Source organism: Populus alba, chromosome 10 (genome assembly GCF_005239225.2).
Source record: "Populus alba chromosome 10, ASM523922v2, whole genome shotgun sequence".
Lineage (NCBI taxonomy): Eukaryota > Viridiplantae > Streptophyta > Magnoliopsida > Malpighiales > Salicaceae > Populus > Populus alba.
In genome coordinates this window covers 13,563,881-13,635,969 of record NC_133293.1, presented here as the reverse complement: position 1 = coordinate 13,635,969, position 72,089 = coordinate 13,563,881, and the positions used below count along the sequence as shown (strand labels likewise).

Here is a 72,089-nt window from a genome sequence, read left to right as displayed (position 1 = left end):
GAGCATTGAATAAATTGGAATTAATTCATGGAGATCTTTGTGGACCAATCACCCCAATCTCCCACAGTGGCAAGAGGTATTTGTTGGTGCTGGTAGATGATTTCTCTCGAAAAACATGGATTTATTTTCTTGCAGATAAATCAGAAACTTTTGAGACATTCAAAATTTTCAAACGTTTTGCTGAAAAAGAAGCAAAAACAGCCATTTATGGTTTCAGAACTGACAGGGGAGGAGAATTCACATCAAATGAATTCAATAAATTCTGCCAAGACAATGGCATAAGACGACAACTAACAGCAGCTTACACTCCCCAGCAAAATGGAGTTGCGGAAGGAAGGAATCGGACCATCATGAACATGGTACGATGCTTGTTGTTTGAGAAGAAGATGCCGAAATCTTCATGGCCAGAAGCAGCTAGATGGACAACCCATGTTTTAAATCGCAGTTACACAAAGGCAGTCAAAGACATGGTACCTGAGGAGAGGTGGACAGGAGTAAAACCAGATGTAGAATACTTCAGAGTATTCGGTTCTATTGCACATGTACATGTCCCTGAACAAAAGAGAACTAAGCTTGATGATCGCAGTCACAAATGCATCTTACTTGGAGTCAGTGACGAATCTAAGGCCTACCGTTTGTATGATCCAGTGACAAAGAAAATAATCATAAGCAGAGATGTAATATTCGAAGAAGGTGGAAAATAGGAGTGGAACCTGAGTACAACAGAATCAGAGCAGAATGAGTTAGCTTGGGGAGATGCTGATGATGATATTACCACAAAAGAGTCTGAAGGTGAAGAAACTGATGGAGAATTTAATGAAGCAGAAGACAGCAATTTAGAAGTAATTCCAGAAATTAGGGAGTCTTCAAATTCTGGAATTCCACAACAGACAAGAAGAAGAAGAGAGCCTGTTTGGATGCGTGATTATGAAAGTGGTAATCGCTTTCCTGAAGAAGAAGAATCAGACGAAAGCCTAGCCTTTCACATCTCCAACGATGATCCAATACATTTTGATGAAGCGGTGAAAGAAAAGAAGTGGCAGGAGGCCATGAAGCTTGAAATAGAAGCTATTGAAAGAAATCAGACCTGGGAGCTTGTGTCACTGCCACATCAAGCAAGGAAAATTGGTGTCAAATGGGTTTTCAAAACAAAGTTCAATGAAGAAGGCAAAGTAGATAAATGTAAAGCTAGACTCGTCGCCAAAGGATACTCATAGAAAGCAGGAATTGACTACAATGAAGTGTATGCGCCAGTAGCCTGATGGGATACAATCAGAATTCTATTGGCACTAGCAGCTCAACGTGGATGGTGCATCTTTCAACTTGACGTAAAGAGTGCTTTCTTGTATGGTGAATTGAAGGAGGAGGTTTATGTTGATCAGCCGGAAGGATTTGTCATAAGAGGACAAGAAAATAAGGTGTATCGACTAAAGAAGGCTCTCTACGGTTTAAAGCAAGCTCCAAGGGCCTGGTTTAGCAGAATTGAGAGCTACTTTAAGAAGGAAGGATTTGAGAAAAGCAATTATGATCACACCTTGTTCCTGAAGAAAAATGGAGATAAATTGTTGCTGGTAAGTCTTTATGTAGATGACTTGATTTACACAGGAGATGATGAGCATATGTGCACAAATTTTAAGTCGTCCATGCAGAAGGAGTTTGAGATGACAAACTTGGGAAAAATGAAGTTTTTCCTTGGAGTTGAAGTCTATCAAAACAATGAAGGAATTCATCTATGCCAAAAGAAGTATGCTAAGAAAGTCTTGGAAAGGTTTAATATGTGGAACTGCAATGATGTAAAGAATCCAATAGTTCCTGGCACTGTCTTGTCAAAGTTAGGCAGCAAAAATGTTGATGCAACACCGTATAAACAGCTGATAGGTTGCCTAATGTACCTAACGGTAACTCGTCCTGATTTAATGTTTGTGGTATGTTTGATTTCTCGTTATATGGCTGATCCTAAAGAAGAACATATGATGATTGCTAAGAGGGTACTAAGATATCTAAAAGGAACTTTAGATTTTGGAGTCTACTACAAAAGGAGCATAGATGCAAATCTACGGGGATACACAAACAACCACTATATAGGAGATGACAGAAGTCTGCTGGGATACACAGACAGCGACTATGCGCGAGATGTAGATGATAGAAAAAGCACTTCAGGCTATGTTTTTCTTCTAAGTGGAGCAGCAATATGTTGGAGTTCAAGGAAGCAAGGAATTGTCACTCTATCATCCACAGAAGCTGAATATGTGGCTGCCACTGCATGTGCATGTCATGGAGTTTGGCTTAGAGGAATTCTGCAGGAGTTAGGTGTCAAAAACTGTGAGTGCGTCAATATCATGTGTGATAATAGTTCAGCCATTAAGTTGTCAAAGAATCCAGTTATGCATCGAAGAACAAAACACATTGATGTTAGATATCATTACTTGCGCAACCTGTCAATTGAAGGAGTTGTGAGGTTGAGTTTTGTTGGAACTAAAGATCAAGTGGCAGACATAATGACTAAACCAATTAAGTTGGACCAATTTGTGCAACTCAGAAGTTGGCTTGGCGTTCGACGACTTGAAGAAGTAAACTGATGCATTTTCAGTTTACGAGGAGGAATTTGTTGGAATTATTGACTTGGTCGTTATTGATTTGGTCTACAACGTAATAACTGAATAATAGGCAGGAATTGTTGCTTAACCTGTCAAGTAAGCTAATTTGTAGGAGTTGATCAGTTCAATTCTATTTTGATTTGTTTTCCCTTGTATTTCGATTTTTCTGTTTTGTAAGGCTTTATAAAAGCCACAACTATCTTTGCATTTTTTAATTAACAAGAAGTATCAGTTTCCTTTATTATATGCCTTTTATTATTATTAAAAACACCTAGAAAATACCTCAACGTCTTAATAAATTCATCTATGACCCTAGAACACCAAGAAAAAACTCAAAAAAATCAAAATCAAATGTAACCCAAAAAAATTATTTGGTCAAATCTGCCTCCTTTAAAAAAAAAAAGGAAAAAAACATGTGAGTAAAACTCTTTTTATTTGATAGAACTCATTAACACTAATTTCAACTTTTTTGATAACCAGAATCATATAAAAAATGACCACTTTCTTTTTCTTTGCCAAAATTAACAGTTCTCTCTCTCTCTCTCTCTCTTCTTTAACTAAAAAGTACTAAAAAAATGAGGAAAAAAACTTTGGTATTAAAATTGAATTTTGTGAAAACTAAAGTGATTGACAAAACTAAAAGCCAAAAAATATAGGGTATCAAAATAAAATTTTTTTATAAAATAAAAAATGCCACCTATTTTACCCCTATTTTTTTTATTTAGTCATTTGACTTTCAATTCAATCATCTTAAAAAAAACATACAATTAGATGTTAATTTAGACTCAAAAGAGCTCAATTGCACAAAAGAAAAGGTGTGAGGATCAAATTGATTTTTTTTTTAAATCACTACTTTAATGCATCGTGATTTATGAGATAATAAATAATAATTTCAGTTATAATATTTTCTTCACGCAAGGCTTAATTTTTGTTAGTTAAACTTAAACTTAATTTTTCAGATCACATCCATCAAAAGTTTAACGTTACCAAATGAACACTGCTTGATACACAGCATCACCACATGTTGTATCTATTTTATAATGCAATAAAGAGTTTTGTAAGATATGACAGCGAAAAAAGCAAAAGAAACCAACCTACCTTAAATTATAACATATCAACCAAAAGAACCATTACACTTTAAATTTATATTATTTTTTTGATAAAATTTAATCATTTTCTCTGAATCTATGTTATATATTTACAATAAATAGTTTTAAATCTATCAATTTATATAAATACCAACCTCAATAGAGTAATTATATTATTAATTTACAAATCTCTCTTGATATTTGATTTACAAATATTTTACACCGGATCTAACTGTGACAGTTAAGGAACGCCCACAACAGTTTGCTTTGCCACAACCACGATCCAAACAGACAAAGAAGCAACCCCCCAGATGAAGCCCTATAGTTCAACCAACCATGGCTAAAGAAATCAAATAAATGCAAACACTACAATCAAAGCACCTGGTTTGCAACTAGTCTCGTGCACATAACAGCCTGTAAAACCAAAAAAATAGGCTAAAATGAACTAGAAACATGGACAGGGCCATAGATTTAATGGGATTCAGATAACCTTATTCTCTTAATTACGATAGTTGATGTTTCATGTTTTTTAGTTTAAACTTTTCACAATCCTTTCAAATGATGAAACATTCATAACCACGCTATATGTTGCCAGAAAAACGCAATGTATATCAGTACATTTGCACAACAGAATCACCAACAGACTCAAAACATCAGGATCAAAACTCAGCTATCTAGTCATGTTCTTGATTCTAAGGATAGCCAGTCATCCCAACAGAACTTGTACGATTTGTTTTGAGAGCTGCCTTGGTGGCAGTAGCCTTGGAGAAATACATGTAGTAGTATACATTGAGAATCATTGTTGCCACCACAAACACTGCTCCAGCAATAAAAACACCTTTGCGCAATGTTTCACAGGCAAAATTTTGAGCATAGACCATCCCAACATACTTGGTATGATAGGCATTTTTCTGTGCACCTGCAATTAAACATGCTTCTGCTACCAGAAAAGTCGCCCTGCAGATGCATAAGATTAGAAAGAAAAAAAAAGTCTCAAAGAGCAAGCATGTTTCAGGTTGAACCATAAAAATGCTAGACTTCTGGAGAAAGAAAATGATCCTTGATGAAATTATACATGTAGGTTAATCACAGTTATCCTCAAAACAGAGTACTAATAGATGAAACCACGTTGGCATAGGTCATCCTCTGCCTCGATGTAGCAAATTGTAATTTACGACATTATGCCAATTCACTAATCACTGATGTGTAATTTCCAACAACATGTCACTTCACCAGCTACGAATGCATGGATCCTGGTAAGGAGATGCATAGGCATGAAAAGAAAGAATGAAACCATAATGCAATACGAATGGTTTGTGCGTGTGTGTGTTCCCGTGCCTGTCTCAGTGATTCACTTGACAGAAGAAATTATAATTCAACAAAGAGAGACTAATTGTGCGTTTTGACAGATAACAATGTATTGCATGAAGTTTCCCTGTCAAGAATGGATAAAGAACATTATCCCGAGCATCAAAATTCTCACCATGATGAAACAAAATATATGATGGACCAAGCTCGGTCTCCACCAGGGGCCAGTGATCTCCCAAAACACATGCATCTTGTGACACCCATCAATAGTGATTCACTTGAAAGAAGAAATAAGAAAGCGCCCACTCCATAACCAGTTGCAACATCAGAGTTGTAGACACAGTATGTAGCGTTTGTTGCATCTTTCTCAATATGGCCCTGTTTGCAGAAAAACAATGTCTTCATGAAAAACAGACACCATGGATTGCTGATATTACAATTTAGGACTAAATTCTTTATTATTGTCATGTAAAACAGCAATATGCCTACAGTGCTATTCATTGTCAACTGGAAGGGGACCAATGCAACCCCTGTCTGACCAATACAGGCTTTCACCCCAAGTTAAACCTGCCTGCACACTGCCATATCAAACAAGATCACTGTTTTCTTATGCAGATTTGCTGTTGCTGAAAAAGCACTAATTGTTGATCCTAAATCCTGTTTTCTAGAACTTCTTGAAAGCAAGTACAGTGAACTGCAAGCTTTTACTTCCATCTTCCAGTTCACTGAAGACAAATCAAAAAAAGTGGTGACAAGAAATTCTATATTTGCATATTCAAATTGTTACAGTTCCCTTCTGGTAGTGTAGTGTTTGTTTACCAGGAGCAAGAGCCTAAGGTATCCATCAGGAAATTCATGACACAGGAACACAATTTCAAGTGACTCTTAGTAGTCCATCAATGATTCATGCTAGAGATCAACCATTTTCAGGATTAAGATAATATAAATGCTAAATCAAGAAACTAAAAGGTTATGCCTCCAATTTAGAGTTCCAATTGCACACACATATCTTAATATTGTGGGATCAATTTCAGAGCAGATAAACATCCACTATAAAACCAAATCAAACTTGATTACATGGTGTATGATGTCACCAAAGCATTTGGCCTTGTTACGATCACTAAAATAATTTTGGGAATCACAACAAGGCCACCCAACTCATTTACCTCCACCATCTAGTTCTGATGCAGAAAGCCTAGTGAGTAGTGACAATATTGATTAAGGTGAGGGCAAAACGAGTTACAGCTTAAAGTAAAAACAATTTGATAACTTCAACGGTTGATCTTCCTATCAGTGATACTTAATGTGATGCTTTTTGTAGGGACGAAAGCTCAATAAGGATAATAAAAGACTATGGCAGAGTAACAACATAGTTTCCCAAAGACAAATTGTTCGTGTTACATCGGTTACTAACAGGTCCACAAAACTAAAACTTTTTTCAACCATTTATTTTAGAATAATCCTTCACATTATCAGGCATCACAACTTCACTCGTTGTCAAAACCCAATGTCTTCATACCAACTTCAGTTCAAGTCACAGCATTTCATACCAACACAAATATACAGGTTTTCTCGCCGTTTGCTAATTTCAAGTAACTCATTTTAGTCAAATTTAACCAATTAGCTAGGAAGCAGCCCAGCTGCCAGGTCACAACTTCGAGACTCTTCTCTACCCCTCGTCAAAAAGGTTGTAGCCAAATTCTCTACCTTCGTACATCACAACAACTGCAAAATTAAACAAAACCCGATAATTCTCACACCAAGTCTTAAAACACACAGATCTCCTGTTTATCTCATCTCACAAAACGTCACAGACTCTAATAACACTAGAACCAGGGCCCAAAAATTTAGCAACAGAACAGATATCAATTAATCAAACCACAAACAATGAGAAATATAAACAAAAACCCTAACACCCTAGCTTATAGCTAAAAACATACTAAAAAGGAGAGAGAAAAGGACTGGAAAGAAAAGAAAAGGGGTGCGTACAGTGCTTCTGCGTCTTTCAGCAGCAATGGCGAACCCAAAGGCAACCAGACACAGAACAACCACTAGAAGGTGAACCAGAGTCGACCCTTTTCCCTCTCCCATCTGAAAATTACGAATCTTCTTTTGCTATCTTTCTTTGAGAAAGCAATCGATCTCCTGCAGCAACTGAAGTGAGGGCTTGTTTTGCACGCAGGAGGAGTGGAAATAAGCGAAAGGTTGTCGGGGAAAATTTAACTTTTATTAGACCTTTTCAAGACCCACTCGATATTAATGAGTGTGGTAACATGCTATGGCTTGAAGGCTTATGTGTTGAGTTGACGTTCTGTTGTGTTTTGCACGCGCCATGGCACTCGGTTTCAAAGCAGTAGAGTTTATGATAATCTGTGTATGAGGTGAATTTTAACATGCAAGGTATATTTTTATAAACAAAGAATAAATTGTTTTAGTTTTTATATAACTAGGATTTAAAAAGTAATTGTATGTGGAGTAGTGTAAAAAATAAAAATTATTTAACTAGCATGCTTTTCTTTTTTTTTGTGATCCGATAAAATAGCAAAGCTCTTCTGTTATCTTTGATTAGAAAGAGGAATAATGTACTTTTGTTGTCTTTTTAACTATGAATACGACTCGATAAGCATTCGGAATAAAAAAAAAAGTTATTCTGATAAATTTTAATTATTTTTTTTTTTTCACATTTTTCTCCATCGAAGTATTTTCTTCATTATGTGAGTTGTATTATACTCTGATTATATTTTAGATAATTCGCATAATCCTAATTATGTACCTATTTTCCTATTAATTTTTCAATTCATTTTTTTTTTAATTTCAATTCACTAGGGAAGATTGTGTTCAAGAAAACTTTTGGCTATGAAAAAATAGTTTTAAAGAAAATTATAACCCATTGAGCTTCATATGATTGGTTGTTTTTTCACTCTAACTTTATTCTTTTATAGATTATTGTCATAACCCAATTTTTTATTTTTTTATTTTTATTATTTAAAAAAAATGATGATAAAAAAATAAAAATAAAATAAACGAAGAATGAATTAAAATTTGGATTAAGAACAACATGATTAGAAGTTTAATTAATTAAATCAAGGGTTTAACTGGATAATTGATTTAATTAAAATTTAGATTATTTTAATTAATGAAATCAAGAGTTTAATTGAAGAATTAATGAGTTTGAGGATTTAATTAAACTTTGATTTAATTAATTAAATGAATCAGGGGAGTAATTGAAAAAATACCAAAGTTTGGAGTGATTCAAGGAAAAATTGCTTGAAAATTAAAATTCAAGGACCAAATTGAATAGTCCAAAAACCTAAGACTGTTATGTAAATGGCGCTACAACTTAAGGATTCAATTGAATTTAATCCAAGGGCACAATTAGAAATCAATTATTTCTTATTAGGGTCCCAATTGTTAAGTTTAAACTGTCTAGGGACTAAATTGAAAAACAGCCATGCCCAGGGACACACCGGCGTCGTTTTGGAAGCATTGTTCATCGTCTCCTACGCTTGCGCGGATGAAGCCGGTTCAACGGGGAAATCTGCTGGAACAAATCCGGTCATGGACCATATCTCTTGCCCACGATCTCGTTCGTGGGTTCCATAACAGTCCTGCAAATGGAGGACTGGTGAAGGGGAAGCTGCTCTATAAAAGGAGCAATAAAAACAGAACCGGAAGGGGAGAAAAAAAAGAAAAACTGGGGGAAAGGAACCGAAAGAGAAGAAAAAAAAAGAGCCACGAACACGGGGGCAAAACTGGGGAAAGAACCGGCAGATCACAGAGCCGAACAAAGAAAAAATAGAACAAAAAAACACGGAGAATAGGGGAAGAAAAACTGAGGAGAAAGAAGGAGGCAGAAGACGCAGGAGACTGGGAACCGAGAGAAACTGGGGTAGCAGGCTTTCGCTCCCCTGCTTCTTCTCAAAGAAACAGAGGCCATCTGCCTTCCCCATCTCCAACACCAGAGATGGAAGACGGAGAGAAAACAAAGAGACGATAAAGGAAGAAACGAACATAGAAAAAAACACAAGGGGACGAGCAAGAACACGCAACACGAAGGAACGAACAACAAAAGAGAGATCTGGAAACGCAAACAGAGTTGAACGAACAGAAGCACACCAGGAGAAAAAGAGCAAAACCAGAGCAGTAGACAAAAAGCAGTAACAGAGAGGAGTAACGCTGGCCAGCCCTTCGTCCCCGTCATCCTCATCTTCAAGTGCAGCGCCAGGTAAGTTGCTCTTTCCCTCCTTGCATTTTAATTACATGCTTCTATAGCAGGCGTGCGTGAGCAGTTCACGCACGCCTGCTGGTAAAAAGAATGGCCAGCCGGGTCAAGCTTGTGACCCGGCTAGGCCTGCTGGGTCCAGCCCAGCCCCATGTGGGCTGAGCTGGGCCCAGCGGAAAAAAATACATGTTGGGCTGGGTCTAGCCGAGCCCAAAAGAAAAAATAATAAAAATAAAGAATGTGTATGTGAGAATAAAAATAATGTAAATTTATTGGTTTATTCACTGACGCTAGAGTCGGGAATAAAAATACTGGTTTAAATTTATATTATTTTTATTCGTTTATTCAATTTTATTTAGCTAGAAAAATAAGAAATATGTGCATTCAAAAAAATAAATTTATTTTATTTTTTATTCACTTACGCCAGAGTCAGGAATAAAAAAATATTGATTTAAATTTGTTTTGTTTTTTATAGTTATATAATATTTACCAACGCCAGAGTTGGAAATATTCGTAGTTAAATATTCACTGGCGCCAGAGCTAGGAATATTATAAGCAAATTTTCATAGCATAAAATAATAAACATTTAGCAATTTAAGATGAAACTAGCAATGCAGCCTGCCTCAGGTAGGACATTTAAGGGGTGATAATATCTTTCATTTTACGTAATCAGTCCCGAATCATAAAATCTCTGTTGACCAGTTAGGGTTCCTAGTAACCATAATACTAGGTGGCGACTCCTTAAACAAAGACCTTTTCCCCTAAAAGAACACGATGCCAGAAATCTATTCTTTTTCCATAATTCGAGAATTAACTTTTAAGGCCGCCGCAATGTCGGGTGCAACAATTATATTTTGTATTCTCAATTTACTAATTTTATAATATTTTACATTCTAAAGCTTTGGTGCAAAAAAAATCAACAAGAAAATATTAGGTTAGTTATATTCTTATTTTGTTAATAATGAAATCCCAAGGCTTTTTACAATTAGGTTCTAGATTTTTTTATTATTATTATTCTTTCTCTTATGTTAGCTTTAATGGGTAATGAATTTTATGGTTTATTTTAATTTTTTTTTTTATATAGATTTATCTTAGTTTTATTATTCGAGCTTGACAAGTTAGCCTGGATTAGTTGGGGTTATTTTTTTTCTTATTCGTCATCTCAGCGCACCACCTTCATATTTTTTTTTTTTCGTTTTATATGAAATTAACATGGTCTCGTGATCTGGATCATGAGTTTTGTGGAGTAATCAGGTTGACTTGAGTTTTTAGATTATTTTTTAACTTTTTTTTTTCCAGTTTTACCGTTCAACATTAGGTTGATTGTGAACTTGATTTCATGATTTTTTTTTTCTTTCCATAAAGTTATCTTGATTTGACAAGTTAACCTAGATTGACTTAGATTTTTAATTTTTTTAATTGAATTCTTTATTAATTTAATCATCCAACATGAAATTGATTGAGAATTGCGCTTTATATATATTTTTTATTTTATTTCTATGGTTTATCATGGTCTCATAACCCATATGTTGATTAACTCAATTTGCCTCAAGTTTTATTTTTCCTTTTATATTTTTTTTTAATTTCATTTCTCGATATTGAGTTGATTGATAACTCGGTTTTATGATTTATTTTTTATGAAGTTATCTTAATCTCACAATTTAAGTTTAAAGTTTAGTTGGTTAACTTCGTCATATGGTTTTTAGTGTTCTTTCTTTTTTTTTTTAAAAAAAAATTGGTTTTTCTTTCTCAAACTTCACCACTTAACATCGGGTTGATTGAGAATTGAGCTTGATAATTTATTTCAATTTTATTTCTATACGGTTACTCGGTCTAATGGCTAAGGTTTGGTAAATTAACCCAGGTTGACTGGACTCCTTGATTTTTTCTATTGAATTTTATTTTCATTATCACCCTTTAACATTGGATTAATTAAGAATTAAATTAAATTTTTTTTTATATATAATGTTATTAGAGTCTCGTGACATGAGTTGGATATTCAATCGGTTAATTCGGGTATATTCGAGTCAATCCAAGTAAATCTAGTATGTTATCTATATATTTTAAAAAGATATATTCTTGATTTTTCAAGTCAAAATATACTTTCACTTGTTGTTTAAGTTGTTTTTTAAATATATAAGGCTGATTATATCATACTGAGTTAACCTTCACATAATTTTTTTTATTATAAAATATGTTAGCAATACTTGATTTTTTTTTTTTGACATTCAACAAAAATTTGCTATGATCGGGTTTTTTTTTTTTTCCTTCTTAATACCTTCCTGGCAAGATTTTTAACAAATTTTCTGTGTCTTTTCAACATTATCCAAAATAAATAAATTGTTAGCTCAATCTATCCTTGTATTTTAGGTCCAGTCTCTTGCATGTTTTTAAAAGTCTAATTGCTCCTAACATGTCTTTATATTTTTTATTATTCTCTAATCTATATTTTTAGTAGATATTTATATAAGAATCGATGAAAATATTTGAGAAACTCAAACCCCCATGCAATCCATTAAAAAATGAATTTCATATAGGTTTTTCTTAATAAATCAGGTTAGGTGGAGTTACAGTTACTCTCGCATACGGGATGCTAGATGGGCCTGGTCAATCTAATGCTCTTTACTTGACTTGGATTTTAAATTCAGACCTGTTAGACCAGGCCAGGCCTCACGGAGGGCCTTGATACGCTCTAGCTGTAAAGAGTTAAGTTGAATCAAAACTTTGTCCCGGGTATAAGCTTATTTTCTAATTTCTAATTAGGACCAAAATAACGCTAGAGCTGCTTCTAGATAATAATTATTTTAAAAATATTTTTTTATCTAGAAATATTTTTAATTAATATTCTTTTATTCTTTACATCATCAAGATTTATATATTGAATTAATTTTTTTTAAAAAATTAACTTTTATAATTGAGTTTTATACATGATTAAATTATATCTAACTTCAACTACAATTATAACCACAAAAAATAAACACACTCTAAGCTTCCCCGTCCAAATAGAGGTTTTGATACCAGCTTCAATCCATCAGCTGCAATATCGTACATTAACGGGTAAATTACTGGAGAATGCTAATTAAAGTGGCACTGCCTTACTGGGTTAAACAGCCTAAAGAATATAAAATACATCCGTAACCGACCTTCCTATCTTGCTTAAACGAACATGGAAATTTATTCAGAGATTGATCAGATTGCATGGTGCTGGTCACCATGCAAATCATCAGGCCTCAGCCAGAATGGAAGAAACAGCAAAATTAGAATGCAACAACCTCGGGGCTCGGGCTTTAACCAGTACTCTTCTGTAAAATTTGAACGAACAGTACTGTAGAGATTATAATCAATCCTCTCTCTTCCTATTCACCTGGTATCTTGTCAATACCCTTCAAGTTCCAAATATCATCATCCCAGACAACATCACTGAACATTTCTCGACAAGCCTCGCCCATATAGTCCACGTCACAAAATGGCAACCAAATGGACCCCCATGACATTTGCTCATCCACAATACCCCTATACCATGGCCATTGATCCTCCCAGCATTGTAAATTCTCCATCACCATCTGAGTCGACTCACCACCTGTATTCTCCCTCTCCTCTTCCACCTTCTGAACCGCAGTGCTCTTGCCCTTCTTTTTCGCCTTTGTACTCATCCCTGCTGTCGTTATAATTGCAGTTGTTTTACCTTCAGCCTTAGCTGGTCTCGTATTGCTACCGTGATTAACATTTCCTTGACTCTTCATTTTCTTGCTGCAATAATATTGCGTTTTCAAAAGAATGGAGCTATAATTGATGGGATCGCTAAGGAAGAACGAGGAAGAATTTTATGGTATTTATAGGGGAAGGGAGAACTTGGCTACTAGAGAGGGTAGGCTTTTAACTTGGACGAGGTATGTTTGGTGTTGAGATCGCAGGCTGTGGATTCTTGTGATCATACATCCACATGCCACTTTCTTGTCCTTTGCACAAGACATGTTAACAAGTGCTTTTCTTGAGGTTGATGGGTAAATTGTTTACACGAAGGTAGTTTTGTCAATTTGGAACTTGGCGCCGTACACGGCTCTGTTCAATGAATTTTCGGTGATCAAGGGACAGCTTGGTTAAAATAAGATGTTTGAATGACCCTTGGAGATATTGCCACGTTTTGTGGGCAGAATGGGCTTTTTATAAGCTATGTTTGGGATGCAAGACTGCGGCGGTGGGAAGAAGAAGATAAGACTTAGGGCTAATGTCACGATGTTTCACAGTTATTGACAATTTCAATGTCTCCTGTGTCTACCATATCGTCCCCAAAAGCTGCAAAACTTTAGCGCCGCTTGTTTTTCCCAAGGGGTGGACGACTGCAGAGGTAGCTGAATGGCCGGAGGTGCGTGTAAAGCAGTAGGCCACATTTGATGACTCGACATGCATGCTATCTTTGTATTGGCCTCAAATCCAGCTCAGGTCATGACACACTTACCTAACACTGCCTCTTCGACCTTGATGTGTATATCCGATACCACCTTTTTCGGTGAGCCTTCCTTTTTATTCATTGATACCTTATTTCAAGGGAAGCTGTAAAATATCCAGGAAAATAATAATAAAAAAAAGCAAAACAAACAAACAAACAATGAATATATTGAATGCCTCATGCCATGCCTCTGCCTTTTCTGGCCGGTGTTTTGGTCACGTGACGAAGGATATTTTAAATATGTTTTAAATACATTAAAATAAACATGGTGGTGAAACACCCTCCTTCAAAAAGGTCCAAGCGGTAAGCTATATAAATAATATATTGATTTTTTTTCAGCAATGAACTCGATATCACAGCATCATCGTTTATAATGATCAAGACTGGTTAGCCCATTGTTTCATACAGTTATCCATGTACGGGCAGAAGAGTCAACAGCTATCACGACACCTACTTCCATAACTGTGAGGCATGCCTCTAGGTCGAGGCTGGTGGCAAGTTTATGTTTTGTGGCATTATTCGTAAGCATATCCTTAGTTCTAATTTCAAGATAGATGTTGAGTAAGATATGTTAGGGATAGCATGCGGTGTGATAGAAATTTTCAGCAACCTCCTAGCTTCCAATTTATTGTTACTGTGAAGAAGACGACTTCCAAATTGCATTGCCCAAAGAAAAAGATAGCTCGGGGTAGCAGAACAAAACTATGAACAGTGCTTTAGCACGTTTGATTTGGATAAAAGATCAGCAAGGAACGTGATGGACCTGCGTCATTTTGATCAGCTGAGCCCAGCCGTATTCCAGGCTCGCTTCAGACTTATGATTAGGTTAGATTATTCCATTGCTGCTCAGGCTTGCCTCTCCTCTTTTCTTTTCTCTGGTTTGATTAGCCCCGCACCATAATCGATTACTGGTTTTCTTTTTTGAGTTTCAAATCTTATGTTTCCTCTTTCTTCCTTTATTTTAATTTGGGTTGAAAAGTCGAATTTCTTCGAAGTTCGAACTAGAATTTGAAGTTGGACGACGTGAGGAAGATAAGGCTGCACGCTCCTAGATGTTAACGGTGAGGCTCCACTGGGCAGCTGCCCCCTGCCTCTCTCACGTTGGCCTGGGGACTCGAAAGCCCCATTAAACAGAAACTGCAGCAGTGACTCGAAACTACTTTAATTTGAATGCTTTTCTTTTTTACTTTCAATTTCAGTCGTAAGATAAGAAGCACGATATTCTAAGCAGCGTGGTTTTGTTTTTTAATCCTAATCGGAAAAGGCATAGTTTGAGCCTGCGGTTCACTACATTGCTCCAGTAAAAGTATTTCGCTTCTTTCTGCAGCTTTCACTACAACAGAGTGTAGTGAGTGAGTGACAGTTTTACTCCATTTTCATGAAAACTAAAGAAAAAGGAGAAAAACGTTGAAGTTTTCTGTTCAAATGTCTATTTTTCTATTAAAAAAAAATATCAGAAATGGAGAAGCTCTTTTTTCAGTCCTCCAAGTACAACATTATTTTGGACACATTGAATGTTTCCCAGGTCGTTGTTGTTCGCTCCAAACGCAAATTAGAGAACATGCTTCTCCATTATTATTATTTTTCCATTTTAACGAGCTTGTTTGATAAAAATATCATGTTGAGTTTAGTCAATCGGTCTATTCCTAAAAAATGAAAAATTGAAAAAATTCTTACAAACACGGTAATTTTAACATGTGTTGATTTTATTCGATTTGAAAACGAATGGCTTTGCCGCAAGAATGATTTGTATTTGTATTGGAAAAAATATCAAATTGATATTTTAATAGTGTTTTTTTTTATATATAATTTTAATATACTAGAATTAAAAATAAAAAAAATCTCTTTAAAAAATATTTTAATCTATTTTTTTTAAAAATACAATTTATAATACAATGCCAAACAAATTATTATTTTTCGAACATACTGTACCAATTACCAAAATTTGTCAACGGATTTGATCATGGAAAGGATATTCCAGAATTCAAAAATTACAGCTGAATGACGGTTCAAAAGCAATCATATATTATGTTTCCGGGTCTATAAGAAAAAAATCTCTCATCGTCAGTTATTACGTCGACAGTGAAATTAAGCAATTCTGACACCACAATTTGAAGGGATTATTATTGCTTTCAATTCTACACAAACGGGTCGATATAAGTACCAACAAAATATCTGCCCAAATCCAAACAATTCTTATCCATTATCGTGGTGTCTTGAGATATGTATTAGTAATCTTATCAATTGTATCACTAAATTATCATGTTTTAAGATAAATACTGTTTTTCAGTTTTATTTGACTGTTATTATGGATCAACAGTCTCTTTTAAGAAATTTCAACTAGATATTTTGAGGTGGAAGTCTTCGCATATGGAAGTAAAAATTCAAATTATTTTTAAAAATAATTTCAAGGATTTTTCATGCTAACATGCGGCTTTCACAAAGCAAGATCTTAGTGTTCATCGTGGTGGCAAGAAAGAGCCATTGAAAATCAGCTCCTTCTCAGGGCCCATTTTAAGCACACAATGGCGTAATTCACAAGCGAATATCAATACATCATCACACGATATTGCTTTAGAGGTTCGAATCCAAAAGAAAACACAGAAAGAAAAAAATAAAAATAAGCAACAGAGCGACACCATCACGGAATCATGCCAAAGGTTTATTTACATTATAATTTGCGAATCCCTAACTCAAAATACTCTCTACACAACTTGATTTTGTACAAATTTCCCTTGTTAATCCATTCGCTCGTTGAAAAACAAGGAAGCAAAGAGAAAAGAAAGACCTGCCGATTCTCACTTCGAGACTCGTTACTTGCAACAATCATACAGAGGATTGATTATAGTCATCAACTCGTAACCTTCTCTACCTAGAATCTAAAAAAGCCCTCATTATTTTTGTCAACTCAATTTACTTACAAAGATGCTTCATATTTTTTACATGCATAAAGAATCCCTCAAAACAATTTTTACACTAGCAAAAGGATCCCTCAGTTTCCCTCTCATGAGAGCTCCAAAATTCCTCTTATAACTACGTACTGAAGTGCTATCTGTTTTAGCTCTTCTTTTTTAACTATGTACTTTGTGGAAAACGGGGTTTTAAGCCAAAGCAGGAATGCTGCAATTTCTACGATCCCTGTCAAGGCAATCAAACCCCTCAATTCTCACCACTGGTTTGTTTCCAAAATTTGCCCGAACCAATCCTCCTTTCCTTGGAGATGATGATGAAGATGAAAAATCCATCGCAGGTGGAATAGGCGTGACCGGTGAGAGCGGGGTGAATTTCTCATCCCCAAATCTAGCATCTTGAATTAATGGGTTAGCTACTCTGCTTGGCGGCGACCCGCAAAAAAATGGGGGCGGCGACGAGGCTACTTGTTTGCAAAAAGATTGATTATCCACACCATAACCACCCTACAAAGAAACAAATTATTGTACTAAAAATCAAACAAGAGAAGAAATAGGCACCGACAAGGTTAATGGATGGTCCAAGAACATCTGTAATATATTCCTTTTCCTTTACGGTTGAAATGTTAGCCGCTGTTTATGGGACCACGTCCAGATTTTTTTAACCTCATAAGAAATTTATAATCACAAAATAAGTTGAATAAACAGAGGGAAAAAAAACTACTACCTTGGTGAGGATTATGTCCAAAAACTCATTCCCTGCTTTTGAATCACAAAGCTCTGATTGGTGGCTGAAAATTCATAAAATTTAATTCAGCTTCAATTTTTTCATGAAGAAAAAAAAAAGCAGTAGGTGAAAATTTTAAGGAAATATTACCTGAGCTGAAATCTGATAGACCTGGCAGGGTGGTTGTTTAACAGACCGAACCGTCTGGGTTTGGGGCAAACCACTGGGTCTCTCCTGTCCGAGACTGGAACTGAAACGGAGCTCCGAATCTCGTCCCGGGTTGAAAAAGCGTTTTGTTGGATCGCACAGTGATTCATCTTTGCTGTTTTTTTGCCCTTTTTTTTCTATGAACAAAGCCCTGCAAATAAAACCAGCAAAACAAGTTAAGACTTTAGAGTAAAATTCTACAAATTATTACCAGATCTCACAAAACATTTTTTTTTTTCAAATAAAAAGAAGACAACGAGCCGCCAGCGTCACACGCATGGCTGAAATTATAAAACAAAAACAAAATTCCATAATTCACGAGCTAAGAAATCGAGATCTTTTTTTTAAAAAAATTTAAAGCAGAGCTTTTATGGGATGTCAAATCTGAAATATTTGTGGATCTATCAATTCCACACACAAAAAAAAAAAAAAACTGGAAAACTGCAGGTGAAAACATAATTAAATAGAGAAAATGAGAAGAAGGGAGATTCAAAAGAGGGGGAGGCTGGTACCTATTAGGTGTATTACCTTTGGTTGCTTGAACTGTACAACTCAAGCTTAAGGAAAGAAAATATGCAAAAGACTCTAAACTTTGTGAAGTGTTGTGGCTAAGCTATAATGAACAGAAATGGAAAGAAAATGAGAAAAAGAAAACGTTGGAGAGATATAAAGAGAGTTGCTATTTGGGGCTACAGAAGGGGATGGATGTCAGGGGTGGAAAGGATCAGCGTGTTTCAAAACAGAAGTTAAAGAAGACAGAGAATCAAAACGAAAAATAATTTACAGGGAGGGAGGGAGAGAGAAAGGGATCGTTTGGGTATTGGGCAACAGCACAGCTAAGATATAAATTAAAATAAATAAATAAATAAAAAGTAAAGGGGCTGCAAGAGCTACATCACGCCAACAATAACAACCGCCTTTTTCACCGAGTCAGATAAATGTTACCAGTGGTTTAGAAATATATTCATATTGGTCCTAAATATGTCATGTTTCTTAATTACATCCTTGTACCTTTTTCTAGAATTCACATCCAACCATCCATTTATTATTTGATACGTTGGTTTGTATAGCATTTAATATGATTTGTTTATATGCATATCATTTTCATGACTAGATATGGTTTCTTAAGATTTAAATCTATTTCATGGTACTGTGGAACGCTAAGGGCTGCGGACCAGATTGAAAAATATGTTTTGGAATCGGAATGATGTAGTGAGAGTTGTCATGTGCTAGGGACTAAATTGAGGTCTTGCTTCTTATCTCTCTCTGTGCACTTCACTTTCTTTTCTGTATAATATTTTATTGTTCACGCAGGCGGTGCCTCCCTCCCGCGAAAAATCTCATCGATTTATCACCCTTCTTTTAAAATAATATTATTTTGTAAAATATCTCTGAATATTTATCATCAAAATGGGAACGTAACCAAACCGTTCAAAACCATGGAAGCCACGGGTTTTTTTTTTTAATTATTATTTTGTTAACACATGCACAGAAAGCAAGCGGTTGTTTTTTTTGTTAATTGGGAATATAAAGCAAGCAAGTTGTTGATAAAAAAAAAAAAAAAAGCCTGCAAGTTGAGCAAGATTACAAGAACTCGCTTGCGGTTAAATTAATTATTTGACAAAAAGAAAGAACCGCGCGCATTGATAAGTTGTTTCGGTGTTTGTTCTTGAAAAAACTTGGAATAGATTTATTTAATTCATGGATTTTTAGTAATATATTGAGAGTAAAAAAAAATGAAATGAAAATTTACGGCTGATGTGTGGTCTTGACTCTTGATAAGATTTAAGATGCATCAATATATATAGTCTGCCTTGAATATTCTTCCAGGTAAAGAATAGTCGACGGAGAGTTCCACGCCCTTGTTGAAATAACGAAAAACAAATTCTCTTCCATTTTTATTTTTAATGTGAAAACAACAGGTTGAAGATTCGCAGGGCGGTGAAGATGACGACTCGTATCATACCTGCTTTCTTTCTCTCCCCTTGGATATCACCGTCCATTCATTTTACTCTGCTTTCATTAGACGATTAAGATAATGGTTTTTTTTTTTTTTTTTTTTTTTAATTTTTAAATATATTAAAATAATATATTTTATTATTTAAAATTTATTTTTATGCTGGCACATTGAAGAAATTAATTTAAAATATAAAAAATAAAAAATTTTCAAAAACACTTTTTAAATCAAAAACTCGTTTATACTTTAATATATCTAATATTAATTTTTTTTTTTAGAAAAAAATATTGAGAAAAGTTGTGGAGAAAAAAAATGAATAATAATTTATTCTAATATTTTTAGTTTTTTGATGGATATATATGAATGTTTTTTTTTAATAAGAAAATAATTTTAGTTTTTTAATTTGACCAGCCATTTGCTTGAGGCTGTCAAATCAGAAAATAAAAAAACAAAAGGCTAAAAAAATAAACTTTTAGTTTTAGTTATTTATTTGTCTATTCCAGATGTCCTTAGGTGATATGCAACGACTCTATAATTTTTAAATATTTTGCTCTCATAATTCTCATTTGTTCACGTGGTAATGCTCGCTCCAGGAAACACAGAAGCCATGTTATAAGCTGGTCAAAAGGTTCTCATCTGGGGAATAAAAAGACACATTGGCCACGTTTCCTCCATTAAGCGGTCTGGTGTCCATCGATGATATGATGCCTCCATCAGATCGGCATACTGCCCTTTTTATTCGATTGCGGCCCCCCCCCCCTCTCTGTAGCATTTTACGAGGATGCGCGCTGTACCACTTGGATTCCTTTTTTTTAAAATATATATATATTAGTAATTTTTTCGCCTTTCTCTGCGATAGGTCAGATCAAAATTTTGTTTAAGGTAAAAAATAGAAGATTGAATTAAAAAAAAAAAAAAAACAAGAAGAAAAAAAAATGGAAAAAAATACAAAGGGAAAAATATAAAAAAAGGGGGCCACAACAGTGAAGGAGACGGGAAACCCCAATTATAATAATTAATTATCGAGTAAATTACAATTTAGTTGTCAACTGAAGGTCGTTAATATATTGAGTTGTCGAGATTCTGGTCGTTTTGTTTTTAAAAAAATATTTTTAATTTTATCTATCTTTTAAAGCATTATTTATTTTTTTACTTTTTTTCCCTAAAATTCTATTTAACCGGCAATATTAACAACTTGAACAATATTAAACTGTTGAACTGTAATCAATTTAGTAGTTTTTGTCTCTAAAATACCTAATCTTTTAGTCGATTTTTCCAGTTTCATCTGGAACATTAAACCATCAAATGATCTCTCTCTCTCTCCCTTTTTTTTTCTTTTTTTTTTTTAAAATCCAAATACCCTCAAACATTAAAAACTCGTTGAAAAAGTTTGAATCATCCCACACAAAACGAGATTTATATTACATGAGCCCATGCAATTATTTTTTTAAGTTCTTGTTCTTTACTTCTCGTTATTTTGAGACCTGACTTTTTACTGGAGGAACCATAACAGCAAAAATTGAATTGCTGGGAATTAGTCATTTATATTATTTTTAATTTGTTTTCTAACCCTTGTGACTTAATTTGTGAATTTCTCATGTTAGCCCCAGTTAATTTATAATTTTTTTTTATAATTTTTTTATAATTTTATTTTTTAATATTGGTTTATTCTGGAGTTTAACCTTGTAATTTTTTTTCTTTTTAACAAGTTTTTTTTTTATTATCATTATTAATTTTTCTTTTAAATTTTGGTTGATTTATTATCATTGTTTTTTCTACCATATAATTAAATGAAACCATTTTACTGAACCTAGTAGGTGTAAGCAAGTATTCAAGTATGGAACTAACTCCAACTAAATCTAAAAAAAAAAATAGGATTCAAGCTAGTGATAAGATTTGTATAGAATGAAACTCTAATTGTTGTGTTTGATTGGAACTCTACAACATTATCTCTACTATATGTATATAACCTTTGATTGAATGAATAAAGTGGAGTTTCAAAGTAAAAAAATCATATTTTTTGCATCATAGCTTTTTTTAAGAAAAAACATGTTAACAACATTTAAATATCATGTTATTACATTATATAAAAGAATAATTTATTTTATAGTACGAGCCACATAGTTGTTTATCAATATATATCCTTGAATGATTATTTCAAGAAATCTAAAATAGGCTGGTATGATAGTCGAAAGGGTATCAGGTATTCATATTTTTTATCACTATAATTCAAACCTCAAGTCATTAGAAGAAGTAAAATTGTTATAAATTTTCTACTTCATATATGAATAGTCTATCTAATTTATTATTCGAAAACATACAAGTAGAGATCTTCACTGCGATCTGAAAGTATAATAAAAAATTTGATGAAATCCATGGAAAAGAATCAGCAACTGACCCGAAAATCAATATATCTTGGTAGGAAAATGCGTTTTTTTTATATATATACTCCCAGGTCACATGGAGTAGGTTAAGAGGCTGTGAGATTTAATTTGATAGGATTTCGTTTAGAATATATACGCGCCACCTGTCAAATCAGTCATTTAATTCCATGATCCTCAAGACATTTTCCTTGTTTGTCTCAACTTAACGTTACTTTGGTGATTTATACTCTTCATCGTACCTTAAATATACAAGAACAGATGCGCAAACGTGCGAAACTGTGTCATTTTGTTTTTTTTAGAAATGAAAACTGTGATGGTTAAGATTGGTTCTTTGCAGTTCATATGTACTGGATTTTCGATCTCCACAAAATCATGCAGACTGGCTACGATTTGATTTGATGTGTTTGTTAACTTAGAGCTACGATTTGATTTGTTGTGGTAATGATGCTGGTCCAAGGGCTACATGACAACGAAGACAAGGCCACGGTTATTATTAATTTCAACAAATCAAGCCAGAGCCTGCATACAGATGAAAACTGAGAAGCACAACGTTTTAGCAACAATACCTCAAATGATTTATTGAGAGCAAGGCAGCGACAAGAAGAAAGGTCGTGACTTATGAACCTATGGTTGATGCCATTTCCTGCTACGATCGACCACTCGAACGCTTGACCTAATTCATGCCATCATGCCCATATGTCATCACTCAGATAATCTGCTATCCTAGGATAATTAAAATCAATTAAATTTCACTTGACAAGCAAGAAAGAGGGAATTGCAAGCAATTTTCAAGGCATGTGACGGTCTTTTTCAAAAGTTTTAATCAGCTCTATGGCTAAGTAAGGAGGTCCTTTTCTTTTCTTTCTTTTTTTTTTAAAGAAAAAATTACCATTTGAACAGTGAGTCTTTCCTAACCACACTCAACAAGTTAGCAAGGGTAGTATCAGTCTGGCGAACAATACTAGTTTGATTAGGATGGCCCGTTGTGCTTCCTCCACTTGTTACTTTCCTCCCAGCAGCGGTGCTAACTAAATCTAAGCTAAAGTGCGTGATCAATTGATTCTTTGTCAAAAGAGGCATAAATCCAAATTATTAACACTTAATTGCTAGAAGAATTCCATGCCTAATGCTCCTCTTCTCTCCTTTTTCTCACCACTTTAGGCGCCACGCAATATTGTTCAATCTAAAGCTATTACGTCATGCTAGGAATATGACTAATAAAGCATATGGATTGTGTCTGTTTGGGATTGAGGTGTGACCTGCTTTTCGAAAAAATTCAAACTTTTTTTTTTTTTTTGCTAAAATTGAGTTCGGTTTGTACTTTCTAGATCGTTTTGATGTGCTGATATCAAAAATAATTTTTAAAAAATAAAAAAACATTATTGGCATGCTTTTCGGCACGAAAAACTATTTGAAAAGCAACAGCTACCATACTCCCAAACACCCTCTTAATCCATAGAATATGAATAACAAAGAGAAATAAGATTTGGTGAATTGCATTGACTAGTATAAATCCCAATTTGAGATTCTTATTTTGTGATGCTAACAATTTGGACCGATCAAGACAAAATCTAGTGGAGGGTGGGATGTGCGATGGCTTGGCTTTCCTTGCTGTCAATCTAATCCTGCGAGGAAGTTTCATCCACAAAGTATATTTACTGGAAAAGACTCATGGTTGGATTTTCCTGGACTCGGTTTCTTCTGGCTGATATTATCCTCTTGTGATTATTGGATGATGGCACCATTGATTTTCCCAAGTGCCATTTTCACCCCCTTCCCAAAAGTTGATCTTGACATGAAAGCATAACTTGGGTATAATACTTTTACCGAGAGAGAGATTTTGGCTACTGGAGAGTGGAGAGAGAGCGAGGGACGGAGGGACGGAAGCTGCAAATTTTTAACCAAATTACATAAAGGCATTAGATAAATAAATAAGGGATATAAATGCAAGAAATTAAAAAATAGGGAGCTCCCAAAAACACCTACCAAACAGAAAAATCTACTTCCCCACATGCTGATTGAAGGTATAAAAATCAAAGGACAAACGATTTAAGCTGCGGCTAGTTAAGATGCGGCGGCTGCAGCTCGTTTCTTAGCAAAGTATTCTTCTGCACGGGCAAGGTTCTTAGCAACTGATGGTTTCACCCACCTCTTTCGGCCAGGTAGAACAGTAAGGGAGCATCCAGCAGCCTCAAGTTTCTCCTTGGCCGCTGCTGAAAATGCACGAGCTTCGATGCTCAGCTGGACACTCAGCTCTCCATCACCCAGAACCTAAATCCAAAAGAAAAAAAAGCATGTCTAAAAGTCAACTACTAGAAAACACTACTGTGATTTGTGGCTCTCACATGCAATTGACTTGATCTGTCTTCTCTCGTTTCTAGGAAATCAACTGGAGTCTCTTCATTCTATGACAAGCAGCAGACTAGAGATTTCGACCACTGCAGCTTATAATTTCCATATACCAAAAATACTGACAACATGTAGGATTATCATAGTAGTCTTTAAACAGCTGCAAGGACAGATAATGGATCATTTTAGCTCGATTTTCTAGGGTTTTGGAATCAAAATTCGCATGACACACTACAAGATACCATGAGCTCACTGGAAAAAAAGGCCTCCTTTTTTGTTTGGATAAAACACAATATACTAAGGCGAAACAGGTCTGGTTCATCTAGAACCTTTGCTTCAATTTTTATTTTTTCTACTACCCCTATAAGAAGTAAAACACGTATCCCAACTGGAGGCATCAGAACCAGATAGAAACAGCACGCAACTGTTATTTCCACTACGCTGCACTTCATTAAAAACCAAATGCAAGGAATAACGGTTGCTCTGAAAACCAGAGGGGAGACACGCAAGATATGGCTATATGTTGAACAATTTGGAGCTTCAAACAATATCAAAAGAGGATGGGCAAATCCTTTCGGCAAAACCAAAAAATAAAAAAATAATAATAATAGAAGGCAAACATGCCTTCATTTTTAGTCACCTTATAAATGATATTTGAAAATCTCTCACCTGATAATAAAAGGCAAACATGCCTTCTTTTCACTTTGACAATCATCCCAGATTGATGGTTTACCTAGATCAGAATTCCTAAATTTATTTATTCACGTGTACTTATTTGTGATTTAGACACATTCATAATAGCATACAAAATCAGACTAACGTGTTGATGGGCTTATGGCAAGAACAAACAGAATACACATCTGAAACAAGTGGCCAAATTAAAATATCACGGGATGATATGAAGATCCTAGGTCTTTCTGTGTCACAGATATCACCTAAATCAAGAAAATATGTAAACATTTCAAACATACCAGTGAAAGTTTTGTAAGCATATCAATCATAGATAGAGCTATTACACACCTTCAAAGGGAGTGTCCTTTCTCTTCCTGATGGGTTGATCAAGCCTTTCTCCTTTAGAGTCTCTAGTGACACCTCATCTCCCTCTTGGAATCCTGGTGCTGCTATGTCTTTTAAGTCCACAGGGACATATTCTGCCAACCCCACATGCATACCTTTGAAAGAAACAAAAGCATACCAGCGAGTTTATAAATTTGAAAACATTCATCACTAAAACATTCAAGTCTCCCTGTGTGGAGAAAAGATAGTAAAAAAAAAAATTCAATTTCATGGCGTGTACAGTGAATGTGAATCAAACAAAAAGGCAACAGAGGAACTTGTTGGCCCTAAAACATTCCATAAAGCACAATTGATGTAAACCGACTATTGTCAGTCAAAAAATGAATCCTTCCCGACTTTCAAGTTGTGCTACATGGTTTAATTAAAAAGCACCAGAAACACAGAAGCGACCCTGTATACTAGATTCTTCACCACTTCTACAATCACGAGAGGTTTGAGAGAATTTCATATTACTCCACACTAAATGGTAGTGAGATGTCCATTTAGTTCACCCACCATTGATTGATCTTAGCAAGGCAAAACCCATCAAACATGACCCAGCACTCAACAAACATTCATGGTGCTGGAATCTTTTTGTTTATGTCTATGATAGAAAAAATAGATGTCACCAGCAAATTCCATCAATAGGTATACAAGGTTAACCACTCTATCCAGGACATTATATGGTCAACATAACCACGCAAAGGCCTTCAGAATTGAGTATTTCTCAAGGTTAACCATTCTATCTGGGACATTATATGGTCAACATAACCACGTAAACACCTTCAGAATTGAGTATTGCTCATTTTAAACTCAAAGAAATAAAATGCTAGCCCAGTCTTTCTACAAGGATTCATTATGCATCAGCACCTCCTAGGGGAAACCATCACCAAGAATTCAAAAAAGAAATATTGAAGAATTAAAAAAAAAAGCAAAACTCATGGGGAAAGGACGAAACCTTTTTGCTCTATTCAGAATAAAGAGACACTTTGTCAAAAGATGTAATTCAAGCTTGAAAGTAAACAGAAATCATTATTGAAATCCTCTCAGCTCTATCCTTCTACAGAAATCCAATTACAGAAACATACATCAATAAAAATCTTCCCATAACAACAATGATAATAATCCTAATATTAAAAATTGTTAATTGATCAAACATTAAAAAACGAATTCATTAATAATTTCCTCAACAATAAATTAAAGAGAAAGAAAAAGAGAGTACCTCCAGCAATTCCACGCAATTTAGGGATACGGCGGTACAGAGGCATTTGTCCACCCTCAAACCCTTTTCGAGCACCAGGACCAGACCGAGATTTCTGACCTCTCATGCCAAAACCACAACTGTTTCCTTGTCCGGCAGAGATACCTCTTCCCTTTCTTTCTAGACCCCGGTTGCGGGCCCAGATTGTCCAGCCTGAACCTCACTCCTGGAGATGTAGTAACCACAGAAGCTGCTGCTGCTGTTGGTTGATGATCACTAATGGTCTTTTCTTCTTAGAATGGAGTTTAAGACAAGTGAAGTTGCATGCCGTGGGCTTCAATCCTGTCAAGTTTCCCTGTCAAATAAAAAGAAAAACTAAACTAATAACGGGGGTGTTTTAATACCATGAAAGAATAGTTTTGATTAATTAAATTACCTTGAATGGAGAAGAAGGGCAGCGAAGTGACAGAAGAGAAGCTGCTGCTGCTGCCATTGCCATGGACTGAGCAGATGAGTAGCGTGCGTGGGAGTGATTTCACAAAAATGGATAGGCTATAAGCTTCAGTCTTCGTTTCTCCATTCCATTTCTAAACGACGTGGTTTCTTTCCCGCTCCAAATTACTGAAGCCCATGTCATGTGCTATGGAAAGTCCAATCAAAATATGGGCCTCATCTAAGTTGAAGTTTTTTTTAACTGGTCTGATATAAAACCCAAACCCAACAGGCCATGATTTTTTCATGTTGATTTCCACTGGGCCTAACTCTTCGGCCCTGTTGATATTGCTAAAATTTTGCAAAGTAAAAATACCGTTGAAATTATATTTGCATATCAAGTTTTTAAAAAAACACAGTAGATTGTATCTTGCACTAAACATTTTAGCAAAAGAAAATAAAAAATATTATTTTTATTTAATAACAAAAATACTCTTATATTAAATATTAGACTAAAAAAATGTGTTCTAGAGAGAGATAAAAGGGAAATATTTCAACTTTGATGATTGTTGAGAGTGGAGGGAGGAGCACAGCGAAGGAAAATGGAGGGGGAGACAATAGCAAAAGCACAATATACGCCTCAAAATTATAATTGGTAGGTAGGTGCTAGATAAGAATTATATACCCCTCTCATTTTTTTTTTTGTTTTTCTTGATCTGGATTTTCTCCCGTTAAATATAGCCTAAATCAGATTTTGAGAAAGCCCTTCTCATCCAAGCTCTCAATGGTGTTTACAAGAGTCAAATCCATTGGAGTGAAGACCATCGACCACCTTTTTATTCATTGTTATGTGACCTGAAGAGTCTGGAATCGTTTTATGTAATGGATTGGGTATGATGGGTGTATATATGTTGAAGACTGTTCAATTTCTTTTGCAAGAATGAAATCGTTTGTTACATGGAAATTCTCAGCACAAAGCCATCAATATGCTTTGCTGTGATATCTTCCAGTCTATTTGGATTACCCATAATAAATTACTTTTTGATACTGCCGATTTTGATTAGGATAAAATTTATGATTTATTTTTTCATCGTTTAACTCAATGACTATGTGTTGGATTTCATAATTTTAGCTATATAGATATTGATCTAACTAGATATTCAAATTATGTGTTGAGATGGTTTAATGCTCATGATTAATATTTTTTGTTGTTTATTTGCTTTTTCATTGCAAGTTTTTCTTTTAGTTAATTTGTCATTATTTTAATGGCATTGGATAAATCTTAATAACATCTGATTACTAAAAAAAAAGGTTAATCACTGAAATAAATAATTTTTGGAAATGATATAAAATTTGTTTATTTTACAATATCTTATATGAATTCCCCCCTAAAAGAGCACATATAAGCTTACATGTATGCTTAGTTGTGAGCTCGTAACCCTTAAAATTATCAATTGTTGTCCTTCGTACCAATCGTACTCAGTGTTTGTATTGTCAACCTTCTATTGGAGTTAGTAAACTAAGACAGCCACGTGATAGGCACACGTTTTGTCTTTTAGAAGGCACGTGCCACAATCTTATCTGGTCTCCATTGAGGATTTCGTTGATTCATAAGCTGAATCTCGACGGAGATAGTATCATAAATAAAGAAGATATATAGAGTGAAGGACTAAATCAAGATTCAAGAATCTCGTAAGTTAGGGAATAACTTGTTAACTGAAAGCTCAGGACCAATTGGCCTTTTCAGTAATTGAATTCGAAATGTGAAATTTATTTTTTGGTTTATTAATGAAATGAAAGGGTTGTGATATTCTTTTCTCAGTAAATTGTAATTCGAGGAACGGGATTTCTTAATCAGGTTTCAGACTTGACTGAATGAAACTATCAAGTAAACAAATACTTAATTAGACGATAGATTTGAGCAAAGAGTTCTTTAACCACCAGCTGGCCTCAACTATTTTTCTTGCCTAATTTATCTTCTATTCCAAGAATTGAATAAAAATAGAGTGTTCATCATTGCGGGGATGGAGTAGAATTGAAAGATTTGACAAAATTAATTCTGAGATAAATGTTGGTGGATTTTACTACTGGACACCTCCGAAGGAATGGACCACCTATAAGAATCCAAACACTAACAAGAAACCTTTCAGATGTTTGGGCACACACGAGCTTCGCCCACTTGCATGACCGTGTCATACAAATGGAAAAAAGATTTACATACGAATGGAGTGCTATCCTAACATAATCAACATTACCATCAAGATAGAGTGGTCCATATGAACACCTGCTATATATTAATTTGCCTCTTGAAACACCAATGGGCTCTATATATGTTGCTTTGAGCTATTATATATTTTCAAGAGGAACACAGGTGAAGCAGGGTAGCCTAAGAGTATACCCTAGGTTAGTAAGCTATATGTATGATCTGTTTGTGTGCATCGATTGAACATTCATATAATCAAACACTGTTCACTGTCAACTTGGCGAAGCTAGTTTCAATCTCCGTAGTACTGTAAAAGCTAGTTTGGATAATAAGAACTGAACGTAGAATAAATTACAGTGAGAGAGAGAGGGACAAAGAAAGAAAGAAAAGAAACCAATACTGCTTTGCTTTTTGTTATTTCAGATTGGTTGAAAGGGACTGTAAATAAGCAACTAGAGTTTCCAAAGAATAAAACAATACTTTTTGTGGGTTGAGAGTATATCCCAACTTAGATCACAAAACCCTAATAATTAGATATTGATAGTAACACTTCTTTGATCCATGGTAAGCCAGGTACAATATTGATGGCCAAGAAGTCTTAAGCTTCAATGGGGACCATAAACTTGAAGCCTGCCCTTCTCACAACATAATGAGCAGGAGCAGCATATTTGCAGGGCAAGGCTTGTCTTGATTGCACTCAAGGTATAAATGTCAACTTCCAGAGCTTTAATTAGTGATGGAAGAGATAAGCAAAGGACACTGGTGTTTGATTGCTATCTCTTATGCTAAATCTTTTTAGCAATCTTCTAAATATTTCTCGCATATATAAATCATTGAACTCGAGACTAGTTGTTCTAGGGCAATAGACCTAGCCTCCCTCCAGTAAGGAAAAACTAAGGCAACGTCTCTCTCTCTCTCTCGATCTAACCAAATGACACGACCACGTCTGCCTTACCCTCTCCCCATTCACCCCTCCCCCTTTTAAAGTCACGAGACCACACTGTCCCTTGTTGTTCTTTCAATTTGAGAGAGAGAGAGAGAGAAGGAGATGACTTCAGGGGTTTGGCAGAGAAACTGAGAGCTTTCAAAGCTCCTTTTTCCCCCTTCACTCGACTAGCCTCTTTATTGCAGTCTCAAACTGAAGTCATAATTTTATAAGGCTTTAGTTATTTTCCCATCTGAAAGAGTGTTTACCTCTTTTTTTTTCTGTCTGTCTCTGTCGGTACCATGTAGGTCATCCCTGCAAACCCCTTCCACTCACACCTCTTAATTTCTCTTATCTTCTCCTTTACCATCTCAGTCTTCTCTTACTCTTCAACACTCCTTTTAACTCTTTCTTTTGTGTCCTTTTGCTTTCTAATTTGTTTTTCCAGGAGACAAGAGAATAACCCATTAGACCTCAACAACTTGCCTGAGGATTACTCTAGAGATGGTAAACAAGTCCTTGATGAAGGCTCCTCCTCTGGTATGCACATCTATCTATCTATATCTATAACAGAAGTAAGAGTTTAATATACAATCTCTCCCTCCCTCCCTGTCCTTCTCCTTTTCATTTTAGATAAAAAGACCAAACAAGATAAAAAAAAATTAAGAAAATGGAAGATCACCATGATTTTGCGGAAAGAAAATGAATGAGGGTCGGTAAAATTCATTCTTTCCTCACTTTACCCCCTTTTTTTATTTAAATTACATACTATTTGGCATCATGAAGTCTCAATTGATACAATAAAGAAGAGGAGATGGAACGTCAAGAGCTAAAAAAAAAGAAGGTTTAGAGAAGAGAGATCGGTAACTAGGGTTCGGCTTTTGGTGCTAAGAATGGTCTCATCTAAGTTGCTCTAATTGGCTGCTTTTTTTTTTTTTTTTTTTTTTTGCAGGCTACAGGAAAAAGAAAAGCGGCGCTAAGAATGGGAAAGAAGAGTGTGGTAAGGTCTATGAGTGTAGGTTTTGTTCCCTCAAGTTCTGCAAATCTCAAGCTCTTGGAGGGCACATGAACCGACACAGACAAGGCAAAGTCATGTCCTCCCTTTCTTCACCTTCTATCAACATGTGTTAATCAAATATATACGTCAAAACATAGTACCTTTCGTCGTATATTTTTTAACGGGAGAGTATGATTTGCCATGAAAATTAATAGTATACGTGGTCGCGTCAATCTTGAGGAAAACTAATTTGATGTGCTGTTCAAATTCTTGTGTGTTTTTGGTTATTTGATACCTTGATTGATTTGATTTGTGTCGCTGGTCGGTCAGAGAGGGAGACAGAAACGTTGAACCGGGCTCGCCAACTGGTGTTCAATAGTGATACTTTAGCAGCCCCTGCGGGTCATCCAGGGTACGTAACTATGTACACCCATCATCTTTATCCACCATTGCTCTCTTGCTCTTGTCTTATCTCCTCCATCACTCCATACTTGCTTTTTGGGGTTTCTATTACTCACTCCATCCTTGCTTCTTTTCTTCACATCTTACAAATGAAGAAGGAAACATGACAATCCTTAAAAGCAAAAATCAAATGACCCACAGATACTGTTTTGAACTAGAAAGGTTTCTAATTCCATAATGTTCTAATTTTAGAAGATTCCTACGAGCTACATTGTTTTATATCATGTGATCAGCGATTCAAAGATCGATCCTCCACCTGTTTTGTTCCGCGAAAAAAAAATGTATACCCGTTTTGATTTCATAAACAGAAAAGAACACCTATATATATTTGATTCACATCTTGCTGTTTTGCACCAATGGTCATGGACATTATTTGATTCCAATCATAATATTTCTGTTTAATCTCAATAGTTACAAAGTTCATGATTGTTATATACTTTATTGCGTTCTTCTTCTTCTTCCTGTATTAGAACCACTACAAGCTATTTGAAACTCTAAGAGTTGACTAGAAATGAAATTATTTTAACATCATATTTACTTAATTCCAATGTTTGAAAAAGCTTCAAGAACATAAATGGCTTTTACAGTCAATTACAATTAGATATTTTTATAGATTTTTAATTCAATAAAAAATGTGTGACTTGCTTTAGAATTGACCCATTAATTAAAAACTAGTCTCACCAACGCCCTTCTTTCTTTCCTCTCTGATCTCACGCATATGTTTAGACTGTGATTTCTTAGAAACGAGGACAAGTTGGACGAATGATGTATTTTCACTTTCTCAAGTTAAATGAATTCCACAATTTCATAACTCATTTCAAACAGAAAATCTCAGTTAGCAGATTGAATCGGTTCAATCTACTTAAATTAGTTCAAATCAATTTCATCATAGAATTGGTTCCAAACAAGCTGCTAAGAAACCAGATTCTTCAACTTAAAATTCTTTGCAGCTGCCATCCGATGGGAACAGGGAGCTACATTCCAGCAGGCAACATTGGAGATCCATTTAGATCTGTGTACCCACCAAGAATGTTCCCTGGCTCTTCATCAACTCTCTTACCAGCACCACAAAATCAACATCCTCATCAATCATATCTATACACGCCTCCTTCACGCCTCCCGGCTTATAACTCGCAGTATCCTCAACATCCCATCAACGATTACTACATCGGACATGTACTGAACAACACTTCACAAACATACCCTTCCCACCAGAACATGAACTACAACATGGGTGGCTCAGAATCCAATTACACTTGCATTGGTGCACCGGTAGGTCATGGTGGGTTCGGACCTGGTTCAAGCCGTAGCACGGAAGGGAGTGGTAGAGATGGATCACTGAGCAATCAGGAGGAAGGTTTGAATTGGGGAAGGAACCATGCAGCAGGAGGTCGACAGCAGCAGTGTTTGGATCATCCTTCATCGATCAATCGGTTTCAAGATGGGTTTTAAAGATTGTTTTTGTTTTTCTTTCTTTTCTTTTGTTCTCCTTTTGTGGGATTAATGGTAGTCTTGAATGAAGCATATTGATCTGCCTTGACACGATACCCATAGAGAGAGATAAAGAGAGGGACTTAACAAACTGAACTGACGAATGGGGTCATGCAAAGGAGGAGAGAAGTTTTTGCTTTTTATGTACAGGGATTGGGGCAGCTTTCTGAGCTCATGGACACTCTCAGCTAGTTTGGCTTGGAGCTGTGGGGTTTGGATGGGGGCATATGTTGGTGTTGGTACTGTAATTGTACAAGCCAACTGAGAAAGAGAGGGGACTGTAGGCTATATAGCTTGTGAGGTGGGACAAGGAGTCCGATTAGAACTGAAAGTTCCTAACCCCCTTTTGCATTTGGACTTGATTTTGCATGGCTGCTTTCCTTTATAATAGCATTTTTTTCCCCTTTCCTTTAATTCTTTTGCTGTTTCTTGTTTTATTTTGTGGCTCTCCACAATATCTTTGACCAGAAAGGAGTGAGAAGGTGAGGGTTTAATTTAACCCCTTCTCTCCGGCCCACACTCAACACCACATGTATACACAGACACAGATATATTCACACCACAAGAACCAAAATTGGTATGATCTTCTGGTTTCTTGAAACATTTATAGTTAAACCATGGCTTGCACAATACGGGCATTAATTAATGACATGGAGAAAATACTTATGGGTCAAGAGTTTCATCCACCTGCTCTTGATTGCTGAAACAATAATCATAAAAACATCTGTCTACAAAAGTCTGTGGGTGCAGTAAGTAAATCTCTCTCTTCTTGTTATTGCTGCGGTGTTTTTTTTTTTATTGGTACATATATATTTCACTAACTGCAGTTTTAGTTCCTAAAACAATGAATCCTTCCTTCCTCTCTCTTTCAGTTTCCTCTATGGATCCTTGATAACTAAACAAAACAAGACAAATGTAACATCTAAAGTTGAGAATAAACCATTCACATTAAGGTAAGGTTAAAGAATTTTGGTCGGAGCTTAAATTTAACTCTTCAATTAAACCATTACCAGTGGTCAGAAAGTCAGGATCTGACCAATAAATAAATAAAAGAGGCAAGGTGGGTTTTTTTAACAGAGCTTTCTTCTTGTATTTACTTCCGTGCACCGATAAAAATGCTTTAAAAGATTTAAATTTTAACTAATCCAGTTAAATTATAAATAATTAGCATATATAGATTGTTTATATCTTATGGTTGAGCGGAACAAAAAATAATAACATCTAATTCAGAAGTGAATAATTGGAGGGGGTTGGTGGGTACGTGTATATATATGCTTTGTTAATTCTCGGCTAATGATCCAAATATCAGAAAAGTGTGCTGGGGATATAACTTATGGGTTTGGCCTCGGACAAATTGATATAACAATTTATTGGCTTTTAGAGTAGTTTTTCAAGTAATACAAAGGGAGTTGGGGTAATTTTTAGAGATGATTGATTACAGTGGCCAGAGCATAATATACATCAAGCTTTGGCAACCTGGATTAGACAATTTTAATCTCGGGTATTTATTGCTGATCATTCGTTTTTTTTTTTCCATTCAATTGATCTTACGACTTGTTTCTTCCAATTTTGGACATTTCATGTGCTGTTAAAAACACTCTGGGAGTTAAAAAGCCATTGATTATTGTTACGTACTGAGTTAACACATACTGAGACAAATTAATGCAGCTGCCTGAGCTGGGAGCCTTAAGGTCACAGTTTCGGCCAAATGTTTCACTTGAATTGTTCAATAAAATGAGGAGTTCCAGGTGCTTAAAAATGCAAAATTTCTGAGAGATTGATGAATGATTGAGTAGGATGGGTGCTTGATTTTACCCGTATCAGCAATCTAATTGGCAGAGACCATCAAATACTAGAAGCTATACAAGAGACAGGTTCTGATGAGAATAAACCCTAACCCTGCTAGCCCTTCGATACATGTACTGACTACCAAAGCAATTAATAGGTTCTGCTGGACTGCAACTGGCCACCACTCTAGGCTCTAGCACTAAGCGATATGAACATGTCAACTTGGGATGCTAACATCGTGGCCCCATGCTGCTACAGCTTAACCTAAAATCGTTAGCTAGCTGCTAGCTAGACCCAGCTGAAATATATACAAAGCAATCACGGACGCTAATTTATTTATTTTCCTGATTTGGGATAACTGTAAGTGTATACTGTATATAAATCAGGAAATAAAAAGAGAAGGGAGCGAGGGCAGTTGAACCCTCGTCTTCTTGTTTGTTTCTATTTCTATGTACCTATATAATTGGCTCCTCCTCCTCCTAATTTAATTTGTTGGCGTGCTAGTAATTAGAAGTTGTGTTGGTAGCGATACTTGTAGCTAGCCATGTCCCCTCAAAGGCAGCTGCTTTCATTACCCCTATATATTCCGATGATGAAAGCAACAGCCATTTATCGTTTTCCCTTATTTTCTCTAGCTGTTTAGACTCACAAAGCATAAATCTTGCAGATTAATGACACACATCCTTGAGGTCCCTTGTCTTTTAACGATCTACTCTTGTTTTCTTATATTTTTACTATATTGGGACTTGGATGCTTTCGTTAAATCATTTCTTTAACGATTAAAGAAAATTAATATAAATTATTTATGTTTATATATGTACACCGAAACTTAACAACCTTTATTAATACTTTATTTATGTTCCAAAAACATGATCTATTCTTTACCTTTCAAGGTCCAATAGAATACAATCTTGACGGTCTTTCTTAATTGATTTCTTTAAGAAGACATAAGGTTTACACAATTTTATTTAATCCTTTAATAAATTATTTTACTAATTTACCAATTAATATTATATCTCATCAAGAAGAGAAGATATTTTGGAACAAGAGCAGACGAAATTCAAAAAATCATGGTTCACAAAGGGTAAATGATAAGAAAAGGGTTATAAGTGAGGGCTCTTAATGGTGGAAAAAAAGAGAGGCGGTACTGCCATGTGCTAGAATAGTAGTAAGAGTACCTAACCAGAAAGGAGTGTCATCAAACTATTACATAATTAAAGGAACTCGATGAATTATTAGATTATTACCCTTAATTATTTCGGCAATTCCCAAAAAGATCAGGCAGACATTAATTGCCAGTGATGGCACGGTATCAGCTGAATAAACGAACGAACGTAATAATACTCACCCTCTTTGTTTTTATATTTTAAAATTGTTTTTAGTGAAGAGCCTCTCTTCCACATTTCAAATCATTAATTGAAACACTTCACAGCTGCGCGACAACAATGAGCTAGAACCATAGAAATACCAACTGTTTAGCTACTGTAAATCTCTTTCACACGCAGAGGATCTTTGTCAACCTACAGTCCCGTACCTTTCTCGAATATATCTCGGGATCAAAAACACCACGGAGAGAGATGTGGAGGCATTAATAGTGTTGATTTAAGTGTGCTTCTCTGTGATATATGTAGAGCCAGAACTACACTAAAAAAGTTGCATATAACTGTCAATATACTGAAACATGAGAGATTGCATGCAAAGACATGGCAATAGAGGCAGCAAAAGCAGCCGGCTATAGGAGAGTAGACTCAGCGTAGTTTCCATGCAATATCAAGTGTGGGAATGTTTAAAGCTGCCGCATGGCTTTATTTCTTTTCAATTTATAGCCTTATTTAATTTGTCTTGTTGCTGCAGAATCTGATAATTACACCCCTTTAAGCAGCTTTACAGTAAGTTTTCTATCACTAACTCCGATCCTCAGTCGAGGCGTCTTAATTACTCGTTACCTTTTTACATTTTGCCACTCTCTATCTCTTCCCTTTTTTGTTTTGCACTGAAATGTTACAATACTTGCTAGTGTCCTATTCGCTACTCATTAATGCATGCCTCGAAAAAGGCCAAAACAGCGGCCATTGGTGCCTATTTTTGGCTCTTAGCATAAGGAGTTGTGAAATATTACTATTTTGTTTTGTCGCGGATTTAAAACGTCTTTTTTATTTATGTTGTTCTACCTCAATTTTAATTTTACTGCTCTATTTTTTTTATGAAAAAATATCACCATTGGTTGGTTACTTCTGAATGCTAGTGGCTAGCCTGGTAATTAAACAACTGAAGCAACTAATTAACATCTTTAATGTTCTTACTAATTAACATCTTTAATGTTCTTAACATGTTAATTTTTTTTTTTTCTTACGGGTTGTTCCATGGAAGATGAAATGTCTCCCAAGGAAATCTGAATTAATGAATTAAAAAAATTCAACATAACCAAATCCAAATATGTTTGCGTATACATGTATAGTTTGAAACTTGATGTATGTTTATGGTATGCAAATTAAAGACTGAATATTTCTCTTACAGTTGGTCTAGTAAGTCAATTCTAGTTCACATAATGAAACACCAGTTAACACTAAAACCCAATACTTAATGTTGTATAAAATTTAGGAGAAGCCCATAAACAAGAGACTGTTTTTGCGAATTGAAGAGCTAAAAAAAAAAAAGAACAAGCATCTCTTGAATGGACCAATGGAAACATCTCCTGAGCTTACTAAACGAACCTCAAGATGAAAACGACCCTTCACTTCAACAAAATGAAAGTGGGTTCTCAGCTCAGATCACGCCTTTGATCAAGTGACGATACCCTGTTCTTATCGGGATTCTATGGTCCGTCCGCACGGGCTTTTTCTTTCCTTATCGGTCTTGTTTACTTCTGTCGTTTCTTGATCTTGATATAGCTAGCTAAATACACCTTTATCACTCTCTCAAATATATGTACGGCTATATATTTCATATCTATATAGATTTGTTTTTATCAAGTTTGATGCATGAAAGGGTTGTCTTTTGAGAAACAGGTACACTCCTCTGAGATGCATATGAATGAGATATATAATTATGATGTTGAGAAATATTGTAATTATTCCAGGTAATATAAAGTTCAATCATAATTGGGTAATATAAAGTTCAATCATAATTGATGTGCAAATTGAACGAGAACTATAGTACCTTACTGCCGGGAGAAAAAAAACAAGCAGGCTTGCTTCTTCTTCTTTTTTTCTTTTTTCTTTTTTATTTTCTTTGCGCTTGTGAAGGAGTTAATCATAATTGCGCATGTAGCTTAGGTTGTTTGTTCATAACAAGAATGTTTTGGTTTCTAATGCCCAGATGCCAAGCAAATTAATTCTGTGTGGTCATTCTCCCTGTCTGCGTATCATTGTTTCTTTCTCCTTGGTAATGGATTGCAACCTGTTCTTGTAGTTCCTTGGGCTTTTTCTTCCCTTGTTTTTATCTTTCTAGCCCCATAAAGTGGACAGAGATAAAATTTAACCTGAATTTTTTAAAAAAAAAAATAAATAATAACAGGGATGGTGAGATAACCCTAAAAATTTAGTTACTTCACTTCGTAGCTAGTATTTTCTTTTTCCTTTTCCTTTTCTCTTTTCATTTTTAGAATAAAATGCTAGAAAATCAAAGCTGTGGTGTGATTGTTTGGTAGTAAAAGTAAGAGTATGTTTGGTAACGTGAAAGCAGTTGTTTTTTTAAATAATTTTTTGTGTCGAAATGCATGTTAATGATATTTTTTTATGTTTTAAAAATTATTTTTAACATTAATATATTAAAACAATCCAAAACAAACAAATCATATTAAATTTTAATAAAAAAATTTAAATTTTTTAGAAACACGGTTTGCACGGTATTCCGATGTCTAAATATAGTACCAAATACCAAAAATCTCCAAGTGTTTCATCCATGAACTGAAACTCGACGTTCAGATGACAATTCCCCAAGTATATGGATAATTCAGATCTTTTTGGCAAGTTTGAATGTTATTTGAATTTCTTTCGCTTGATAATATTTTAGGGAAATAAGTTTTAGGAGAAAATAAAAAACACAAATAATTCATTTCCATCCCAAGTTTTTAATCCTGTCCTCTATTGAAAGGATGAGGAAAATATACTTGTTAGATTTTGATATTGCTAATTTGGAAATGGGCTTGTAATCGTTATCAACCACGAGAAACAGGTCCGTCTCTTGTACAAGTCCGGCCTTGCAAAGAAAACCTTCCTTTCCTTTCCTTTTCCCTCCAAGCCATCTTATGGACCACAGCAGAATCATGTTACGAGTAATTTTGAGCTTTATTTTTATCCCGAGATTTTTTTTCAAGAAAAAAAAAAAAAACATATTTTCATCAGCTTTGCAGTTACAGTTACAGTTTTAAGTTTTAAAAAAACAATAAATTATAACCTGTCCTTAATCAAAATAATTTTTAACATAACCCATGCAAAACTTTTCAAATTTATAACCGAGACAACACAGACTACATCACAAAAGCAATCAATCATGAATAATACTATTATTCATGTCACCAATTTGATGGAGAATCATACGTGAGGTGTGGACTTGTTTTCGGTCCTTAACATGTACATGTCTGGTCTAATGAATGCAGTAAGAGTTGCTATTCGAAAACAATAAATTTTAGACAAGAACAACTAAACATTATGTGCAGAAAACAAATGAATTGAAATCTTAAAAGAAATTGATACAATCGTGGGGTTTCTTGGTATTTCAGCAATGATCATAATGGTATAAAAATATTACCAATACGAAACTCTCGGTAGTTTCCAGTTTTTGTAGGATTGTGTTTTTACATATTGAAATAATGTACATTTTCTTTTGGTTTCTTTTTTGGCATGCTTGATTATGTGATCTTGAGATATAATTTTATAATCAAAGGTCGATTATGAAATAACTAAGACTTGCCTTCACCTAACCTAAATGAGCCAAATTTAACATTTACAAGCTCGCCAGCTGCACGCTCTGCTTATGCAATGGCAGCTCGAGCTCTCCCCAAAAACATCAGATGCATGTGGTGTTGTCTCCCTATTACCATCAGTCAATGGTCCGACATTATGATTCCTGATTGATGGTTCAATTTTGTTAGAAGTAACCTGGGGCTTATTGCTCACAGTGCCAGAAGCTTGAAGATGATGAGATCCTTGTTTGCTATCCATATTATGGTACGATGGACCCCATTGGAAAGTGGAGATAGAGGAGAGCGCTCTGTTTGGTAGGAGCTTGAGGAGGTGTGGCTTCAGCCACAATCTGCTTTGATCCACCTGGAGATAACATAAAGGGTCAGATATTATATCCGAGTCATGCAACAGACAACCAAAAATGCTTTCTCAAAAAAGGAAAAAAGAAAAGACAACAATAAAAGCCAAGACAGGTCAAGAAGTAGGCAGTTAGGCCTAACCTAAACTTTAAAATGTTTCAAAATTAGATTGTACTAAGTTTGTTTATTTCATGAACAATTTTAAACGAGCCGCATATTCAGCCAAGATCAAGTTTTTTGCATGTTTAGACATTAACAAGCCTATGAAGCCATGTTTCAGTTGAAGAACTCTACATATGCGCTAATCAGACATTATTTCTGGCAAATAAAGTTGTGGATGCACACCCATTGGTCTAATAGTCTTCCTCCAAAGATGAGAAAACACATCTTTCTAGTTGGGTGCGGTGCTCATATACCCTGTACAAGGCTTACAAAAACAGATATTCTGAATCCACTTTGTCGCTTTCATGTAATTGATGATGCGGATTCGGAATCATCAGTCAAATATTGTTATCTAACATGGTACAGAATTGTCTACATTGCTTAAGAATAGAATGCATGATATCATCTCTAATTTTAATAAGCATCATGAAGACAAAGACATCATCCTAGGAAAACAGGCTAAACGTAAATGATTCAAATACGATCCCAATTGGCAAAGATTAAAAGTTTGTAGCGTTGAGATGGTAAAATATACTACCTTAGATCCACATTACTGCTACATTTGAACCCAACCCAGTACCAGCACATGGGGTTGGCATAGCACTAATTAATCAACCAAATAACAGGCAATTAACCCAAACAGCCATGAAATATCTCCATATACTTGACATCTGGATCAAATTGAATTTACTCCTTCATAGCAAGGCTAAGGTGATGATCACCATATTTGTACTGTAGCTTAAACAAAATTCCCAACAGGCTAGCATAACAAATTAAACGACGTGTGCATAAACACCCCAAGGACCAACAATCAAAGAGTTATAGGAAGGTGCGTTCGGCATCAAGATCCTAAAAACGCTGCTCTGGATCTAGATCTTGATCATTGTACTCGATTAAATGTGATGTCCCAACTCATCTCAAATCGAGGGAAAAAAACTACTTGCAGTAAATAAACTTACCAATGACTTTCAAGAATGGGAACACGCGCAAGTACAAACTAGAAGAACAGCTCCAATATCTCATATGCAGCCCATATATTCTTTTCCCATGTTACACGTTCAACCTAACAAAATCAAACACCAAAACGCTGTTTCTTTAAAACATCATAATTACTAAGCACATGAAAGAAAAACAAAAGGCAATTCAATAGTAATTATGAAAATCATCCAGAAGGTGGGTGCCTACTCGAATTCGAGCCATTGCTTCTCGTCCAGCCTGAAGAAATTGCGCATATGTTTAAGCTGCAAATCTCTCTTATTTTGCGGCAATTTAATGCGCGAGATTGCCAAGTTCAAGCATGTTTTGCTACAGAGCAGTCATCAAATATAAAATTTAAACCATCTAAAAAAATCCCAACATAAATTGGAAAAAAAAAATCCAATTTCAAACTAATGCAAATAAAGATAAAAAAAAAAAACAAAAATGAAAATGAGAAGAGAAGATACCATTTAGAACCAAAAACGCCTCTGTTGAAGAGTTGGTTTAAGAGGGACATTGATCGATGCTTAAACAGAGACGGGTTTCTGGTTATGATTCAGTTCGAGGTTGGTTTTCTCGATCGTCGATCTTAATACAGCACAGTTAACTATATTGCTCAGGTCTATGTCCACGGCAGTTTTTCTCAATTGAGAATAAAACAAGAAAGATTGAAAATACTTCGTCTTCTTTCTCTGCGACAAATTTTGATTTCAAGAAGAAATCTGATCCGTCCATTCTCTTAAAATGTAAAACTGCTTCCCTATTTGTTTCCATATGTATAAATCACCAAATCCACGTGGAAAATAAAAATAACCTTGTAATATTTTTTTATTAATAAATATCAAATATATTATTTTATCTTGATAAAATTATACATGCCGAAAATGAAAAGACTTCTACCTGTATAAAGTAATATTTATTCTCTTGTGTCACAGTGCAAAAAAAATATGTGCCAATAAATTTAAATCTGTTTTATTCTTAAAAATTAAATTAATTTATATATCACACACCACCTTAAATAATATAAAATAATCTTTTAAATCATTACTTACACTTTATTTTGACAATTAAAACTATGAGAAAAATATTTAAAATTAGATTCATAAATATCAATAATTAAAATTAAAAAAAATAATAAAAACAATCACTTCTAGATGTCATGTGTTACTGATCAAAGAACAGAACATTAAAAAAAAAAAAAACAAATGAGACAATAAAAACTCATTTTAAATAAAAGCTCATTTTATATCACTAGGAGAAGAGAGCATGTGTCCTCCAAAGTGTGTGACATCTCCGACGTACTGATGCATGCATGTTTTTATATTTAAAAATCATAAATTAAATAATAAATTATGTTATAACTCTCAACAAAACCAGGAATTATAAAAAAAAAAAAAATGTGAGAAAAGGCAATAGCTTAATTTTTTTGTCCTTAAGATCATATACATGATCTCATTGTATTCTAAAAAAAAAAGACAACAATACCCTTATCTAACAGTGTTAGTTGTTTTATCCCAATAAAATTTTAGTGTTTTTATATTTATAAATATTTAAATAGATATAATATCTTTAAATAAATCTACAATAACTAATGCATTATATAAAAGGATAAAAATACTCCTAATTCAAAGACAAACAACCTTTATTAAGAAAGATAAAAAAGTCACTACATTATATTATTGAATAGGAAAATATAAGGGAGAATATAGTGTTTTTTCCTGCCTTCTATTTTAATTGTTTTGTAATTTTCATAAAATTATAATTTTAGCAACCTGAAAGTGTTTGTCGATGTCCGTAACGCAACAGCTCTTGTCTCAACGCTAAAAATATTCAAAACACCTTTTTTTTTTAGATGAACAAAAAAAATAAAAAATTAATTAAATTAAAAAAAAATCAATTAAATTTTTTTAAAAATCAATCAGTTTGATTTTAATTTTACAAACCTGAAATTAAAAGAATTAAACCGAATTTAAATAAAAAAAACCGGTTTAATTTTTACAGGATCGCTCAAGCTCAAATTTTTTATAGTCATGTGCTGTGTTGTCATTTTGAGAACATGGTTTATTTACGAAATGTCCGCATGCTCTGTAGAGCAATACTTCAGGAAACAGCTTTCGAAAATATTTTTTATTTATAAATATATTGATAAAATATTTTTTAAATATATAAAAACAGTTTAAAAATATTATTTTAAAATAAAATAATAAAAAATATATTTTTTTTAAAATACTTTTAAAACATAAAATCAAACAACTTCTTATAGTGATTTTATATATAATAACAATGACATGCTCTTTTGAAGCGGCAGCCATCACTAACCCTGCAAGGATCTGCAGACAGACTGAGATTCTACCATTTCGCAACGCATCGAATAAAAATGGCTCATAACCTCAGAAAGTTGGTCTTCATATGCTATTCCAATGAAGCCAATACGATTACGATAATCCAGAAGGTGAATAACCTATATAAGTTTTGAGTACAGCCATTTTTATTTGAACATCTTCTGTGTGTTATGCTATAGCTATCCATGAACATCATTTGAAGTACCAACCTAGCAATCTGCCATTATACTTCATAATTCTCATTGAACAAACACCATTGACTGAACTGAAATTTGCCTTGGTTTCCGGCTCCTCCTAAAAATTAGCATTGTTAACTAAATTTGAAAAATTGGTCGGGAACGGGTGGCTGTCCCAATAGCCAGAGGCAGGTCGAGGAAATCGCATAGAGAACTGTAGCATGGAAATAATACTTTACTTAGCCGAGCATCTGGAATCAAGCCACGCAATAATATCATCAAAGACTGCAAAGATATTGGTATCAGGCTCCCCTTCAAGAATGCTGTGATAGGCCCCTTCATAGAGCTTCAGCGTTTTGTCTTTGCTAGAGGCCTTCTGATAGAGAAACTGGCTAACTAAAGGATCTGTCACCTTATCAGCAGCTCCATGAAGAATCAACAATGGGGATGAAACCTGCAACATGAGTGAATCGGTCAACTTATCTTGATATTTATGTGTGCGTGTGTGTGTGTAACATCAAAAGCACACACTGCGTTGTTGAGGCAACAAAGATAGATGAAGGAATCATGAAAAAACAATAAGACAAAACCCAACCTTTTCCACTTGTTTCTCAATATCCTTGGTAGCATTTAGGAGCTCCACAGCAGTTTTCAATCGCATTTGGTCATTGTAACAGATAACATTATAGTCGGCCTGAAGTAGAAATAGAGCAAAGATTTTTTTATGTGAAAGCATCTAGGGAATACTGAACATTTGAAATTTAAAACACACAATTACATCTACCAGAAAATTCCAGGAAGAAATTTGTGACTTCTTTGAGTGAACATTCACTCACTTATTGATTTTCAGATTTTTTTTATGGACAACACATGAGTTCTTGAATGTTATAAAAGAGAAAACAAGTTGACGTGGGAATGTTGCAGAAGTTAGGAGAAAGCAGTGAGCCCTGTTTTACAGATTAGTGACGGATAAGTTTCTCTATGAGGTTAAGATTTGATCTATATGCTAGCAGATTTTGAATTATAAGTATAAATGCACAATAGGGTTTTCTTTATTCATATTAGCAGATTCTGAATTATTGGGTTTACTGGTTATAATCAAGTAGATGTTCATTTTGCATTCAAATACGAGAAATGCTATAGTGATGTTCAGAAGGCAATTCATCGTGGTAGAAATGAAGATGCATGGATCTTCACTTAATTGTAGTCATTGGAAAACCAATCAAATGACCTATTGAAAAGCTTGAGGAGCATATTATTCATCAATGCTGTAAAGTTGTCAGACAAAACCAACATAAAACCAATTAATTTTTGAAATAAAGCAACAAAGTTACTGGGCATTTGAGGCCCAATAATGAGCTTGGTTTTCAATTGTCACGTTTAAAACACCAAACAACATGACAGTGAGGCTCGTTGTGGCAGCAAGTGAAAGGATTGGTTCAATATGATACAAGTCTTCTGAACAGAGAGTAAATAGAATACACACCATTTTTCTTTTCTTCAGGTCTCTGAAGCAAAGTGCTGCTAGATCCTTCTGTGGCAAGAGCTTTGCTTTTGGCATAACTTTAGAAAGAAGAATTAATGCCTTAAGAACTGGTGCTGGGGGCTGAACATCCTCTGCAATCTTGGCAAGAACTTGAGGTTAGAAAATCTTAAAGTAATCATGAGTAGCTTTCTGCAGATAAAATAGTTATGCTTGCAACTTAAAAACCCAGTGAAGTCAGACCCAGAAAGAGCAAACAAATATTAATCCACGCATCTTTTTATGAAGAGCGATGATGATCCTACCCACCTAAGTGATGATAACATAATAGTGATCAATTAGCAATAGCAATATCATGTGTCCCCATTTGCAAAATTTAAGAAGCAAACAGCTGGTTAAACTCAGGTGCAAATTGTAGCCACCACTCTTTTCACTGGTCAAAAGAATCACAGACAACTGTTTGAGATCCTGCATCTGCCGTATTTTATGTTAGCTTTCCAGTATCAGATGCCATTGATCTATATTGTCAGGCCAAATTTGATCAAGAAAACCATGTCTTTCAGAAAGTTCAATTCCTTCCTGAGCACTATTTTAATCATTATGATAAGGGCTGTTTGGTAAAGAAATTGTTGAAACCTCCAAAGCAAAGCTTTTTGCCAAAGACTATATACCAATGCTTTGCTTGTCTCTGATAATGATGAAACCAGGCAAGGTAAGAGCGGTGACAATAAATCACTTCGCAAAATTCAAAAATCAGTATGCAGAGCTAAAGGACCACATATGAGCATATTCAGTGAACTTGGTAACATGTCTTAGTGATGATAAACTGTTCTACAGTCTGACTAGAACTTCCTCTGCTGAGGCACGCTATTAACCTCCATGGCAAGCAGAAAACTGTTTGTCAAACATGAAATTCCTAACAGAAACCCACGAATATATGAACATAGCACACGAATTTACGACGATCTATTAGTATGCTACACTCCAGGATATGAGCTGGCTAGGCATTTATAAATATGCTTTTCCAAATTTGACAGCATACTGATGCACTTCTTCAATCGGGTACCAAATTTAGGGGATTTGCTTTTTGCAAAGTGCAATTAACTATTTGTTCTCTCATGAAATAAGGGAAGGGAAGCTTGTAAATAATCCACAAACTTAAACAGGCGCAGAAATGCAAATGGATTACCAATGAGCTCATTAAAAAAAATGGACTCACTAAAACTATCTCTGTAATTGGAGAAAGGACGGGCTTACTCTACACATAGGGGCTACAAGGATTATGCCATCCCATGCACGTGGTTCTTTTAGATGAACTTTGAGAGCAACAGCTCCTCCCATGGACTGCCCCAGTAAGAAGCAGGGCAACCCTCTTAACTCAGGACGCCCTGCCAATCATGATATATAATGAATCAGAAATTAAAAATTCCCAGTATTTATGTGTATCAAATACTAAAACAAGAAATAATCACAATAACTTTATAGCCATTGCATGACAAGATGCTTATCGAACCTTTTATTTTTGTGTACTGTTCAATAACATTGTCAGCTAATTCATCAAAGCTTGGTATGTAACCATGCAATCCTTCAGATAGGCCAAAACCAGGATGGTCCAAAGCATAAACACCATACCCAGATGCAACAATTCGGTTTGCAATACCTGAGATTTCAAACTCTCCAAATATCATACACGGAATGTTACCGGTGAATCTATGTGAGCATATAAAAGATAGAATGACAAACCTTCAAAGAAGAAGGTACAGGTATCACCATAACCATGGCAAAAAAACACAGCGCCTTTCATTCGAACTCCAGGTTCCGGAATCCATCTTTTGCAAAAAATTTCCGAACCTCTAGAATTCCTTTCATACCACTAAAGAATCCAATAATACAATCACCGAGATTTAATTAACAACCACATTAGCATCTAAAAACAAGGTGATAATATGACTAAATGAATTCATTTCAACCAAACCAGTCGAAAATAACTCCAAAAACGTCTTCTTCTTCTTTTTCCTTCTCTTTATTCCCCTTTCATCAGGACAATATGGAAATTAAATTCAACCCGGCTCATAATGTTTGGTGTTTCCAAATAAGAAAATTGAATTACAGATCAATATTCACGTAAAGAAAAGGTACCTTTTCATGATCGAAAAGAAAAAACTAAATGTGTAAACAAATTTCAAATTGAAAAGGGAGATGCTCGCTTATAGAGTAAGAAGTGCTAAGCAACAAATAGTAGTGGCCGGAGAGCGGCAGTGCGTACCTCGTATGTCTTCCCTGGAGGTGTCATCTATCCACCAGTCAAAACCCAAAAAAGGTAACATCAGTCACTATCCATGTAAATTCAAGAGATCAAAACAGGTACTACGATCGTGATCAGATCGAGAAAACAAACAAACCTTGAAAAGTGGGTGATCAAGCTCCTGTTGCACTTGAGCGAAAGCTGATCGAACCCTTCTGCGAGCTGGTGCATGGTCTAAATTTTGCGAAGCAATCAAGTTCAGCTCTTCACTCACACCGTCTATTGGCTTATTCAACTTAGCGGTCACGACAGCTGACTGGTGGGTCCTTGATGACATTGGAAATGGTTTAGCATTTGGATTAATATCAGGCCGATGAAAAGTAGGTAGGAACCTTTTTAGCGGATGGATGATCGGAGATTCAAGTTTCCGGCGAGAGAGAGGGGGGTTAGGGGGGCGGAATCTGAGAGTGAAAGAGAGATCCATTGACAGAAGAAACGAACTACGAAAAGTGAAAGAAATCTTCCACTTAAAAAAGAGTTTGTTCTGGACTACTGCCTTTTGTTTTCCTTTTCTTTTAATGTGCGTGCGTTTCTTCAATTTTCGCAGCTTTGCACGTGGTCTTTTTTATTTTGTTCTTCCATGTGGTCGGTTTTGACGGTCAACGATAGTCAATTTTGTGGTATAATCCACATAATATCTTTGAAAATATCTTTTTGTCTTAGCTAGGTGGGTCATTCGATTCGATTATACGAGGTCGGATAATTCTTTTTAGCAAAAAAAAAAAAAATATATATATATATATACAAGTTTTAAAATGTGTTTTTTAATTTAATTATAAATAAAAAAAACTATGGATTTATTTAATTAAATATATCAATAATCATTTGTGTTAATAAATATAAAATAATAAAATATTAACATGTTTATTTAACTCGTTTCATTGTAAGTCTACTAAGTTCTTTTAAAACACAAAAGAATTGATGTGTGTGTATTATTAATGTGTTTTTTTGACATAGAATAAAAGTATAACTTTAAATCAAAAGGTTAATACTTGTATATAATAAAATATAGTAAATATTATATATATATATATATATGTAAAATTTCAAACTAATTTTTAGTACAGCAAAAGAATTAAATAATATTGCAATTATTACAATAAAATATTATTTTCTTTGTCTTTATATACTAAAAATTATAATTTTGTCACCACTATAGTAAAAATAATTGGCAAAATTTATAACTATACCATTTCTTTACAAAAACCATAATTTCCTTTTAGTATATTTATAACAATCATATAATTGATTTAATAGCTAAAGGAAATAGTGATGATGGATATTAAAAAAAAATGCCATTTATCCTTTACTTATTTTTTTTATTGTAGAAATATTTATATTCTCAAATCCATACGTATCCAGGAAAGGTTTTATATCAAATTAGAAAAATTAGTAAACAGACTTGATAAGTTAGATAAATGCACAGATAACAAGTTGGACTTATATGTTAAAGTTAATCAACATCAGACCGTGACTGAGTCAAGAGTGATATGCTGGTTTAGTCAATTTGTTTTCCAATAAAATAGGAATAATCCTAGTCACAAGGAATTTGTTGCAGTATGATTAGGAAAGTCAGTTGTTTTATTCTTTCTATTTTATAGTCATTCCGTGTCTTATTTGTAGGAAGTCTGTTAAGTAAAATGCCTATATAAAGGCTTGTAGCTGCTACATTAATTTTATCCATCAATAAAGTGTGTTTTTCTTTCTTTAATTGTTTGTCTTTCTGAATATCAAAAGTTCAACAATTGGTATCAGAGCTGGGTTCAAGAGAGAGTGTTTTATTTGATATTTGAGAGTCAAACACGTGAGGAAAAGAAAAGAGTGAGATGGGTGATCTTCAAGTTATTGGGGGAATTAAGAAGCTCAACAACCAGAATTATAATACTTGGTCAACGTGCATGATGTCTTACATGCAGGGCCAGGATTTGTGGGAAGTTGTGAATGGCTGTGAAATTACACAACCAGAGGCTGAGGATGCAAATGGTGCATTACGAAAGTGGAAGATTAAAGCAGGCAAAGCAATGTTTGCTTTGAAAACAACAATTGAAGAAGATGTGTTGGAACACATTCGGGATGCCAAAAATCCTCATGAAGCCTGGAAGACGTTTGCAGATTTATTCTCAAAGAAGAATGATACAAAGCTTCAACTGTTAGAGAGTGAGCTGTTGTCAATAGCTCATCGTGAACTAACTGTTGCCCAGTTTTTCCACAAGGTGAAGACACTTTGTCGAGAAATTTCTGAATTGGATGCAGAAGCTCCAATTGGTGAAACCAGGATGAAAAGGATAATTATCCATGGTTTGCGGCCAGATTTCAGAAGCTTTGTTGCTGCAGTACAAGGATGGCAGACTCAACCATCACTTGTTGAGTTTGAGAATCTGCTGGCTGGTCAAGAAGCACTAGCCAAACAAACGGGAGAAGTTGCACTCAAAGGTGAAGTTGATGCACTTTATGTCCATAAAGGCAGATGGAAGCCAAAGCAACATGTCAATGACAGATCCAAAAGAAATGAAGACAAAACAAAGTTCAATCGAGAAGAAAGAAATTCCAGTGAAGCAAGGGGCTACGGGATCAAAAGAAAATTTGAAGGGAAGTGCTATAACTGTGGTAAGAAGGGTCATATGGCAAAAGACTGTTGGCAAAAGAAGGAGCATGTTGAAGGTAATACAGCTACCTTCAAAATTGAAGATGAATGGGATGCTCATGCATTCTTCACGGCAGTAGAAGAAGAAGAGTGTTTGCAGAGGAAGGAGCATGTGGAGAATGATGTCGTCATCTTCAAAATAGAAGATGAATGGGATGCTCATGCATTCTTTACTGAAGTAAAAGAGGCAGCCTTCACAGTAACAACACCTGAACATATTGATTATGAAAACGACTGGATCATTGATTCAGGCTGCTCAAATCATATGACAGGTGACAAAGAAAAATTGAAGAATCTGGTGGAATACAAGGGAAAACACGTAGTAGTCACAGCAAACAATTCAAAGCTGGCTATAGCCCATGTTGGGGATGCCGTAGTCTCTTCCCAACTTAATCTCAAGGATGTGTCACTACAAAATGTTTATCATGTTCCTGGAATGAAGAAAAACCTCTTGTCAGTGGCACAATTAACATCTTCAGGACACTTTGTTCTCTTTGGTCCTCAAGATGTTAAAGTGTACCGTGATCTTGAAAGTCTAGATGAACCAGTGATAAAGGGGCAGAGGCTTGAATCAGTGTATGTGATGTCTGCACAAACAACATATGTAGACAAGACAAAGAAGAGTGAGACAGTGGATCTATGGCATCAAAGACTGAGTCATGTGAGTTTTTCTAAACTCAACATGATGATGAGAAGGTCTGCATTGAAGGGTCTGCCTCAGCTTGAAGTAAGGATCGATGCAATTTGTGCAGGCTGTCAATATGGCAAGGCACATCAACTGCCATATGAAGAATCGAAGTGGAGAGCAAAGGGACCATTAGAGCTCATTCATTCTGATGTGTTTGGACCTGTTAAGCAAGCTTCTGTTAGTGGCTTGAAATACATGGTAACATTTATTGACGATTTTTCAAAGTTTGTGTGGGTTTATTTTATGAAGGAAAAATCTGAGACACTCTCAAGATTCAAGGAGTTCAAAGAGGTGGCAGAAGCTGAGATCAATAAAAGAATATGTTGTCTACGTTCTGACAATGAGGGAGAGTACATATCAGATGAATTCTCTTACTATCTAAGAGATTGCAGAATTAATCATCAATTCACCTGTGCAAATACCCCGCAGCAAAATGGTATTGCTGAGAGGAAGAACATGCATTTAGCAGAGACTTGTCGAAGTATGCTTCATGCAAAGAATGTTCCAGGTAGATGGTGGGCAGAAGCAATGAAGACTGCAGCTTTTGTAATCAACAAGCTTCCACAGCAGAGGCTTGATTTCCAGTCACCATTTGAAAAGCTATGGAATAAGAAACCCACAGTGAGCTATTTTTGAGTTTTTGGATGTGTATGTTATGTTTTTATACCTAATCATCTACGCAGCAAGATGGACAAGAAGGCTGTTAGATGTATTTTTGTTGGTTTTGATAATCAACGGAAAGGGTGGAGATGCTGTGATCCAATTACTGGAAAATGCTACACATCCAGAAATGTTGTGTTTGATGAATCATCTTCATGGTGGTCCATAGAACATCAATCACTACCAGACTCAGAAGGGCTTAAAAAAGAAATGCAAATTGCTCGAATCCAGTTGAACAAAGATGAAGATAACACTGACAGTCAAGAAGAAGTAATTGATGTTGATGCTGAAATTAAAGAGAACTCGTGGCAAACTGGTATACATGACCAGCCAAGTGAAGAATTCAATGCAGCAACAACATCAAATCCACCTAGAAGATCAACACGAATGAAGAAGCCAAATGCAAAATATGCAAATGCTGCAGTGGTAGAAGGTGTAAAAGAACCAGAAACCTTTACAGAAGCTTCTCAAAATTCAAACTGGAATAAGGCTATGGAAGAAGAGATTACAGCACTACAACAAAATCAGACCTGAGATCTTGTACCAAGACCAGAGGATGTGGAACCCATTTCATGTAAATGGGTGTATAAGATAAAACGACGCACAAATGGAACAATTGAAAGACTCAAGGCTCGCCTGGTAGCACGAGGATTTTCTCAACAATATGGACTAGATTATGACGAAACGTTTAGTCCAGTTGCAAAACTTACATCCGTGCGAGTTGTACTCGCTGTTGCAGCCAACAAGGAGTGGATCTTGTGGCAGATGGACGTGAAGAACGCTTTCTTGCATGGAGAGCTAGATCAAGAGATCTATATGGATAAGCCAATGGGGTTTCAAAATCAAAGTCATCCCAACTACGTATGCAAGCTGAGAAAGGCACTCTACGGGTTGAAACAAGCACCAAGGGCTTGGTATGGTAAGATTGCCGAATTCTTAACAAAGAGTGGATTTTCAGTAAGCCATGCAGATTCCAGCTTATTTTTTTAAAGCTAATGGTGAAAAATTAGCTATACTACTCGTATATGTCGATGATATAATCATCACAGGAAATGATGTTGAAGAAATCTGCCAAACCAAGGAGAATTTGTCTGTTCGGTTTGAAATGAAGGAACTAGGACAGCTGAATCATTTCCTTGGTTTAGAGATAAGTATCACACGCAGAGGAGTAATTCTATGTCAGCAAAAATATGTCAAAGACCTTTTGGAAAAGTTTGGGATGCTAGAGTGTAAAGCAACTGCAACACCTATGGACCCAAATACCAGAATGTGTGCACATGAAGGCAAGGAGCTGCAAGATGCTACAATGTATCGACAGATGGTGGGAAGCTTGTTATATCTAACTGTGACCAGACCTGATATTTCATATGCAGTAGGTGTAATGAGCAGATACATGCAAAATCCAAAGAAGCCTCATTTGGAAGCAGCCCGAAGAATCCTGAGGTATGTGAAGGGCACATTTGACTATGGTTTGTTGTACAAGAAAGGTGAAGACTGTAAAATGGTTGGCTACTGTGATGCTGACTATGCAGGGGATCATGACACTCGTCGATCAACTACTGGATATGTGTTTAGACTTGGGTCAGGATCGATTTCTTGGTGCAGCAAAAGGCAACCAACAGTGTCTCTGTCAACAACAGAGGCCGAATATCGTGCAGCAGCAATGGCAGCTCAAGAGAGTACATGGTTAATAAGGCTGATGAATGATTTACATCAAGTGACAGATTATGCAATTCCATTGTATTGTGATAATCAATCAGCTGTTCGTCTAGCAGAGAACCCAGTATTTCACGCAAGAACAAAACATGTGGAAGTGCATTATCATTTCATCCGAGAGAAGGTTTTAGAAGAAGAAGTTAAATTGAAGCAGATCAAATCAGAAGATCAAGTTGCAGACATATTTACAAAGGGCCTGAGTAGCAACAAATTTGAAGCTTTCTGTCAGCAGCTTGGTTTGATAAGAATTACAGAAGCAGATGTTAAGGGAGAGTGTTAAAGTTAATCAACATCAGACCGTGACTGAGTCAAGAGTGATATGCTAGTTTAGTCAATTTGTTTTCCAATAAAATAGGAATAATCCTAGTCACAAGGAATTTGTTGCAGTATGATTAGGAAAGTCAGTTGTTTTATTCTTTCTATTTTATAGTCATTCCGTGTCTTATTTGTAGGAAGTCTGTTAAGTAAAATGCCTATATAAAAGCTTGTAGCTGCTGCATTAATTTTATCCATCAATAAAGTGTGTTTTTCTTTCTTTAATTGTTTGTCTTTCTGAATATCAAAAGTTCAACATTATATAGTAACATATTTATGTACAACTGGAACTCACACATTAATCGACGTGTCAGGTCAATGGCAAGTGGGTTGATAGGCTGAGACTAAACTATTTTTTTATAGAAATTAATCATTTAAATATTGAGTGGGACCAGTATAATCTTTAATGTCCTCTAAAAAATATACTGTGTGATAAATAATTATTTTTTCCCTTATATAAAATCTTAACTACTAATTTTGAATTCATCTATGTAATGCGTTCATATTCTAAAAATAAAAAGTTTGTGTCATTAAAAAAAAAAAAAAAAAACTCTCAAGTGGCTAGCCCACCCTAAATCACTGTACTTAAGCAACCATTATTTTAAAACTTGGCTTAATTTAATGGTTCATCCGTGATATGATTTTAAAAATTTAAATTCAATCAAATTTTTAAAAAAATATATATAAAAAAAATTAATTTAATATAACCTGATTAAAAGTTTAAGTCAATTTATGGCAGGATCAATTAAAGAAAAATTTAATTAAAATCTTATTAAAATTTGTTTATTATTTTTATTTTTATTTTAATGATTTATTTTTATTTTTTTATAAGATAAAAAATAAGTTAATATAAATTAACTTAAATCAAGTGACTTGATCCGTCATCCTAGATTTATTCCGGATAATCTAAAACCGGTGAAAGGAACCGAGACAAAATTCAGTTCCTTCACTGTTTATATAAAAGGTAGAGGAGCTGACCTATTTTTTCATTTTTATTTTTTAATTCTGTCTTTCAGTTTTTTAGTTAACAACGCGTGGTGTACTGCTGCCGTAAATCTTTCTCCGCAAAGCTGCATTGCAGGGAAAAGAACCTTTAGCCTTTCACTATCTGGGGCTTTTCTCTCATTCTCAACCACAGATAAAAAATAAAAAATATCTGACTGTGCCTAGGAATTTCTCCGAAGTAAAATCTTACACGTGGCAAACTACTTATCTGAACACTTACCTAGCTTCTAAGCCAACTTATAATTACAGTGGCAGTAGTAGTTAAGATTTTGGCAGTTTCAGCAAAGCATTATTAGGTTCAATATAATCACCAATTGATATGCTGGCGGCTAAGGTTTTGACGACCTAATTGTAAACAAAACATTAAAAGAATTAACTAAATCACTGTAGGCATATAATCATGGGAGGAAACCTTAAGTTAATCTCTAACCATACACACCCATTTCGAGTCCAAAAACATTCTTACTTTTCAATGATTTCTAATGTCTTGCACATTTCTCAATTGGCCCCCTCCATCAATATTAATTATTTCACCTGCGTTTTGCAAGTTGAATAGATTTTTGAAAAATAATAAATATACAAGTTTTTCAAATATATTTTTTTAATCTTATAAATCAAAATGACTTGTAAATATATTTAATTAAATATATTAAGAATTATTTATACTAATAAATAAAAAAACAAAGTGTTAATGTCATATTCAACTTGCAAACTTGCTTCACTGCAAGTTGAATAATTTATTTTTATCAAAGCAAAATAATTAACTTATAAGTATTATTAATATGTTTTTTTGACATTAAATAAATAATATAACTAATAATAAAAAAATTAATGCTTACATATAATAAATATAAAAAATTATTCGCATGAATAAAAATTCGTAAGATCTCAAACTAATTATTAACATAGTAAAAGAATGAGATAATTTTGTGGTCAGTGAGGGGATTTTCTATAGTTAAATATTATTTTCTTTATTAACATAGCCTCATGTTTTATGGTCAGTGAACATACTTGATATTTACCAAGTGTAGTTGGAAAATCCCCTCACAGTTACAGAAAGAAGACACGTCTATACTACTCTATCCCACTCTTACAATCATGCAAGCCCCCTAACCAAATCCACTCCCAAATTATCACTCATGGGTTCGAACACACAGATTATATCACCCCAGAAAATCATCAATTCCCGTGCTCATTCAAGAAAATTGAGCGCGCTCACAAACTGTTCGATCAAATTCCTGACAGAAACGCCTTCATTTGGAACATAATGTTCAGAGCCTATTTACAAAACAAATCTCACTAGGAAGTTAAAGTTCTGTTCAAACAAATGAAGGGACTGAATGTCTTGCCTAATTGCTTAAATTTTCCACCTGTTCTTAAATCTTGTGTCAAGATTAATGCATTGAAAGAAGGCGGTGAAGAGTTGCTTTGTTTTGTGATTAAAAGTGGGTTTAGAGCGAACCCTTTTGTGGCTGCTACGTTGATCGTTATGCAAGCTAGTGGTGAAGCAATCGAAGCTTCTTATAGGGTGTTTGGTGAGCTGATAGAGAGGAATTTAATTGCCTGCACTACAATGATTAATGGCTACATTCCTTGTTGTGATTTAGTAACTGCGCGTCGCCTTTTTTGACTTGGCGCCCGAGCGGGGGTATTGTGTTGTGGAATACTATGATTTCAGGTTATATTGAGGCTGGGGATATAGGAAGAGCGCAGGAGCTTTTAATAAGATGCCAAACAAGGATGTTATGTCTTGGAAAACAGTTTTGAATGATTATGCTAGTAATGGGGCTGGCACAGCCTGGGAGGATTGTTTGAAGAGTTGCCAGAAAGGAACCTTTTTTGTTGAATGAGATGATTGAAGGGTATACACGTAATGGTTGTTTTTCTGAGGTATTGAGCGCTTTCAAGTGGATGTTAGTTGATGAAAATGCAGCTCCTAATGATGCCACACTTGTGAATGTGTTGTCTGCGTGTGCGAGATTAGGTGCTCTTGATTTGGGCAAGTGGGTACATGCGTGTGCAGAGAGTCATGGTTACAAGGGAAATGTTATGTTGGGAATGCTTTGATGGATATGTATGCCAAATGTGGTGTTGTGGAAACTGCTTTTGATGTGTTCAAAAGCATGGATAAGAAAGATCTGATTAGCTGGAATACGATAATTGGTGGATTGGCAGTGCACGGGTACGGAGCTGATGCCTTCAAATTGTTTTCTCGAACGAAGAGTGCAGGGGGGAATCTAGATTTAATCACAATCATAGGCATTTTGTGTGCTTGCACACACATGGGTTTGGGTGAAGATGGTTTATCATATTTCAAATCAATGACTGATAATATTCAATTACGCCTCAGATTGAACACTATGGTTGTATTGATGATTTGGTCTCTTGGCTCAAGCTGTGGATTTCATCAGAAAGAGGCTCATAGAAGGAGATTCTTATTTGGGCTGCATTGCTTAGGGCGTGTAGGGTTTATAAAAATATTGAATTTGCTGAACTGGCTCTTGGAAAACTCATTGAATTTGAGCCAAAGAACCTTGCAATTTTTGTGATGCTTTCAAACGTACACTGGGACTTTGGAAGATGGAAAGACGTAGCATGATTGAAAGTTGCACTGAGGGAAACAGGGTTAAAAAAATTACCAGGATGTAGTTTGAATGAGGTCAATGATTGTGTGGTTGAGTTTTATGCATTGAATGAAAGGCATCCCGAGAAGGAGCGAATATACGGCACCTTGAGAGCACTGACAAAATCGACGAGATCATCAGGATATAGACCAGATTTTATAGGGCTGGACGAGAGAAACTGAAGATAGAAGAGATGTTGTTGAGGATGATAGAAACATTATTAAGTTATTCCCTATAACATGGGTTCCTTGAACTTGAACATAATTTACTTTGCTACTTGTTTTGGAAGTTCAAAAGCAATCAAGAGACCTATGGAACTGCTTCATGCCAGGGAAATTATGTACTTTGGTACAGTCAAGAGTATCTTTGTAGCGGAGATGCTTATGCTCAAGATTTTTGTCCAGCGAAGATCCTCCTCCCTCTGGTAGTTGATTAGCTGTTGATTACAACCTAAGCTTTTCCATCAACTTCTTGCTGGTAGAGCATGCTGGGTGGTCGATTCATTGTTTGGTGTCAGAAACCAATGATGGTAGTTACAGTATAAGTCTTGTCAGTATTCTTCCTGCTGTTGTTGAAATCATCACCGGATGTGGTAAATATAGCAAGCTATATTCATATCGGTGATCCTTGTATTCAACCACTTCAATTATTTCCAAACATCTCATCCTTTGAAAGCTTATAAAACCAACTTTTCGTGTAGCTGAAGCTTACTTCGCAAAAGTAAGGTTGAGCTCTGTAGTAGTTGGGCTCTAAAGCAACAAGAAATGGATTAAGCTACGTGCGTAAAAGCCATTGCACATTAGCGCATCCATTTTCTTGCTTGTCAGCCTTTTACTTTGATTGTATTGCGTAAGGCTTGACTAATAACATAGCTTGGGCTTTTCCCTATTATCAGGTACGCTTCTAAAGCTTCTTCCTTCAGCTAGATGAGGCTTTGCTTCTCCATGTTGCTATTGTTGAAATCATATCATCTTATGTAGCTTATAAAACTGTCAGAGAACCCAACTTTTTTACTCACATGTCGTTTGATTTATTTATTGTTATGTGGAGGCATATAAATAGTAGTTAGTGCATGGAATCGAACCCTTTACTCGCTGCTTTTCCAGTATGGATGCCATGATAGGAAACGGAGGAGCCCAATCGATCTAATTTAACTGTTCATGTGATAGCCTATCCCTAGCAATCAAATTAAGTTGGGGTAAAAAAGAAAGAGCAGTGCAAAGCTGCATGGTGCATTCCATATCAAATGGGTTCGAAGGCTTGAAATCCACCCCTGGCATGTAGCCATATCCAAAGGCTAGTTTCAAACATTTCTGCAAGGTTGATTATTTCAGATAAGGAGGAAAGACTAGAAAAAAGGTGCCAAATGATTGCCAGAACATGAATTTATTGAGATTGGTATTGGTGCTGGGCTCTTTCTAGTCGACCGCGGACAACGTTTGAGGCCCAATCGGGTGTCCTCTCCTCTTGCCTTGAGATCATCTCGCTTAAATCAGATCCTATCTCAAATAAATAACGAAAAACATTTTTTGAAAATTATAAAAAAATTTAAAAAAAGATATCAATATTATTTATTAATTATATCAAAAAATTGGTTCTCAAACTTTTTATTTTATATATATATTATATATTTTTTTTTTTTTTTGAATTTTTTTTGTCAATTTTTATCCATTATAATTTGATTTTTTTTATTGACTTTAGTTCTCATTTCTATAATATTGTATTTTTTTTCTTTATTATTTTTATAATTTAAATTTTTTACTTTATCAAATTTGATCCTAATTTATTTGATTATTATTTATTTTATTTTAAAATAATTTATATGAAATGGTAATTATTATTATTTTAATTTTTTTATCTTTCAATTATTTTATTTATTTTGCTATCTCTATGATTTTGATTAATTATTTATTTTATTTTAAAATTATTTATGAAATTATAATATATATATATATATATTTTTAATTTCATTCTCATTCAACTTTTTAATTTGTAAGATTTGTTACTTATATTTTAATAAACTTAAAATAAATAAAACATTAATAATAAGTTATTTTTTAACTCATTTTCCATAACATAATTAAACACATGCAAGTGTTTTCTAATTTATTTCTATTACACTATTAAATATAAAAAAAATAATTTATTTTTTTTTAATTCACTTTAAAAAAAAATCTATCAAACAAAGGGAGCCTCAATTTCTTGATGGACGCATGTCATTGTCATGAACAAAATGGATGTATATGACATGGTTTTCTTAACAGACAACAGCATGTCCTAGCGAGTGAGTGAGTTTCTAAACATTAAAGTAGTGTAATTAATGTTATTATGATCACGTCATGCGGTCCTTTTTTTAGTGACCTAAACTCCTAAATTTTCACCTAAACACATGCATTCTTAATAAAGAATGGGAGAAAAGAACAATAATTGGAAAAGGAAAGGAAAAGGGTTTTGTGACTAATCTATTTTTTAACCTTCGTCTATTATCAACCTAAACTAATACTGCATGCTTTGTACGTATTAAGTTCAATTTGTCTCTCCATTGATTTTCGAATTTAATCATCTGATCCAGTCTTTATAAATAACTTAAGGCTAATAACACTTCGTCATGATGAGTATGGTGGCTTTAAAATATGAACCCTAATGACACGTGGATTTGTAATTAAGCCAGGTGGAGTTGCATAAGCAAGATTGTTTATTTATTGTTTTTATTCACTTTCAAGTATGTTAGTAAGTGTGGTTAAAATAATATATTTATTTAAAATTTAATTTTTTTATTTAAAATTAACTTTTTTAGTATTTTTTAAATCGTATATGTTTATATTAAAAATATTTTTTAAAAAAAATAAAAAATAATATTATTTTTAATACATTTTAAAATAAAAATCATTTTCAAAAAATAATATTTACTGAATTTCTAATGAGATTTTGTGTGACTCTTTCGTACGGGAATGGGCTCATAATGAGCGCAAATGTAAAAAACTAAATTTTTATTCAAAAAATAAATAAAATAAATATCAAATGAATTAAGTACAGTCGTGCACCATGGCTGTTGTTGAGCATTAGTGGTTACTAGTCAAGCTGTGTCTGGCTAGCAACGTACTTCAACTACACTTGTCACTAGGATTTGTCGATAAAGTATAGTCCTCACTAGCTCATGCACAATCCACCATTGTTATTGCTCTTTTTGAAGGTTGTTTACTACATGCCTCGGACTCAAATCAAATACCTAATCATTTACCGTGTTCTTTGAAAAAAGGTTGATAAAGTAGACAAACCATTTACACCCAAACAAATACACCGATGAGTTTTTTCCTTTCGGAAACCTAACCTAAAATCTGGATTCCAGGGATATTAATAATGCAACAAACAGACTCGTTTATTCGTCACTTGAACCGCGCGGCACCTCCAAACCTAAATGTGCCGTGCAGCCATTACAATAGGTACTGTTCACTAATCACAGAATAGCTTCTTATCCCACCAAACTATAGAAGTAATTAAGAGGAATTTGAGAGGGGATGGTTGCTTTTGAGTAATCAATTATAACTGTACACCTTTCACACTTGCTGCTAAGAATAAAGTGAACTAGCACCCTGCTAAGGCCATAGAGCGCGCGCGCGCGCATATATATATATATTTGTGTAAATTTCTTGTTGGTTATGATTAGAGATGAAATCAGTCGGGTTTGGATTTTAATAGTTTCACTTCCAAGATGACGAGGGGCATCTTTGAACCTCTGGCTTCGATACTTTTGTGATACATTTTAAATTATGCAGAGTCACAACCATTTCTGAATTATGAGATTTGTTATGATTGTATTGTTTACTCGAATTTTAAAATATTTTAGCTTAGGATTAGATTTCCAAATTATCTGTTCCGGTCTGGTAGTCATAATTAATTAATAAGTACGTATATAAAGGAAGTATACACCACACACTCATCACACGTATTCCTTAGACACATACTTATGCATACTTGATCTCAATTCAGTTATAAAAAAATGATGCTTTTAAATTATACATGTATTATTGAAAATTCTAATTCTTAAGGAGTTATATAGATGAATAATTTACAATTATCCAATTTTGTGTTAGAGTTATTATGTTAAAAAAAAAAAAAAAAAGATCTGAAATCTGACATCCATGACTATGTGAACAGACAATTAAATCTAATAGTTTGCTGGTTCAAGATCATAGTAAATAAAAAAGCAATCGGATCCTGTAATGAGTTATATAGCTTAATTATATATGTGAGTTTATATATATATTTATATATAAGAAAAGCTCGACTTTCTCCATTGCCTTTCCCTTAAAGTCCACCATCATTTTTGAACTAAGAACAACCCCTATCAGCTTGATCTCATGATGACTACAAACAACAACCGATTTCCAGTACCGCATGGCTTCCGAGTTTCAAATCCTCGAGTGGTGGGTTTACTACAAGAACTCTTCTTGATCATGATAATGATGGTTATGATCACTCACCAAAACTATGATCCTAAATGACCCGCAAAAGTTGACCTCACTCTTTGCTTAGGATCACTTTCTTGATATTCCTGAGAGATACATTTTCTTAAGAATGCACCGAAAATTAACCGCTTCTCTTTTTCAGTATTTGATCTTAATTTACATGAAATTGTATCTTTAATGCTTTATTTGTTCTTAGGATGTTGTTTTGAGGGAGGTCGTTTGCTCCTGGTGGTGGCGATGCCAGCTTGGCTATGTATAGGGTGGCATATGGTGGTAGTTTTTTTTTTTAAAAAAATCATCATATATTTTTTTCTTATTTCGGTGTCTTAATATTCTTGTACTGTCCTTAACTCTCTCCTCTTTTTTTTTTTTGGGAGTTTAATTCAAAATCATTACTGTTCGCAGAAACAACAAATTAACAATAATTAATATTCCTGAAAACAAAATGTCTGCAAGGCGGTCGGTTTGAAAACGCAAAATCCTGAAAAGACCTTAGCTAAGTAATCTCAGAATCCTCCAGTGCTAATAACTAATTGGTTTCTGAGTGATATTAGTGGGGTTACTCAAATCTTTATAATTTGTAGTGTAGTTGCCTGGAGCTCGGGTCGCTTTACACGGAAAAAAAAGCTCAGAGAAAAACAGCCAAACCGTGCGGGAATGCCGACTGAATGACTGGGCAGGAAAGAGCTACACGTACGCGAAAAAAATGGCAGATTTCATGTGCTAAAATGACTTAACACCAAATCTTTGGACTTTAATTACATTGATGTGAATATATCACTTTTCTAATATGCTATTGGGGATTGTTGCTAAAGTTTCATGATTGAAGTGGGTCCATTTGGGTACGGTTTCCGAGATTCCAGCTGATCTGGGCTTGAAGCATTTGCACGTGTAACCGTCAAACCTTAAAGGCAATATGAAGAATCATTTCTGCAGAGGAAAGAATATTTGCTTGGCTGACTATATATATGTGTGTTCATGGTGGCCGGTCCATGTTCTCACCAGGAAAATGGTCGGCACCGGGCTTTCGAACCAGTTAATACGCTCTGGTGAAGGGATTTTTCTTCTTCCGGAGGTGGGAGGTTGGGGAATTGGACTACTGAGAAACAAGTGGCGATTAAAGTGAAACCAGATGTATAATGCATTTGATTCGGTAATGGAGATTGATTAGGACAGGACTCTGTTTTAACTTCTCCTGTGTTATTGCATTGTAGTCTGCCCAGAAAAGGATTTGCTGTCAAAGAAAGAAAAAATAAAGGTTTCTCTGTCAAAAATGGATGTCCATTGCGTATCAGAAATTAAGATGCTGTAGTTGGTAAATGTAGTCTTGGATTGATAAGTTCATACCCTTTTTCTAATGTCTGGATTATATTCGATAACATTGTCAAAAAGGTATAAATTACAATCATTGCACGAGCAGACCATTCTCTTAATGTCACGTTCGAGTGGAAGTTGAATTGAAGTTTATGGCGGAGAGCTGCGTTAGACTATGAGGTTAACGAAGACTTTTCTACCTAGACCACCTTTCGATAATTCGGGGGGAAAAATAATATAGAAAAAGCAATCTAGAAGGTGTTCTAAGTTTAATTAAGAGTAAGACTTTTCTGAAGAACTTTTTTTTAAAAAAAAAAACTTTCAACAAGAGGAATCTCTCGAGATTTGTATGGATTTGAAAGGTATAATATCATCTTTAATATTAAACTGGTGTCAAGTTAATATTGAAATTAAACCGGTATCTTGATTTTAATTTTTGTTACCCTTATAAAAAAGAAAGAAAAAAGAAGAGAGTATAAGTTTATGGCCATAGTCACTAGAAACAAAACTCATGTAAAAAAAGTGTAAAAATAGGTTGATCGTATATCCACTACAAAATTTGCAGTCATGACAAAATAAGTTCGAAATACTCACCATATTGTTTATCTTGCAGTGTTGCACGTAAAAACGTTGGTTGGCATGCTAAAAGATATTAACTATGGATTTAATTTTTCAGTTTGTTAAATAAAACGCTTGCAATGAAAAAAAAAAAAAAAACGGTTATTGCATATCGAAATGTGGACATGTATATATAAAAAAAAAAAAAAAAGGGAGAAGGTTCTTTGCCTTGTAAAAAATAAAAACATAAAAAAAAAGTTTTTTCAAGATTTTATTAGTAATTTGAATTTTAGGTTAACATAACAGATCAAGTAATTTTCTTTAAGTCATTTACAAACTTAATTTTTGCTAAATTTAGATTCAATTAGAATTTTGGATCAATCCACGAGTCGAACAGGATCTAGGATTAAAACATCTAGGATTCTCACCCTACATTAAGATCATGTAATTAACCGGATGTAATTATAGTTATTTTTCTTAAATTTATTTATTTTTATCTAAATATAGAACAAAAAATTATTTAAAAAAACATAAAAAAAAAAAAAATCTTAGGCCCGCACGCCTGGTATTGTCATCTGTTCTAATTTTTTCTTAAAAAATAGAAAATACATCATTTATTGAGACAAATAAAGTGTTGTTTGTATACTTAAATTCCAGCTATCATAAGAATAGCTGGTAAATAAAGGTAAGGAATATTTTCCCCTAAAAACTCAAGTTAATCCTAAAAATTTTTTTTATAAACACTCTTGTAATATCTATAATACAATTTATCAATCTAAAAAATATATATAAAAAACGAAATTAAATATGATTAGATTTTTTTTCCTCAACTTAAATCTAATTTTTTAGGTAATATTGTGGTTTTAAATAGCCATAACCAAACTACTTTTATTAAATGATACTTACAGACACTAAGATAAGGTCAAATATGGCAAAAATGACAACTTTTTCCATGTTGGAATTCATTGAAGCTTTCTTTTTCATCACAAATCAAGAATTAAAAATAATAAAAATAAAGTTTTGTAGTAAAATTAAAAGACTGAAATAAAAAAATATAATGCTAAGCCATTTGGTCTCAGATGTAAATTTCTGCACCTAGCTAGAAAACATAATTAATTTATTAACGAAGAAGCAATCATAGATTCGACGGCACAATAACTTACACGAGTAATTATATCCCACTGGCACATCAACGGAGTATAAATCAAGAAAATGATTGATATCATCCATATCCATTTTAACTCGATGGTTTTCATACACACAGCTTGTTAGCCCAGCAGGAACCGCGGTCTGCTTGTCCACTATGGCTACGTCCATCACGAGTCAGATTTCGAGGATTTGGGAGTCATGCATGAACCATATTTCAATTAAACTCCAGTGGTCTATTTTAGCTTCCACACTAGTTACAGTCAGTGTTCCATATGTTAACTCTAAAATAATGACACGTGTCAACCTCACTATTAGCACAAATACAGAGGCGTAACCATCTTCTATCAAGTTCTAATGACATTTTTTAATCACCATGCAGTGCTTGTCATTGCTGGTGACGGGGAGTGGACGTGAAGACTAAGACCCTCCAAACTCTACTGACCATTTAATTGAAGATCAGTTCACCTGATCAGTACCGAAGCCGCCCAGCAAGAGATAATATAGCAATTGGGATGCGCATCGTTGACTTTCCTGTTCTAAAAAAGTTCCGACTGTAAAAGAGTGATTTCAAATCCGTTTATACATTAATCTCATATTTTATTCTCTCTTTAAACGATTCCAAGAACATATATTCTTCATTAATTCAGTGTACTTAGGAGAGAAAAAAGATGATGATCTTAAAATTCAAACTCATAGAAGTAAAGAAAATATTTAAACATCCTTGTTATCAAACTAACCTCCTATGATTACATATAAACCAGTAAATTAAAGCTCAAAGTGAAAAGTCGGTAAAAATAAAAAAAAAATTATATCAAAGAATAATATAAATTATTTCTTGAAATTTTATATAAGAGTTTTGTTATTGGGCTGAGATAATTCTTTAACATAGTATAAGAGTTTTAATGATTAAATGGATCTATGCAAGTTTTAAGTTCAGAGAGCTTTCGTTTTAGAGGCTATGTTAAAGAATAATATAAATTATATTTTAAAATTTTATTTAATAGCTTAAATTATTAGATTGAAATGGTTTTTTGACATTTTAAATATAATAAATAATTGTATACTTTTTAAGTCTTTTTTTATATACCTATATTCTTGAAACTTTGATTGATGGGCCGTGTAGAGTTTAAATTACTTGGTGGTGATAGACATCGAATGAGAATCATTCGAACGAGTGGTAAATATATTGACATATCATTAAGAAAATGTGGCTCTGGTCGGTGGTGATATGAAGTGATTGGTGATGTAGCATGATCAATTAATAGTACGTAAATACCATCTCAAGGAGAAATACGATACACTTTTAGCGTGGATAAAAGATTAAGTTTTTAAATTTTAATATTACAGCTTACATACTATAGAGAAATAAAAAAAAATTATAAAAGTTTGAATAGTCTAAATTTTTACATAGAAATAAATTAAACATCTTTGATATTATATTAGTTCTAAAACTAAAATGCTCTATAAAAAAATAATTTATATTTAAAATTTACTTAATTAGTATAATTTAACTAGCATCAGACTAAAAATCCTAGTCTAAATAGTAAAAAAATCTAAATATAATAAAGTGAATAAAAACAATCTCGCACTATAATTTATATTTTTTATTTGAAAACCTTATCAATTTCTGATTGTTATGAAATTTTACGTGATAAAAAATATAGGTTTTAAAAAAAAATTAAATTTTTTTTTTAATTTAATGGTCGGATAAAAAATTATTCTTGTTTTAGTAAATTGCATCTTAATCTTTTTTAAAAACTCCTCAAAACCTAAAAAAAATCTGAATAATTAAAAAACAAATACAATAAATATTATTATACCAATAACCAGGCAGAAAGTGCCCGTGTCAAAATATTAAAATTGGAGCTGTTCTTACTCGAGTTGTTAATTAATTAATACACTAGAGCATTTTGCGATCAAGGCAATCAAGTCTTATTTAAAAGGAGTGTGAAATCCCCGGCAGTTAATTTCTTATTGAGTAGTTCTTGATTATTTTACTTTCACGGCACGAACTCCTTGGGTGTGGACATGGTAAAAAAGAAAGCTTGTGCTCTCTCCGAGTTTAATAGCCTCCTATCCTATGGAGCTGACTGAGAAAGAAAAATCAAGAACAGACTGTAAGTGTGCATAATTTACAAGATTTTCTTAGGGAGAGAGCATTACGTATTTGCGAGAATTTGTTTGATTTGCGAGAAAACAATGGAAATTGGATCAACGCTGGATCTTTTTTCTTTTTTCTTAAAAGAGTTGTCTTTTATTCTTATTTTATTTTAATTTGATTAAATTCTTATTTATTATCTTGTTGTTCTGGTCTTTTATTTTATTTGACATGTTCAATTATTACGTGCACATATATATTAGAATGTTGAGTAGACATTTGTTTATAACTTTTAAAATTGAAAGCATGTCAGCCTATACTTGATGGAATTTAACTAAAGCAAAAAAAAATTAAAATTTACGTCCTCAAATAAAAAAATTAAAAATTCCACACCCTAGCATGATAATTTCAAAAGGAGGAGTAGATAATTTATCAAGGTAATGTTACATAAATATTATCATGTAAAATTTCGAAATATTTTACATAAATATTTAAAAAAAAACTAAATGATCGTGTCATGTACTTTTTTAATTGAGAACCAATTATTTATAATTATTTGGACTATGTTTTATTACTTATCAATAGACATTTTAATATGAACAGTGCTTTTTATAATGTTGCAACGCGGATAATCGGCCTAAGCTTTTTATAATGTTGCAAGGGTAAAATCAGACATGAAGGGAAATCCAGTCAGAAAGTATTGGGCCCCTTTTTCGTTGTCTAGGTTACACCTTCAGAATGCCCTAGAATGGGAATTCTTCTCTACCAGGTGGTTGTTCGATCTTGATTAATTATTTTTTTTAGATTTAACCATGAAAAACCATTTTCAATAATACCATCCCACTCTAGACAGTAGAAACGGTACAGGGAGACTGGAAGCTCTATGGAAAAAGAAGAAATCGAGCTAGCTAGCGTGAAATTACTATTTTGGGATATAAAAAATTATGATAGTAGAAATAAAAATATATTTAATTAAAAAAAGTGCAAATATAAAAATAATTTATCTTTTAGATAGTTTGAAATAAATTTTTATATTTTAAAATAGGAGATATACTTGTTTTAAGAGTTACTTTTATATATAAGATATCCATGTAAAAAAACTGTTAATTTTAAAATTATTCAACTAAAATATATGAATATAAACTTAGTTATTATTATACTTTTAAAATTGACTAGAAGCAAGCATCCGGGCACAAGTCAGGAAGGTCAACCCCAGGTTAACTCATGTTAACCCAAAAAATATATAAAAAAAAACATTGTTTTGATATAAAAAGAATCAAGAAAAAAGTTAACATATTTTTTACTCGGGTTTTACCTCGGTCAACCTGATTTTTTACCTATTCAGATCGAGTTAATTATTTTCCTGTATTTTTCTAAATTTGTACCCTTTAAATCTTGAGTCACAGGTTGACTTACTGGGTTGTTCCAGATTTTATAGGGTATTATATTATTATTACTTTCAACACTTAATAAAAACTAAAAAAAAAAATATCTAACTAATTTTTCTAAATATGTAAGTTTTCAACAATATGGGTAAATTAATTTTATTATATCTTGTTTACTGTTAATAAATATGATATAAGAATGGTTATTGTATGTCTTGTATATTATTACTAGATATAATTATATCTTTATTTTTTATTTTCCATGCCACTTCTATTATTTCTATCTTTATTTTAATTTTATTTATTTATTAGAAAACAATAACAAAACGCTTACTAATAAAACATTACGAAAGTGAATGTTACCCCACCTTCGAATATTATTTGGTAGCTAGATCGTTCCCAATCTTCAAACTTTCGCTCAAAATAAGACAGGTCAAATTTTATTCTTCAGAATTGAAACAGTTCATTTTCAGCTCACTATCCAAAGATAATGAATTATGAAACAAAGAATTTTTTCCAGAATCCGAGAAAAGGGGTCATTTCACCGAATAAGATTTGAATTCCTATTTAGAGAAGTTCAATTTCACGTGTTTAAAATCATTATAAATCTCTGCAGTCCAAAATTCTCATTTTGTACGTGTTTACTAAAATGTCTATAATTTTAATAAATATCCATTTTTTCTTCCCTTTATTTGCTTTTTTCTGATTCAGAGGAGTCGATCAAAGAAGCGGGTCTTAATCATATGATTGTAAGACTTGAATGGAATTAATTTCCTTTATCTATTCTCAAAAAAAAAAAAAAAAAAAACTAAATCCATACAAAGGGAGTATGGGATAAAAGGTTACAATGTATACTTTAGGAATTAAAAATTGGCCCTTGTGGTTTTAGAATGGGCAATTGAGTCCTTCTCATTTCAATCCTGCAACGGTGGGGTCCTTCTTTCAAAATCAACTTCGGTTGCCATTACATCATAGGACACTGGCCCTTGTTGTTTGGAGCTTGTACCTTCAACCAAAACACATGCATTAATGCGAAGTTTGCTAAACACTGCTCCGCAATAAGGCAATGTCGAGACATGCTGCCACTAGAGAAATTTATCGTCGTATACATTAAAGTGCCCACTAAGAAACCATGTGCGGACCACTACCATGAACAGTTTTCACCATTGAACAAGTCAGGAGGAAGTGGGCAATCCTAAGGGCAGACTTAGCAGTAGAGGACATCCGCTGTCTCTTTCGATTTTCTTAGTCGAAATATTGGAATTAGTATTTAAAATAATTTATTCTTTAAAATGCATTAAATTATGTCGGAGTGTATTCTTAAAAGCTGACAGGAATAATAATGTATATCATTCATCTCAAATCAAAAGAGAGATGAGGGAGAGAGGGAGACAAGACCCACAAGTTGGGGTGGCAATGCCATTCTTCTTCTTCTTCTATTAGTGTGTGTGTCCGGAATCTTTATTCTATAGTTTTGAAACCCGACTCGGTGGTCGACCCGGTCTAATGATAGGGTCACGGGTTAGATGGGTTGACCCGGGTTGATCCGGGTCAACCCAAAAAAATTAAAAAAAAAATCCCACATTCTCTCATTCCCCAACACGCACACACTGAAGAAAAAAAATTAGAAAACCTGGAGAGTAAGAGAGAAATTAATTAACTTTTCTCTTCTAGCCGCCGGTGACTTCTTTTTCTCCAGCAATAGCACCTTGGTCACATACCAATTGTGAGCCTCAATCTCCAGCAACAGCACGCACACCCAAAACGAAAAGAGACTGAAGGTCTCCAAACATCTTGGTTGATGAAGGGCACTTCTTCGCATTCAGATAAGAAGAATTCCTTGTTGCTGGGGCTTGCTTGCTCTTTTTCGCGAGAATCTTTTTTCTTGCAGAACTCTGCGTCCTGGGACTTAATGCTATTGCTGCCATTGCTTGAGTTCTTTGCAACAGCAGGTAAGTTCAGATCTTGCTGTTCCGGATTGGTGTTTGTCTCCAAGTGAATCGGTCCTTGGATGATGAACTCATCAAGTTCTTTTGACTCGCAATATTGAGGTTCCAGGATTGAAGAATCTTGAGAACAGGTGATGGGATCTTTGGGAAATGAGTCCATGCCAACTTGACTATTGTATGGTTCTGATTTTGGACCCGTTGATGCAATTTTACCACTGCTTCCAAGATCTTGAAATGATTCAGTAGAATCTGGCAAATTGCTTCCTTTCCATTCCTCTACTGTTCCTTCAAGATCAGAAGACTCATCGGCATCGTCTTCTGGGAGTTTTTCAAGATCAAAATTTCTCAAAGGTTTGCAATGAGCAGGGATGAACTTAGGGAGATCGGGTCTCAGTCGGGTTTGTCCGGGTCACCCGGGTTCCGGGTCAACCCACCAGGTCGACCGGGTTTTGCCGGGCCAATTCCCAAACGAGTTTTTACTTAGACCCGGACCGGTCCCAGGCCAGGTCGGCCGGGTCTCAGGTCGACCCGCCGGGCCGGTCCGGGTTTTAAAACTATGCTTCATTCATAATACAACTGAGTTTCGGTTGCCTATATTTTAAACATCCTCCGCCTACTTCTTGTTTTGTTTCCTTTAGAAATAAAAACTTTTTTTCTTTTATTTTCTCAGAATAAAATAAAACTATGGTGGTTATACATCACCGATGATCACGCACACAAATTCATTATAATGTGTTTCGGAATGCGGCTCGCCACATATTTTTAAAGATTTTGATTTAAACTTGAAAAGACTTGTTTTGAGGAATGATTTCTCAGATTTCATGAATGCTTTAATTCTGAGTTAACTGGCAGAGAGAGTGAGCAGAATGTGCCTGGTGCGTTGTATTTAAGGATAGGAATGAAAGCTTAATTGTCAGGTAAGTTTTTCTTCATCTCTCTTCCCTTTTTATTGAACATGCATCCTCATGACTTGCTCCAAAGTAAAATAAATCGGCTGCTGAGTTCTATTTAGTAATCAACTATTTTTACCGAGTTACATATTTGGGTGTTTTTCTAATAAGTAATGCTAGGTATCTTCGCTAACATGGTTGCTAAAATTAAAACCTCATTATTACTATTATTATCCGATCACAAACCTTGTTACATTATTTCATTAATTATCATATTAATTACCTGTCGCAAACTGCAATGTATATGAAATCTAGATTCCTGCATGCATTTCATAAAACTTATATTTTTATATGAAATAAATGTAAACTTAATTATTAAATTTAAAATAATAGGTAAATTATTCAGGATTAATGACGTAGCAGGGATCATGAAGCCTAAATTACTTGACAACCTTAGAAGATAGATCATGTATTTCAAGATCCAAGTCTTTTAGGTGAATAATGATAACGATAATGAGCCTATAAACTTTTATAGCTATTTTGTTTTAATTGAATGTTTGTTCCAAGTTTTATCCGCTATAAAAGAAGCAATAAACACTTTCACAATCCTTTTTTTTTTTATATCATCTTTCACGGTCCAAAACCCCTAATCACTTATGATTCATTACTTTAATTTATCCCCCAGATAGAAAAGAACATTCTATTTTTTTTTTAATGTAGCATTCAATTTAAATAAAATCAAATGATTTAGATAGGCCAGTACTTACAGAAGCAAAAAGTCAGAAATGACAAAATAACGCCAAGAAAAAAAAATCAATGACTGAACTAATGGGTTGAAAAAAAATAACAAAAATAATGGCGATCGTATTGGAGTAGCTTCTTCGGGATTTGTAGTTGTATAAAAAAATTAAAATCTATGAGTTTTTTGTTTTCTCTCGAAATTAGATAGAAGGTCTATGCAGCTTAATTGCCTGAAAATCTTGACTTCTGGCCTGTTTAGCATGAAGTTATTTTTTAAAATATTTTTTATTTAAAAATATATTAAATTAATATTTTTTTATTTTTTAAAAATTATTTTTAATATTAGTACATTAAAATAATCTAAAAATATTATTTTAAAGTAAATAAAAAAATAGTTATTTATTATAAATCTCAGCTAA

At 34.3% G+C, this 72,089-nt stretch overlaps 4 protein-coding genes, 1 long non-coding RNA gene and 2 pseudogenes across 8 annotated transcripts; 2 read left to right on the top strand and 5 right to left on the bottom strand.

Moving 5' to 3' along the window:
• Positions 1–4,126: 4,126 nt before the first annotated feature.
• LOC118045447 (uncharacterized) lies at positions 4,127–7,215 on the bottom strand. Of its 2 annotated transcripts, XM_035054095.2 has the most exons (4): positions 6,983–7,142; positions 5,483–6,718; positions 5,169–5,371; positions 4,127–4,642 (listed from the first exon to the last, which is right to left on the bottom strand). In XM_035054095.2, the coding sequence occupies exons 2-4, from the start codon at positions 5,492–5,494 to the stop codon at positions 4,378–4,380; spliced, it is 480 nt and encodes a 159-aa protein (XP_034909986.1). In that variant the 5' UTR covers positions 5,495–6,718; positions 6,983–7,142; the 3' UTR covers positions 4,127–4,377. The 2 variants fall into 2 exon arrangements, with proteins under 2 accessions (XP_034909986.1, XP_034909978.1); XM_035054087.2 differs by lacking the exon at positions 5,483–6,718 and having other exon boundaries at positions 6,983–7,215.
• Positions 7,216–16,440: 9,225 nt separating this feature from the next.
• On the bottom strand, positions 16,441–18,356 carry LOC118045378 (uncharacterized). Of its 3 annotated transcripts, none has more exons than XM_035053996.2 (4): positions 18,021–18,356; positions 17,452–17,659; positions 17,299–17,365; positions 16,441–17,081 (listed from the first exon to the last, which is right to left on the bottom strand). In XM_035053996.2, the coding sequence occupies exons 2-4, from the start codon at positions 17,616–17,618 to the stop codon at positions 16,767–16,769; spliced, it is 549 nt and encodes a 182-aa protein (XP_034909887.1). In that variant the 5' UTR covers positions 17,619–17,659; positions 18,021–18,356; the 3' UTR covers positions 16,441–16,766. The 3 variants fall into 3 exon arrangements, with proteins under 3 accessions (XP_034909887.1, XP_034909881.1, XP_034909896.1); XM_035053990.2 differs by having other exon boundaries at positions 18,037–18,356; XM_035054005.2 differs by having other exon boundaries at positions 17,302–17,365; positions 18,037–18,353.
• Positions 18,357–23,325: 4,969 nt separating this feature from the next.
• On the bottom strand, positions 23,326–26,969 carry LOC118045573 (large ribosomal subunit protein uL15c-like; annotated as a pseudogene).
• A 2,967-nt stretch (positions 26,970–29,936) lies between these two features.
• LOC118045655 (zinc finger protein JAGGED) lies at positions 29,937–34,079 on the top strand. The gene is made up of 5 exons (XM_035054347.2): positions 29,937–30,319; positions 30,464–30,555; positions 30,968–31,099; positions 31,343–31,424; positions 32,425–34,079. Coding segments are annotated over exons 1-5 (810 nt in total). The 5' UTR covers positions 29,937–30,317; the 3' UTR covers positions 32,927–34,079.
• Positions 34,080–39,403: 5,324 nt separating this feature from the next.
• LOC118045436 (uncharacterized) lies at positions 39,404–41,903 on the bottom strand. The gene is made up of 4 exons (XR_004686982.2): positions 41,627–41,903; positions 41,367–41,486; positions 41,141–41,244; positions 39,404–40,023 (listed from the first exon to the last, which is right to left on the bottom strand). It is a non-coding gene; the product is annotated as an uncharacterized lncRNA (long non-coding RNA).
• Positions 41,904–43,549: 1,646 nt separating this feature from the next.
• On the bottom strand, positions 43,550–47,986 carry LOC118045458 (caffeoylshikimate esterase). The gene is made up of 8 exons (XM_035054108.2): positions 47,563–47,986; positions 47,427–47,453; positions 46,904–47,033; positions 46,674–46,820; positions 46,418–46,548; positions 45,164–45,301; positions 44,273–44,371; positions 43,550–44,131 (listed from the first exon to the last, which is right to left on the bottom strand). Exons 1-8 carry the CDS (start codon positions 47,887–47,889, stop codon positions 43,913–43,915), a joined length of 1,218 nt encoding a protein of 405 aa, XP_034909999.1. The 5' UTR covers positions 47,890–47,986; the 3' UTR covers positions 43,550–43,912.
• Positions 47,987–55,511: 7,525 nt separating this feature from the next.
• On the top strand, positions 55,512–58,552 carry LOC118045845 (pentatricopeptide repeat-containing protein At2g20540-like; annotated as a pseudogene).
• Positions 58,553–72,089: the final 13,537 nt, after the last annotated feature.

Coding starts and splice junctions, on each gene's coding strand:
- LOC118045458 (XM_035054108.2), bottom strand. CDS start 47,889: ATGGATCTCTCTTTCACTCTCAGATTCCGCCCCCCTAACCCCCCTCTC. Junction 46,821..46,903: donor CTGTACCTTCTTCTTTGAAG/GTTTGTCATTCT, acceptor TTGAAATCTCAG/GTATTGCAAACCGAATTGTT. Junction 44,132..44,272: donor TTGAGAAACAAGTGGAAAAG/GTTGGGTTTTGT, acceptor CTCATGTTGCAG/GTTTCATCCCCATTGTTGAT.
- LOC118045447 (XM_035054087.2), bottom strand. CDS start 7,084: ATGGGAGAGGGAAAAGGGTCGACTCTGGTTCACCTTCTAGTGGTTGTT. Junction 5,372..6,982: donor CTGAAAGACGCAGAAGCACT/GTACGCACCCCT, acceptor TTCTGCAAACAG/GGCCATATTGAGAAAGATGC. Junction 4,643..5,168: donor ATATATTTTGTTTCATCATG/GTGAGAATTTTG, acceptor ATGCATCTGCAG/GGCGACTTTTCTGGTAGCAG.
- LOC118045655 (XM_035054347.2), top strand. Junction 31,100..31,342: donor CATGAACCGACACAGACAAG/GCAAAGTCATGT, acceptor CTGGTCGGTCAG/AGAGGGAGACAGAAACGTTG. Junction 31,425..32,424: donor GCCCCTGCGGGTCATCCAGG/GTACGTAACTAT, acceptor AATTCTTTGCAG/CTGCCATCCGATGGGAACAG.
- LOC118045378 (XM_035053996.2), bottom strand. CDS start 17,618: ATGAATCACTGTGCGATCCAACAAAACGCTTTTTCAACCCGGGACGAG. Junction 17,366..17,451: donor TCTATCAGATTTCAGCTCAG/GTAATATTTCCT, acceptor ATGAATTTTCAG/CCACCAATCAGAGCTTTGTG. Junction 17,082..17,298: donor ACATAATCCTCACCAAGGTA/GTAGTTTTTTTT, acceptor GTTTCTTTGTAG/GGTGGTTATGGTGTGGATAA.